General features: G+C 35.9%; 1 protein-coding gene across 1 annotated transcript; it reads right to left on the reverse strand.

The window, feature by feature from the left end:
- Nucleotides 1–12,605: 12,605 nt before the first annotated feature.
- Nucleotides 12,606–46,831, reverse strand: slc25a37 (solute carrier family 25 member 37). Its single transcript, XM_039769595.1, has 4 exons — nucleotides 46,539–46,831; nucleotides 26,602–26,830; nucleotides 19,953–20,009; nucleotides 12,606–15,467 (listed from the first exon to the last, which is right to left on the reverse strand). The coding sequence occupies exons 1-4, from the start codon at nucleotides 46,728–46,730 to the stop codon at nucleotides 14,944–14,946; spliced, it is 1,002 nt and encodes a 333-aa protein (XP_039625529.1). The 5' UTR covers nucleotides 46,731–46,831; the 3' UTR covers nucleotides 12,606–14,943.
- Nucleotides 46,832–72,089: the final 25,258 nt, after the last annotated feature.

Consider the following 72,089-nt stretch of genomic DNA (forward strand, 5'->3'; position numbering starts at 1 on the left):
GATAAATGCAAATTCCACTTCCAGATGCTCCGTACATATAATTCCATTTGAGAATGCCAAATTCATTATTTATTTTATCATAAGTAAAAAAAAACTCAGAAATTGATGAAAAGTAGTAAGTGTGTTAGGAAAAAGGATGGATGGATGGATGGATGTCTATAATGTCTGTTCAGTTCTTGTCCCGATTACGTGCTATGCGTGAGCTCAATATTCTCTCTCACTAAAGCACGCATGTGTATTATCAGTTTAGTGGCAGCAGGCCGTATCTTCTGTATATCGAAAGAATACAAGCAATTGTGTTACTCTATTCGGTATTATTGTCTAGTTGTCTAGAGAACAGAGAGATTGGTTCACAGACAGATTAGGGCTGAAGCTCACAACAATGGTTTGCTTTTCACTTTTTTCCTTCTTAAAATGACATTGATAAAATATTTTGGAATATGTATGTAATCTCAAAACACAAATTTTAGCTTGTAAAATGGACGTATTCAGTTAGTTTTAAGGTTTTTCATCCATTTGGCACATCAGTACTCATTAGCTCCATTATAAAATGCAAGAACAATAGCAGGCTAGTAACTTTTCAAATTTATAAACCATGCCTTACTTTAGAACCCAAATCTGATGTGGGAAACTAATATATACAGTACCATTTGTGGACACCAGGGTGCGTACAGCTCCCCTAAACCCCAGATACAACAGAGACAGAGCCCAAGTCCAGCACACAACACATGTTTATTACACATAAGTGTTTTTTCTCGCTCATCACAGCAGCACAATATAGTGCACAAGCAGAGTAACTACCCAGTCCTTTCTTCTTCATTTCTTCCTCTTCTCTCTCATCGCCTCCACTCCTCCTCCAGCAAGCTTTGTCCACCACCTCCCGTCTCTGGCTCCCTGAATGGAGTGAGGTGGCTCCTTTTATAGAGCACACAAAAGTGCTCCAGGTGTTCCACAATCTTCTTCTGACAGCACTTCAAGGTGTGGCAGCAGGCCTACAGAGGAGTGCTCAGTGATTCACCATGCGCCCCCTGGCAGTGACCACGGGCCCAAGCAGGGTTCAGCTACCATGCTCCAAACCCGTGGCACCGTAGCAAGTCACAAAGGCTGCCCTCTATTCTTCCAGGGGAGGTATTGCCCTGTGTAAGCTCCTTACCCTGGTCCTTCTGTTATGAAGGCGTCCTGGCCGGGTAGGAGTCCTGGCTGTCTGTTACATGTGATTGGGAAGGAATACATTTTCACTTGAAAAATACCAAACTGATCCTTTAAGTATAACAAACACGGCTTAGGAGATCACTGGTAAATGCTCCAAAAGCTGAGAAGCAGTGTACTTTAGAGATACGTTTCTTTGAAAGGCATATACTGTAGCAGACATATTTATTAACACTGTAGGTCTACTGGATCTTCTACATTTTTTTTTACAGATCTGTGCTGTCCATTTCCTATTTTTGACTCTTCCAAAGTTCTGTATTTTGGAAGTTTTCAACTAATGGACTAATGAATATGAGGTATGGATGTTATGGATGCTTTTATACTGAACTTGCAGGTGAAACGAGATGTCCCACGCCATTTCAGCTGATTTACACAAAACTGACTGCCAATTACCGCTTATGGGTCAGTGACTATAAAAAGCATTCACCCCCTTGAATGTCGTTATGCAATATTGAATTATAGTGCATGGAATTTTGACAATGATCAATTGAAGAAACTCTCTAATTTGAATGTGAAAACAAATCTCAAAGTGATGTAAATTAATTGCAAATGTAAAACACACAATAATTGATCACAAAAGGATCCCCATCTTTCATGTCAGTCTTTAGTAGATGCACCTTTGGCAGCCATGACAGCCTTGAGTGTGTGAGCTCAGGTTTCCATCAGTTCTGCACGTCTGACCATTGCAGTTTTCCCCCCATTCCTCTTTGCCAAACTGCTCAAGCTCTGTCAGATTGCATAGGTATTGTGAGTGAAAAGGCTTTTTCAAGTAGAGCCACAAATTCTCAATTGTGTATTGACATCTCGACTCTGATGTGGCCACTCAAGGACATTACCAGTGTTAGTTTTAAGCTATTCCCTTCTGCTTGGGGTCGCTCGCTGTCTTGCTGGAAAACTAATCTTCTCCAAGACTTACCGAATCTCCAATCTCAGTCACTGTAGCTTTTAACTCTTTCAGAGTTACCATAGGTCTCTTGGTGGTTTCCATCACTAGTTGTTTTCTTGCAGGATCATTTAGTTGCTGTGGACAGCATGCTCTAGGCAGATTTACACTTTTTAATGATTAATTTAACTGGAATCTAAAGGACATTCAGTGACTTATATATTTTCTGATCTCCATCCCCTAACTGTCTTCATTGTGTATGTTAGTCCACCATACCGACTCGCCCCAAGTTGAGACCCATAGATTACAGACAGGTGACCTTCATTTAACTAATTATGTGACTTCTAAAACCATTTGAGGTTAGGAGCACGCACTGATACAGTGCATTGCCGCACCCACCACACGACAAACCAACTCAGGATCCAGATTAGGAGCTGAGTGCAGCCATGCAATGGGCGACACCTCAGCACCACACTAGTTCAGATGGAGTGGAACAGTGTGAGGTTATTTTATGGTGGCTGGAGTGCTAATTCTGCCACCAACCCCCAAGTTTTTCCCTGGAAGATGGAGGGCCTGCATGCAGGGACAGTTGCAGATTAACGTCATATCCAGAACGGAGCAATTGCAGGTTAAGGGCCCAACACAGCAAAGACCCTTTAGGCATTTTACGTGATACGAACCGGCAACCTTCTGATTGCCAGAGCAGATCCTTAGCCTCAGAGCCACCACTCCGCCTATAAAACCAATTGCCTGCACTAGTTGTGATTAAGGTGTGTCATATTGAATACTTAATCAACCAATTGTTTAGTGTGTTTTAATTTCAATTAATTTAGACCACTTTGCAGAGAACCATTTTCACTTTCATACTGAAGAGTCTTTCTGTTGATCACTGGCAAAAATGGCAAACTAAATCCACAATGATTCACTGTTGTTTAACAAGAAAATATGAAACTACCAAGGTGGTGAATACATTATATAGGCACAGTATTATCTTGTTAATATTAACAGTGCTTCCATAAAATTGACATTAAGAATGCCATTATGATCAGTGGTATGTTGACTATATTACAGGGTGGCTGTATGAGGGTACTGAAAGTTTCAGCATCAAAGGATGGGAGACTGGTTTATTGTTCATTTACTGAAAGATGACTGTTTTCATATTTTTGTGGCATCTAGCCAGCAATCACGGACATCCACAGTCCTTGCCAAGACATCACACTCTTAACTAAGAAACAGTTACGATGGCCTTTTATATTTAATTACAAGTAAAATATTGTCCCGTAATTTATGTCAGCTAATTGTGCATTGTCTTTAACCATGGGAGAATTTGGATCTTGCCTTGCACTTGAAGCTGGAATAAGCTTTGGCTTCTGCCAATCCTGACGGGTAAGTGAATATTGGAAAAGAATGAATATGTCAAGTTTGTTGCAGTTTATCCCTATATGTAGATTGGATATTTCTAACAGTTATCTGTTTAGTCAATTAATCCACAACTAATCCAGAAATTGCTGTTTGATTAAATAAATTATGATTTTGATTGTACAGAGGAGAAACTATGAGATGTTTACCCTGCCACAATATATATCTGACAGAAGCTGGGGAGCTCATGTACCACTGTAAAGCAAAACTATGAAAATATTTATTTTTTGCTTGTGCTATTCAGGCTCACTCCCGAATGGCTGCAACTGTCTCAGTCTTGAGGCCTCACATCTCCTTAACAGTATACACAAAGCAGTTGTCTACAATACTCATCCCATTGAATCACACAGGACAAACATCATTACTAATGAACTGTCCTCACAGAACACACACTTCCTTTTCATCTTGTAAAGCATTTAAATGTGTATGTGATACAGCACAGAACATTAGACACTAGCAACAGTCAAAGAAAAAAAAAAAACAGCCATGCAAAGCAGCCTCATACGATATGATGCCAAGCACTGCCTCGGTTGACTGGCCAACAAAGGTTTGATTAATGACCTTCAGAAGAGTTATGAAACATACCTGGTCATGCTGCCTTCTTCCCTTCATAAGAGCAATGATGACAGACATTTCTCCTTACCGATAAAGAAACAAACGGAAACAATACAAAATAAAAACTCTTTACTTTTGAATGTGAATTACTGAATTGTAGTTTTCCCCATTAAAATACAGCGGTCAACAGAATATTTCACTGCCAGTAACTCTGTTACCATTTATTGCAATGCATCCATACTGCACTGAAATGCACTTCTCTCTATGCAGTATGTGGTGCCTAGTGGGAGAAAATATACATATACAGTATATACAGGTACATTAAAAAGTATCTCTTCATTGATGCACATGAATTTTTTCCCACAAAAAATATAAACAGATGCATAGAAACATTTCTTATTTCTTTTATTTTATTTTTACAAACTTCATTCCAGATGTTTGCTAGCTTCTCACATACTTGATGGATCAAATCGGCTGAATCAATACAGAACATAACTGCTTATCACACATTGATGGCAGAGGATCTCCTTATGGGCTCTGCCGAAGTATGTAATAACATGCCAGGACAAGAGGGGGCGCTAACATTGTCTTCTACTTCTGTCTCTGCAGAACTGACAAATGGCTCGATGAGGGCACCTGACCCCACCTTCCATTCTCCACCCCCTCCATAAGAGCGCTGGATTCCTTGAAGGGGGCATCATTTTAGATGGATGGACCACTAGACAGAGCTCCCATGTAAACTGACCTACAAAGTTCTTTTTCTATTTTTGACCCAAAACCCTGGGCATTGCACACCAAGTTGGGAGTTATTTCTGTTTATTTAATTTGATATTAAGCAGTTGACACCCAAACAAGCTATGATTTTTTTTTTAATGAGTAGTCAGCTTTTACGATTTTTTTTTTTTTAAGGCAGAGTGGTGGCTCTGAGGCTAGAGTTCTGCACGGGCAATCGGAAGGTTGCCGGTTTGAATCCCATAGATGCCAAAAGGGATTCTGCTCTGTTGGGCCCTTGAGCAAGGCCCTTAACTTGCAATTGCTGAGCGCTTTGAGTAGTGAGAAAAGCGCTATATAAATGTAAAGAATTATTAAGATAAATTTCTTTTGCTCATAGGTAATGTAAGGAAGACAAAATAAGGCACCTCAATAAACATATCATGGGCCTAATAATTTGCTTCTTTTGCAAGTATACCAAATTACAGTGATTTTATTATTATTTATAAAGGTTTTAGTAAATAAATTCCCAAATTACATTTTGCTTGTTAAACTGAAATGAGCACATTTGCTGACCAAATCTATTATAAAGATTCCTGATTATCTGCAGCAATATTTTCCATAAATTAACAGTATTGCAAAAAGGTGCTATAAAACTGCCTTACATAAAAACATTTGAAAGTTTAGTGTCACTGGAGAAGGGCTAACAGTCTGGGGCTGTTTTTCTAGTATCTTGGTTCCAGTAAAGGGTAATGTTAATGCTATTGCATTTTAGACAATTGCATGCTTCCAACTTTGTGGCAAACGTTTAAAGAAAGTTCTTTGCCATTCTAGTATGACTGTGCCTCTTTGAAATGTGAAAAAAGCTTTAAGGATTAAATTGCACACTGTAGACACCAGAGGGTGCCCCAGCTCTCTAAACTCAACATAGACAGATACTGGGCACAAGTTTAAAATACAAAGAGCCATTTATTACGTGGGAACCTCTTTGAACCAGCATTTCCCACCACCACAGCCTCAAGTACAATGACAATACCGCACACAATGACTCCGCTCTTCTTCCTATCTCTCTTGGTTACTGCCTCCTCTGCTCCTCCCAGCAAGCTTCATCCACCTTCCACCCGACTATGGTTCTTCTCTGTGAAGCAGTCATCTTTTTTGTTGGCCACCCTGGAAGTGTTCCTGCTGTTCCACCCACATGGTCTGGACTATATCTATCTATCTAATAATAATAATAATAATTCTTTGCATTTAAATAGCACTTTTCTCACTACTCAAAGTGCTCAGCAATTGCAAGTTAAGGGCCTTGCTCAAGGGTCCAACAGAGCAGAGTCCCTTTTGGCATTTACGGGATTCGAACCGGATGATTTTTGGGACAAAGACACATTTTTCTTTGATTTACCCCTCTGCTCTACAGCTTAAAATTACAAATAAAATAATTCAGACATGATTAAAGTGCACATAATGGTTGGGACATTGTAACGGTTGGTATATTAAAGCAGCCATATTTAGTACTTTGTCTCAAATCCCTTCCATGCAAAGACTGCTGGAAGTCTGCGATTTATAAACATCACTAGGTGCCGAGAGTCTTCTCTGGTGATGCTCGGCCAAGTGTCTAATGCAGCCATCTTCTGCTCCTGCTAATATTGTGGGCTTGTCCTGTTAAATATTTTCTTAAGCATGGTTTAATTTATTTTCCGATTAACTGTAATATCAAAAATAGGATATTAAGAAAATGGCTTTTTGTAAAGTTAGGTCACTTTACTATAACACTTCACCCAAACTACCATAAATGCATAGGAAAATCCATTAAAGTCAATGTAGGGTCAAAACTGACCCCAAAAACATGGCAAGGAAAACATTGTAAAGAGCTAAACATATTATAGGATGTTTAACTTTTCTGTACTTTTTGTTAATATGAGGTTATATGGGAAAAATTACAAGGTTTCATCCTGAATTGATGACATTTAAGGTGTTTTTACAGATATTTAACACAAAAACTGGACATATTTGAGCTGAACACGTTATGAGAGCTACAAAGTATTCTAATTGTTTAGCTCACCAGGGGCCTCATGTATAATGCCGTGCGTAGAACTCGCACTATAACATGGCGTAAGCACAAAAGCCGAAATGTGCTTACGCACAGAAAAATCCAGATGCAGGAATCTGTGCGTACTCCAACTTCCACGTTCTTCCGCTACATAAATCCCGATCAGCGTGAAAACTAACGCTCGTGCACGAGCTTTATGTAACGCCCCTACTCCTCCCAGAATTACGCCTCTTTGAATATGCAAATCAATATAAATCGCCCTTAAACTCAGCCTTCTGTGAAAAGACAATGGAAAAAGCATGGAGGAAAATATAAGAATTTCAGCGAATACCAAGTGGAGGCAAAGGAAAAACATACTATTTGTTCAAATAAACCGTAGTATAATCAACAAAAGGAAGTTGATCGAGTGACATAGCGTGTTGGAGAAACTTGAAAGCTCATGTTCACAAAATCGCACAGTGCCTGAAATAAAAAAGAAGTCACATATCAAAGTCGCCGTGAAAAGGCGAGTTGTAGCCCACTGTCTGAGCGTCATATGAAAGCTTATTAGGGTACAGAGAAAAAAAGGCACACAGTGTGGAAAAGCACGAACTGTCAACTTCAATCTCGACATTTCCACTTTAATCACGTAGTTTATTTTGTCATTAAAGTAGAACATTATAAACTTCATCTTAAAATCGTTTAATTAACCAGTTTCTCAAATCACATCGTAATTAAAGTAGCACGTTAAATGCTTTGATTTTCTATGTGCTCTATGTGTGTGAATCACTACTTGCTTCTTAAACCGGCTCTCTTCCTCCAACTGGACACAGAATCCATGACATTCGTGATATTACAGTTCTCTGAATAACTCAAACACTGAGATGTATACGTGATATCATTTTTATGATGATAGGAGTTAAAGCACGTTATTAAACATGTTTCACTTCGATGAAATTATTTATTGCAGCAGTACTCAGGGGCGGCTCTAGGCTTGTGGTGGCACTGGGCAGAGGAAGAATTGGTGGCTCCTTCGCCCGCCAATGTGAGTAAAGTATCTTATACACGGTGGATGGCCTCGTCCGTTGCAGACACTGCTTAGCCGCCTCGTGCTCATGACACAAGCATTTAACTTTTGCCGAAATTTGTCGCTGCGTTTTTAGCTGTGTTGTTATTTTCTCTTTCTGTTTTATATTCAATATATATTGGCGTAGCCGTCACTGCAGTCAGTGCTTTTCTTTCCCAAGTAACCGATCGCCACACAATCAGCTCTGTAATAGAAGTTAAGCCATCTGTAAGCTTAGCGCCGATTCTTCAAAACGTTTAAGGAACAGTGAAATATCTTCGTAGTACATGTTTAATTATTCTATCCTTAACGACATTCCCAGTAAGGAATATAGATTATTTAAATGAAGTTAAAGTTTTATCTGTATAATTTAATAAACATATTTTGCTGCATTTCACCTTAAAAATGATATCGCCATCATATGTAAATACGCGCTTTATAAAGTGGCTCAGGTTGTGCGATATTATAACTGTAGTGCAAGTTTACAGTGAGGTGATTGTACTTATAAGTACAAACCGTTCTACAAGGTGCAATTGATTGAGTGCATTTAAAGTTCTTGGGATGAAACTGTTTCTGAACCACGAGGTCTGTACAGGAAAGGCTTTAAAACGTTTTGCAGTGGCTGAGACAGCGTGTCCTCGAAGCTGTATACCGATAATTCTCTTTCTGATCAGTTGCTGCTGTGATTCACACTCAGATACAGTGATATAAATACTCCGAGTGGTGCAGTGAGAGTAATATGGAAAAAGATGATCCGCTGTGGCAACTCCTAACGGGAGGAGCTGAAAGAAGAAGAAGAAGAAGAAGAAGCGAGAGTAACAACGCTAAAGCAGTTATGGTATTTGGAATACTATGGCTGTTCCCTGGACCATTATATTGTTACAAGTTAATTACATTCAGATGCGTTACACTAATAAACAATATGCGGTTAGTTTCAGTGTATTTATAAAGGTGCGTCAGGAAAACAAAGAGTAACCACACAGGAACACTAGCACTGCTTTGACTCTGGGTGCCACCAGTCTGCAAAACCGAGCGGAGAACTTGCATACGACAAGGCATGAGGTACCGTGGAAAAGTGCGTGGATTTACGCCAAGTGTAGGTTTTATACATCGCGATTTGAACGTGGAAAAGTTCTTACGCAACATTTCTGTGCGTACGCACCATTTATACATGAGGCCCCAGGGCTTTAAAAATTTTACTCTAAGAACAAGTGATAATGACAATGTGGCATACAAACCCTCAAAGTATAGAGCAATACTGAATATATGAGGACTCAAGGATCAACAAATATGAGTGGTCAAACAAAATACCATCAAATAAAGTCAACCTATAAAGGGGAATTGTCAGATTAAACAGAAAGTTCAGTGAAAGAGGCGATTCCTGAAGAGCGTTAATTGTAACCTTTTTAAAACATATAACATATTCACCTCTTGTTCCAAATGAAAATGTCACGCTGTTAATGTGATTAAAAACATCTTCTCAGCTCTATACTTTAATCTCATATACATTTTACTTTTACTTATTTTTGCAAATGTAAACATTTTAAAATGCATCCAATACTAAGCATGTTAACTTGAAATATTTAATGGGAATTAGTAATAGTAAGATCATCTTTAAAGTCATGTGACACAAATACACTGCATTGGCATTGCTAACATCCCCAATATATACATTTTGACAGAAATGTGTTATAGATGTTACCTCAAAACTATCTTACATAAAGTTAATTTTTTAAAATTTTAACTAAAATTAAAACATACTATTCATATGCACATTTCTATTCATACACATACAATGTGTATTCAAAACAGCATTTTAGGTTAGCAAAAAAAAAACTGATACCCAGTGATTTTTTTTTTTACTTAGAAGAAACTAAACACGAATTTACCATTTTGTTTAACAATTTTGTTAGCTCAGACTTAATTCAAGTTTAGTTGTGAATTCATGGGCAGATCTTTTCAAGACTCCAGTCTAAAATTATGATAAAGTCTTCCACTGTAAGTGCTTGTAGCATACAATAAAAGTTGACCTAGACCAGCGGTTCTCAGACTTCTTTAGAATTTCTTGCGTGGCGGTCCCTTTAAAAATTGTTTGATGGCTCGCGGACCCTTTTATTAAAAATTAAAAAATCAATATTATTTCAAGAAAATTGGGGACGCCAAATACTTTGCACAAGGGTGCCACATAACCACTGCGCGGCAATGCATAGGTACAGGCTGCTGTGAATAAAACATTTTTTGACAATTATTTATTCAGAAAATATTACGTACATCTAAGTTATTAAATTTAAGTTAAAATTTTAATGGGATGGATACATCTGCTTTGCCTTTCAGTTCTTCTATGTTTGGCTTTCTTTTGGCCAGTGCAACTCTCATATCATTTATCATATCATAGTTACTTCTCCTCGGATGGTAAAGGTTAATAGTTATAAAAATATAAATACAGGGTGGACCATTTATATGGATACACCTTAATAAAATGGGAATGGTTGGTGATATTAACTTCCTGTTTGTGGCACATTAGTATATGTGAGGGGGAAACTTTTCAAGATGGGTGGTGACCATGGTGGCCATTTAGAAGTCGGCCATTTTGGATCCAACTTTTGTTTTTTCAATAGGAAGAGGGTCATGTGACACATCACACTTATTGGGAATTTCACAAGAAAAACAATGGTGTGCTTGGTTTTAACGTAACTTTATTCTATCATGAGTTATTTACAAGTTTCTGACCACTTATAAAATGTGTTCAATGTGCTGCCCATTGTGTTGGATTGTCTTCTCCCACTCTTCACACACTGATAGCAACACAAGAGGAGAAATGCTAGCACAGGCTTCCAGTATCCATAGTTTCAGGTGCTGCACATCTCGTATCTTCACAGCATAGACAATTGCCTTCAGATGACCCCAAAGATAAAAGTCTAAGGGGGTCAGATTGGGAGACCTTGGGGGCCATTCAACTGGCCCACGACGACCAATCCACTTTCCAGGAAACTGTTCATCTAGGAATGCTCGGACCTGACACCCATAATGTGGTGGTGCACCATCTTGCTGGAAAAACTCAGGGAACGTGCCAGCTTCAGTGCATAAAGAGGGAAACACATCATCATGTAGCAATTTCGCATATCCAGTGGCCTTGAGGTTTCCATTGATGAAGAATGGCCCCACTATCTTTGTACCCCATATACCACACCATACTATCAATTTTTTTGTTCCAACAGTCTTGGAGGGATCTATTCAATGTGGGTTAGTGTCAGACCAATAGCGGTGGTTTTGTTTGTTAACTTCACCATTCACATAAAAGTTTGCCTCATCACTGAACAAAATCTTCTGCGTAAACTGAGGGTCCTGTTCCAATTTTGTTTTGCCCATTCTGCAAATTTAGTGCGCTGATCTGGGTCATCCTCGTTGAGATGCTGCAGTAGCTGGAGTTTGTAAGGGTGCCATTTGTGAGTAGCTAATATCCGCAGAAGGGATGTTCGACTAATGCCACTCTCCAGTGACATGCGGCGAGTGCTACGCTGTGGGCTCTTGCTGAATGAAGCTAGGACAGCCACTGATCTTTCTTCATTAGTGACACTTTTCATGCGCTCACATTTTGGCAAATCCAACACTGAACCAGTTTCATGAAACTTAGCAAGCAGTTTGCTAACTGTAGCATTGGAGATGGGTGGTCTCGTAGGGTGTCTTGCATTGAAATCTGCTGCAATGACCCGGTTACTGCGTTCACCAGACATCAACACAATTTCTATCCGCTCCTCACGTGTTAACCTCTGCGACATGTCAATGGCTGTAAACAAAGAGAAACTTGTAAATAACTCATGAAAGAATAAAGTTACGTTAAAACCAAGCACACCATTGTTTTTCTTGTGAAATTCCCAATAAGTCTGATGTGTCACATGACCCTCTTCCTATTGAAAAAACAAAAGTTGGATCCAAAATGGTTGAACATGAACATTAGCCAATGTGAGAGAGGCCTTCAGTTGCTTAGAAGTTGCACTGGGGTCCTTTGTGACCTTGCCAAATATTACACGCCTTGCTCTTGGAGTGATCTTTGTTGGTAGACCACTCCTGGGGAGGGTAACAATGGGCTTGAATTTCCTCCATTTGTACACAATCTGACTGTGGATTGGTGGAGTCCAAACTCTTTAGAGATGCTTTTGTAACCTTTTCCAGCCTGATGAGCATCAACAACTCTTTTTCTGAGGTCCTCAGAAATCTCCTTTGTTCGTGCCATGATACACTTCCACAAACATGTGTTGTGAAGAGCAGACTTTGATAGATCCATGTTCTTTAAATAACACAGGGTGCCCACTCACACCTTATTGTCATCCCATTGATTGAAAACACCTGACTCTAATTTCACCTTCAAACTAACTGCTAATCCTAGAGGTTCACATACTTTTGCCACTCACAAATATGTAATATTCGATCATTTTTCTCAATAAATAAATTACCAAGTTTAATATTTTTGTCTCATTTGTTTAACTGGTTTCTCTTTATCTACTTTTAGGACTCTGATGATGTTTTAGGTCATACTTATGCAGAAATATAGACCCCAGTTTGAGAATCGCTGACCTAGACAATGAAAATACCAAATAGAATTAATATTACTTGCTAATTAATTTATCCTAGGGCTGTGCATACTTACAATGCATCCAAAAGTGCATGCATATACTCCTGCAAATACAAAGAGGACAAAAAAAAAAAAAAACAGAAAAGACTCAAAAACAGAATTGCTAAATATAATTTATTAGAATCAACTGACACGTTTGTATAAAGCCTTTTGCATTTGACAATGACAAGGCTAATTACTATTCGCCTCTTTTTTGCATGAGTTCAGTTTCCCATTTAATGCTTTTTATGCATAAAACTGCATTACTAAAAGTTCATATGAGAGCTGATCCAGTATAGACCAGGAATAGAACAACGTGGTGAAGGCCATTTAACACAAGAGAATCTACATGTTAATGCACACATTTAAAGAATGGACACTTAGAGAAACACTGTTACTGTGAGTTTTTTTACATAAAATAGTGGTCTTGTATTTGTAAACAACAGTTTAAGTTACACTTCCAAAAGTAAATTATGAGCAATTCAATTAAAAAAAAGTAATAAAAATTCAATAAAAGTTGGTTCAATTTCAAATTATGAAAAATGATTTCATATACTATGTGTGTTTATTCCAGATTCTGATCTGTTATTCTTTACATGCAGATTACCAAGGGCATTTCAGAATTGATATTTATACTTTAACAAAGTTTTTTGCTGACAGAGTCATAAAAATGTATAGCCATGACAAGCACATGTCCACTAACTAAAAACAGTAAAATTCAGAAAATGACATGCAGTGTTTTATATCTTTGAGAAAACAAAAAGAGAAAAGAAGAGAGAACTCAAAATGTGCACATTCCCTGCTGCAGAAAAATAATTAACATTTCTCACAGTTCTCACAGAGCTATGCATACTGGTATGACTGTAATGTCTCTACTTAACACCACCGCCTGAAATGCTGGCTTTACGAAGAAACAAATTTAATTTTTGTTCTGATGTCTGTACTGGTTTAATGAGAATAAGCAAACAAATTCATTACTGGACAAAAAGTTACTATTATATCAAGCTCTCATGTAAACTATTCTTATGTCAAGCAGAAACAAACATTTCAACAGCTATTGTTTATGAAAATAGATTTGATACATTCATTGTCAGAGAAATACAATAAGCTATTTAAATAAAAATAAAACACCTTTGAACAACAGGCAAACCTATGTAAGTGCAATCTACCTTCGAATAAAAAAATAGAAGAAAAATTCTACCGAAAACATGGTTGAATCATATTTTTAAATACTACAGATGACTTTGGAATTTTTTTTTATTTAAAGGTAGCTTAGTGACCTACTGGTGCTACTTTGTCTAATTGAGCATTTGTAATTTTTTTCAACAGCTCAATAAGAGCTTCTTATATTAATAAAAAAAAAAAAAGTAGTTGACATCCTCAAGACTGAATCAGGCCACAGTCATTATTAACAAAATCTAATTTGTTCTTCGGCACTTTAAAGCAGAAATTGAATTGGGGGCAAAGGGGTGATGTTTCTGTATAAAATGTAAGTGACCTAAAGGTAAGACAAATTCCCCTGCCCTCTTTACAGATGTTCACTTTAATCCATAATAAAGAAAACTGGAAAGATGTTGTGAGGTAAACGCATAAGATTGTCATTATTAATGGCTGTTAATTACAATAAAAATATTTATATTTTTAAATTTATATTTATAAGAAAATACATTGCCTTCTCAATGTCTGATATTTGTTACTATGGCAATGTATTGAAATATAAAAGATACATTTCTGAAACAATAAAAAAAAATCTCTACATCTACTAACATAATTATTCTTGTGCGGACTTATACCTAACTACTGATACTATAAATAAAAAATAAAAATAAAAAAATTATGTAATGTGTGTAGTTTTAAACAGAATAAAGACTTGTAAACTTGTATCATGTACTTCCCTCTCAGAAAGCTTACTAGCTGTTAGGTATATAGTGCTGTGAAAGTTTTTGTAGTAGATACATGTTTTATACCTGAGCACATCTTTCTAGTTGTATATATTTCCTCATTCTTCACATCCATTACAAAAGCAATTATAAAAAACCAAAATGAAAATTTGGCATTAATTATATGGGGAAAACACTAGTGAGTAGCAAAATAATATTAGCAGTACATCTCCATGTAAACATCCCAAATGTTCTTAAAGGCATTTAACTTTTGGCATTACTTTCCACAGCAGTACATACAGTACACAGTTTTAAGTCATTTTCTGAAAGTTAAAGGCAGTCAGTATCATTCACAGTAGTGTTAACACCACAGGTCTCCTACTTTTACATTATACACCACAAAGTGCATAAAAATTACCATCATTTTCACAAGACAACCTTGTTTCTTGTGTGAAAAGAATGCATAGACATGTAAGAAAGAATCGGAAATAAAGCTTCACAGTAGCTCCCACTGGAATCTTGAATAAAAAATGTGTCTAAGGAGTGCTGTTAATAGTTTCAAGTGTTTCTCAAAGGTGCTCAAATAGAAGTGCCACTCTTTTCAATTTTACGTTTAGTAAGGAAGTATTTGAAGAACTCATAGACCGACCAAGAGATGGCAGTAGATGGCATCTGGTATATGACACGAGCCTGCATACCTTTGAAGAATGCTGGGACACCACCTATTTGATAAACTGTCCTAAAGGCATTAGCCATGCCAGAGAGGTGCCCGCTAATGTTGATGGAGGTTAGAGCCACATTCTCCTGTGTGTTAAGTAATGTTTTGCAAACATCCAAAGGTGTGGTTACTGCTGCTGCAACAGCTCCTGCTACTGCCCCCGAGATTATATGAGTGTGAGGCTGGTACTGCCGACGAGGATTGAGCTGCTCTTGCATGAATTCATAAGTAATGAAATGCATGGCTTGGAATGGAATATTCATTGTCAGCTGGGTGGTGTAACTGCGGTAGAAGGCAGCCACTCCTTCTGTCCTCCGCACTGTCTGAATGCAGTCCCATGCACCTTTGTATGGAGAGTTGTACATCTGCATCCTCTGCTTTACCACTGGATAAAAGAAAGACATATAATATATAAATTAAATTTAAAAACAAAACTGAACAATCACATACACCTTTATACACAGAACTGTAGGCTGCAGGCATTACTACTGGACAAAGCTTACACAAACAAACATATAAAATATGAATAAAACAAAAATAAACTATGTGAAACAAGCATGCAATTACACTTTAAAGTTTTATATCACAATGAATAAAGACCAGGCCATTTACATTGGAGGAGTTAAACTCAAATCCTGGAGGGCCACAGTGGATGCAGATTTTCATTCCAAATACTTTCTCCTTTAATGACTAATTATTAATGCCAATAGAGCATACTATTTTACCTTCATTTTAATTGCTTCATTTTTTATTTAACTAGCAGCCTAACAATGAGATTCAAACAGTTCTAGCAAATGACCAAGCTAACTGTGATGCACTGGCGTCTTTCAAACAACATCTGCCTCTGTAAAATATTTGAAAAGAAAAAACTGATGGTCTCAGAAATATTGATCTGCTAAAGTCAAGGAAAAAGATAATCAGTTTTTTAAATGATTGGAGTGGCAGAATGAGATCATTAACAAGAAATTGAATTTAATCAGTTTCATTAATAGTTAAATAGAGGTTTGATTAGGAGTGAAAATGGTAGTCCTCCAGGATTGCTTGAGATTCTTTAGTTAGCTGGCCATTTGGCTTGTTTTACATCTCTTTTATTGTTTGACTGCCTTTTAAGGGAAAAAAGCAAGAAAGTCAAATAATTAAAACAAAAGAAGTATGTTCAATTAGCAGCACTAAATATACACTGCTGCTTTACATATTTGCTTGTTTTTTCCAGGGCTGCATGAAATCTAAACAGACATGACAAAAATGAACTATGCGAGCATACTGGGCAGATATGGAACCAGGTTTACATCAAATAATGGTGCTAGATTGCAAAAATCAGTATAACAAAGTAACAAAGCACTAGGCTACTATTAATGCTTATATTAGTGTTCTAATCACCTTTGCCAGGAATTTTTTTTAACTATATAATTATGCATTATGGTCCTAATGTAGTGGGTTGCAAACATAACTTTTTTTTTTACCTAGGGATATGAATTTTAAGCATTAAACCATTTTAATATAGGTAATAGGAAAAATACTTTAAATGTCATATGGCCCTTATGAAACACACACACCCACAAAAATATAACTTCTTTTACCACTCCTATGTGGGGTGGATGTGCTTGATTAGCTATTCTCCAAACAGCTTAGTCCTGCATTTCCTCGCCAGTAAAGAACCTTTCCTTCAGATCTTTTTACTCTATCCATTCACCTCCGCTTTGGCCTCACTTGTTTTCTCTATCCCTGTACTTCCATTACCATCAGTCTTTTGCCCATACATTCTTTGTCTCTCCTCTTTACATGCTCATACTACTTCAACCTACTTTCCTGTATTTTCTTAGATATTGCATTATTTATTAATTACAAAGCAAAAGAGTAAACTAAAAAGTGAGCTTTAATTTTTAAGCCTGGTTGACTAGCAATAGCAAAAAAAAAAGCATAGCTCGGTAAAATATGTATATTGTCTGGACTGTAACTGGCAAAACAGGCAGTGAAAAGTGTTCTTGGCTCCACTTTCTTTTTGATTAAGTCAGTTTGTGCACACCATTCTACTTTGTTTGTACATCCTGCTGTAGATATTTAGGTGGCATATTCAATTTTACTTGAGTGTCCTCTTGGTGTGAATATGGTATATGGCAGCTGTGAGTGTTTAAAGTGACACACATTTTTTTCTGCACATATTAAGCATCAATATTATTGTTCTCAAATTAACATTAGGCTAAATGTGGCTTCTGTTACAGAATGACCTACTTTACCTGTCTTTTGTGGTATGTCATGCTAAGCATGACTTCAAGTTTTTCTATGATTTTTCAGTTTTTTTTTGTTGGAGAATCAGATCAGCTCTTTACTTTGCTTTTTTCCCCTAAAATCTTATTATGCATTTCTTGCTGGTATTGGCTCCATACTGAAACTGTGTATCCTAACAGATAAGAGTGTGTCTAATTTAGACACAGTCAGATCAGAACCTGACAGTTTGCAGTAAGCCTCGACTACTTTATACCAAAGCAGAAGTTAACAACACGGATTTGAAGTAATTTTATTATACTAACCACATGCTCTCAATATAAAATGGAAGGAAACATTTTACTATTATATTTTGATAAATACTCTAAAGTCTTGTCAGGCAGGTCAAGTGTACCATTAATTCTAAACCTTAATTTGAAGGACTGAGAATGAACCCCTTCCATGTGTATTTACAGATTAGTTCAGCCGAGGTGAAATTTTGTTTACTTGTGTGTAATAAAATTCACTATATTGATAAAACAATATATTAGTCACAACTATCAGCTAGAGATTAGTGTATAAATCATCAAACCAGCATACCCCGGCAGAATTCAGCATGAGGTGAAATAGCTAAATTAAACTTCCATGCCTCTTTCAAACATTTATGCAACAGACAGCTCCCCTCAATCTCTGCACAGTATCACTAAATTTAAGTGGATGCTGCACCTTATTTTAGTAGAAATAAAGATGTTATTTGCAGATAGACATCTCTCAAAAGTTACTCTTGAAATTGCTATGAACCAAGTAAACAGTTTAAGAATAAGTATGAACAAAACAGAGCCAAAAAGAGAGACGTTTTACTAGCACATTGTTCAACATTCAGCAAATATTGCTTAACAGATACTGTACTTTCAGGAGAGTGCAAATTAGAGGCTAATAAATTGTTTATACACAGGACATGCAAATATAAAGCAGAAACAGCTACCCCAAATGAACCACAATTTTGTTAGTACAGTAAAAGATGTTGCACATATTCCAGAACATATCCAACATTAGAAAGAAAGAAAGAAAAAAAATAGTTACTGGATTTTCAAGCACTTCATAGTGATCCTTATAAATGTACAAGTAATGAGAAATAATGTCTCAAGCCAAGTAATGTGTAACAATTAACTTTTCAACACTGTCACGTTGCCTTGACTTTTTCATAAAATAACCATGCAAAGTGAGCCACAATAATCCTTTTATGGGATCCATGCCCTCCAAATTTGTGTAATAGGATGTGACATTAGGTGAAAGCTCTTGGCTAAAATGTGACTGAGGCAATTATTTAATGATGATGTAGTTCATTCCCTGGACACCTGTAATAACCTCTATTTACACATTATACTAAAAATGCCAGCTGTTGCCAGTCAGTGTTTTCTTCACCATGATTGTGCAAAGCCATGCTTGACCTGCTTCCCTTGTGACTAGCTTTAACTGACAGTAGAATGTTGTTTATTTGTACTGCAAGAAATGCAGATCGAATGTGTATTTCCCAAAAATACTTTCTGTGATTTAACTACATTTCAATTGCTAGATGCAAAATTTAATTCTTAAATTGGATATACTGCACAGTTAAGACTCTACAGTTCTCAAATTGTACTCTAGAATTCTTTTCTACCCCCTTCATCATCTTCCTCTGTGTTCAGGGCATCTAGATGCTTTTATATTGTCTTCCTTGTGAATTAACCACTATACTGATGATTTGCATTCACTGTAAAAAGAGAAATATTTCCATTCTTTATTTGTTTTCCTTGACTGGATTGCAGAAAGTCTCACTAGAATTTGGTACCAGGAGAGGTCGCAAAAACAATGTCAGACATATACACACAAAAAATGTTTTAGCAATACAGATAGCAATTAACATGATACTGCATCTCTTTGGACTGTGGAAGGATAAACACTTGTGGAAAGTTACATGACTTTCAGATTTTTTTAAGAATTAATAATCAAAATACAACTATATTGTGACTTGTAGAGTATATGAAATATCTTTTGTTTTACTTTATTCAACATAATAGTCCTACTAGCAGTTGCCCAGTTATATGTGGAGTAGTTACATCTTAACAATAAGTAGACTGGAGTGGCAGGACAACATATCTGAGAGAAGACACAAAAACACTATGTGCGCTTTCAATCTGTCTGAATAAATGTATCTTTGCTCAAGGTTTTACTTAGTACTTATGTAATTTTTGCATAATGAGGGATTTGTTTGTGCTGCTTTATTAACAGAATTCAGAAAGCAAGATTAGATTTACATGTAAGGTAGAACTTTTTGGCTAACTTCAGACTGGTTATACTGAAATATTTAAGAGCAGAAGGAAAGAAAGTGCCCTTAAAACAGGAAGACAAAACCTAAAGAGTCTTGACAACGGAAACATAAAAGAAAAACACCTTAAAGGAGAAAGCCAACAGTAGCTAGTCATAGATTACAACAGCAATCGTTATGACAGAAATCAACAAAAATGAGAAGCAGATACTGAACTTTAAATTCAGTTTATTCTTATTTACCTCAGATTTTCTACAGCAGCTGGACAGAAAGCACTTCGTAAAGGTTAAGGGAAAGTAAAATACCATAAGACAAGACAGCAGTGGGAGAAAGGAAAATAAATGTGTGCTAAGTTACCTTCAACAGGATTCATTACAGCGTCATGAAGCAAGGTGGCTATGCTTCCAGCAATTCCTAAAGAAAAAAGAAATTGAAAAACACATTCAAACACAGTTAGTGTTCATATTTAATGCAGCTTTTCAGCTCGAAACTCAATTTCAATTCATTTTGTAAGTCTAAGGAAGTCACCTAACCTGCTCCATTGTTAAAGATACAGTACAATTGTAAACATATACCATATCAAGAAATAAACTAAATTAATTCTGAGTCAAAATTCCATGCAAAATTCTGAGATGGGTCTGGCTGCAGAGTACCTCCACTGGACAGCCAAATTGACTGCAGGTTTTTGTCACTTGGTTTACTTGACTTAAGTTGGATAACCACCCAACCAGGTGTTATCACTGACAACATATATATATATATATATATATATATATATATATATATATATATATATATATATATATATATATATATATATAAAGTGACAAGCTCCTTAATGGAGTGGAGCTCTGGAGGTCCACAGCTAGAGTCTACTGAAAATTCCTGCAAAATAAACTTCAATAATAATTTCAATTCCAAATTTGTTTTATACATTCAAAATAGTTTCTAGCATAACGAGCAAACATACATTATAAGGCTGTTATGAAACACAAAGAAAGACAGCTTACACAATTGTTTTACAACAAGAAAAAGATAAAATAATTTACCACTAGAGGCTTCAAATTAGCCGTTTTAATTTTCACATTTATTCATTTTTCCACTAGCTCCCTCTGCTGATAAATGTATAATTAACATGCTTACATCAATCTTGCTTGAATTCCCATCTTAAGACAAAATTTCATTCTAAGAATGATGATTGGTGAGTATTAAAAAAGTACTAAAAGCAAATATCTCTGAAATATACACAGAAAATTTGCCACAAAATGTCAAATAAAAGTTATAAGCTTCAGTGATGAAATACTTTAAATTATTTATTCTCTTCACATGTACTCAGTGTATTTTGTTAATTTTTTTTTCTGATTTAGCCTGGTGTATTACTTTATAACATTTATTACTGTATCCCCATATACATATATACATGCACACACACACACACACACACACACACACTAACACACTATAGGGCAACATCATCACAAGTAGAATTAGTTACACTACTAGGTCTGGCAGAGAAATGTTTGCTGCATGTTGGAGACTGACTTGAAGAAAAACATCTGACTGTTGTGTGCATGAAATAAAAAAATGACTGAGAGAACGGGACTTCAATGCACACACAGGGAATGACAGAGATACCTCAAAAGGTGTGAATAAGAGAAAAGGCTTGACTGATATAAGTATTTCTAAGCAATAAATTATTACTGACTCTGTGCTAGATGTGAAATGTTCATAAGGAACATGTTCAAACACAATGATCACTTTTCTACTAGTGGCCTTAGATCATAAGAGACATGTTACAGATAAACATGTATAAACACAGGTGCAGAACTGTCAAATGATTGTCACTTGTGGGTGAGCTTACTCGGAGAGACGTGGTACCAACTGTTTAGATACTATATATCACATACATATATTTTATTTTGTAATATTCTTTGCTAATATAAAAATGCACAAAAGTTGATATAGGATTCAAACTTTAGAAATTTAGATGGAACAGAAAGAAACTTTGTGCTGCAATTCAACAAAATAAGTTTGTTACCTGGGCAGACGTACTTTGCCTTAGTATCAATTAATGATACTCAAACTGAGAATATTTTGACTGATGCATCTGAACTTTATATTAAATCAAGGGTTATAGTACAGTGGGTACGGAAACTATTCAGACCCCCATCAATTTTTCACTCTTTGTTATATTGCAGCCATTTGCTAAAATCATTTAAATTAATTTTTTTCCTCATTAATGTACACACAGCACCCCATATTGACAGACCAAAAAAAAGAATTTTTGAAATTGTTGCAGATTTATTAAAAAAGAAAAACTGAAATATCACATGGTCCTAAGTATTCAGACCCTTTGCTGTGACACTCATATATTTAACTCAGGTGCTTTCCATTTCTTCTGATAATCCTTGAGATCACCTTCATTTGAGTCCAGCTGTGTTTGATTATACTGATTGGACTTGATTAGGAAAGCCACACACCTGTCTATATAAGACCTTACAGCTCACAATGCATGTCAGAGAAAATGAGAATCATGAGGTCAAAGGAACTGCCTGAACAGCTCAGAGACAGAATTGTGGCAAGGCACAGATCTGGCCAAGGTTACAAAAAAATTTCTGCTGCACTTAAGCTTCCCAAGAGCACAGTGGACTCCATAATCCTTAAATGGAAGACGTTTGGGACGACCAGAACCCTTCCTAGAGCTGGCCATCCGGCCAAGCTGAGCTACCGGGGAAGAAGAGCCTTGGTGAGAGAGGTAAAGAAGAACCCAAAGATCACTTTGGCTGAGCTCCAGAGATGCAGTCAGGAGATGGGAGAAAGTTGTAGAAAGTCAACCATCACTGCAGCCCTCCACCAGTCAGGGCTTTATGGCAGAGTGGCCTGTCAGAAGCCTCTCCTCAGTGCAAGACACATGACAGCCCGCATGGAGTTTGCTAAAAGACACCTGAAGGACTCTGAGATGGTGAGAAATAAGATTCTCTGGTCTGATGAGACCAAGATAGAACTTTTTGGCCTTAATTCTAAGTGGTATGTGTGGAGACAACCAGGCACTGCTCATCACTTGTCCAATACAGTCCCCACAGTGAAGCATGGCGGTGGCAGCATCATGCTGTGGGGTGTTTTTCAGCTGCAGGGACAGGACGACTGGTTGCAATCAAGGGAAAGATGAATGCGGCCAAGTACAGGGATATCCTGGACAAAAACCTTCTCCAGAGTGCTAAGGACCTCAGACTGGGCCAAGGTTTACCTTCCAACAAGACAATGACCCTAAGCACACAGCTAAAATAACGAAGGAGTGGCTTCACAACAACTCTGTGACTGTTCTTGAATGGCCCAGCCAGAGCCCTGACTTAAACCCAATTGAGCATCTCTGGAGAGACCTAAAAATGGCTGTCCACCAATGTTTACCATCCAAACTGACAGAACTGGAGAGGATCTGCAAGGAGGAATGGCAGAGGATCCCCAAATCCAGGTGTGAAAAACTTGTTGCATCTTTCCCAAGAAGACTCATGGCTGTATTAGCTCAAAAGGGTGCTTCTACTAAATACTGAGCAAAGGGTCTGAATACTTAGGACCATGTGATATTTCAGTTTTTCTTTTTTAATAAATCTGCAACAATTTCAACATTTTTTTTTTGTCTGTCAATATGGGGTGCTGTGTGTACATTAATGAGGAAAAAATAATTTAAATGATTTTAGCAAATGGCTGCAATATAACAAAGAGTGAAAAATTGAAGGGGGTCTGAATACTTTCCGTACCCACTATATGTGGTAGTATAATCATCTGCAGTCGAGAAAAGTATCAGGAGTGCTGTGCTTTTGTAATTTTAATACTAATCATCAACTTTATTAACTGAAAAACATACATCAACTTTTATAAATGACAATACCTAAAGTAAAACATGATTTATGTAACAGAAGGAGAAAAAAACTGCATTAAACAAACTGTAAACTGTACTCAACATTAAAGTTATAAAATATAAAGAAAATATATTCTGCAAATAAAATACCCATTCAACTCCTATAATAACAATAATAATAATAATGTCACAACAACAGACAATGAACTGAAAAACATTTAGAATACTACTAATTGTTTCAAACTGAATAATTGCTTGAATATAGACATAATAAATATAAAGGTGAGCTGTGAACATCTTTCTGAAAGTTTTACACTTTTCAGTGCAGTTTTTTCACTTGCACATACCAGTCTGAAAGACTCTGTCACCTAACAAAGACTCAAGGCACCACCCTGTGGATTTACTATAAATTAACTTTAAATTCTTATCATTGACCTCTTGGTTTGTTCTGTTGCTGCTAGTGGAAAATGAGTAATTATAACAGTAAAGCATATACTTTTTACATAATAAAAGTAATTTTCTAAGTAAACAGCATAATTTACATATACAAAGTGATGTAAATATAAAAGGTATTCTTAACATACCCATTTAATGTAAAAAATGCAAATGCGAGATGACTCACTCTCTGAATGATCCAATCCCCATGCGTATACTATATATACACATGTAAATTCTCAAATTTACCAAATACCAGATTCATCACTAAACTTTTGTTTTCTGTGATTTTTATTTCAAAGCTTGGACATGTTAGAAATAAAAATCCTAAGAGGGAAAAAAGGAAATATGTTGTTTGTTATTTTGTACAGAAACCTTTTTCAGCAATTACAGGTTTAAGTCTTTTAGTAAGTATGTACCAGTAATGCATAGCATCCATGAATGATTTTTGGCCCATTCTTACATGGAAATTTACTCCATGTTGTTCAAAGTTAGTCAATTGCCATTTGTGCAATGCTATTCTCAAACCGCTTCCACTTCCTAATAATTGAACCAACAGTAAATACTGGAACACTTGATCACTTGGATATTGTTTTTTCCTATTTCGTATTTTATGCAACTGTATTATTTTATTTTTATCTTCATTGGAATGCTCTTTAGTCTTCATTTTCCCAGTTGTCTTTCACTCACAAACTGAATAATGATTACTTAGCAGTGTTGTTTTAAACCATTAAACAAGGCAGGTATTTTATTGATACACTGATGAAAGCTAATTCAAAGGATCCTCCTTAGACATATGTTTTTTTACATGTTTAAACAAAACAGGAATTGAATGTTTTATTCATACATGCAATTTCCTTTTGCATCTTAAGATATTTTCTAACATTAACCAATATCACATTAAAAAAAAATTTGTGCCCGAGAGCCTTCAAATAATAATATCACCGAGAACAAAAGTTCTGGAAAGGATTTGTTATAGAGTAAAATTATGGAATTGGTCAATGCTCATCAAAGGATTATTTTTTAATCATAAGAACACTCTTATAAACACTGGCTAGAATACATTTTTTCACTTGAATGAAATTAATTTTACTCTTGTAAACTATCACATTTTTCTGTAATTAACAATGAAATGTATCAGTCAATTTTGTAGAAAAGAGTAGGAAGGATAAGATACAAAACTATAAATATATATATAGATATATACCGTAGATCCCATTATATAAGCCGAGAATTTCGTCCTAGATTTTTGGCTTGGAGTTTGGGGGTCGGTTTATACAACGAGTATCGTTTCAGATTCAAGATTTCCAGCGCAATGCCGGTTTTGCCGATGAATACGGAAGTAAATAATGACAAAACCACACAGCCATCTTTCAGATGAAGAAGTAACTTTGCATGCCGGTACTTTAAATTAAATAAAGAATTTATTCAAAAAAGTGTTTTAGTTGTTGATTTTATTAATAAAATTTATAATAAATTATCGGGAAGTTTAAAATGAAATTTTTTGTTTTGATTTACGATCAACATCTTACGTTCTTAAACGGATGCGGTCACGTGTATCCGCTTGCGCGATTGTAAACAAACAACCGAGAGCATTAGTAGCGTCAGTCGGAGCCCAGATACATGTGTTTGTGGATGTAATTTCCGTCATTGCAGTGATTTACCTATATATATATAATTCATTAAGACCATGCAAGCAAGACACATAATTGCTAAGGAAGGAAGAGAAGGTAAAAGTAAGCGATCGCAATCGAAACGAAGATGGACACTGTGTGGAAATATCTCCTCCCTTACTGCAGCCCAAAGATGTCAAATTAAATGGTGAGTACAGTATGAAATTGTTTCTAGAATAGAATGCCTTTTATTGTCACTATACGCATCTACAATGAGATTAAAAGCAGTTCCTTCAGTGCAGAAAAAAAGTTCTGTATAGGGCTTGTATGGTTGTTTTTTAGCTTTAGCATAACGCCAGATCTGCGGCCCCGCTTCTGCTTTCTTTCCCTCCTCCGTCTGTGTTGTCTCTTAGACCCGACAACAATCCACGGAGAGCCCGCTGGTCTCGCTATGTTGTCTGGGATGTTGTGCGTGTGATGAAAAACACTCGAAACAGATGTGTGGCTCTGGACACCGATGTCTATAAGGTTCTGAATGGTGTAGTGGATGTTCGCCAAACCGATCGTGCACAAACACGGACAAAAAAAAAAGTACAAAAACAACTAAAAAAGTGCACTGAAAAGGAGAGCCCTGAGCCGCTGCGACCATGCGTGCCGCCATGCTCCTAGCTTAATCGAAGTAGGCTTGACACTTTTTATAACTTTTTGGTTAGTACATTAGAAAAATGAGTGGTGTTTTGGTAAATTATGCACATTATATTGTATATCAAAAATGCCGGCAGTCTCAAATTCTCACCGATAAACATTATAAATATACCCAAAGAGACACTTTTAAGGAAATTTAGAAAATTTTGCTTGGAGAAGGGGGTCGGCTTAAATACCGGTCATCGGCAAATACATGTAATTTAGTAGGTAGAGAAGGGGTTCGGCTAATATACCGGGTCGGCCTGTATTCCGGGATCTACGGTATATATATATATATATATATATATATATATATATATATATATATATATAAATATATATATATATATATATATAAAAAACTTTCTAAATTACATTTTTATAATGGTGTAACAGAATTAAGTGAATCAAATACCATTTGCAATATGACTGTTGCTACCAGGATGAATGATGTTGCTAAGTTTCCACTTGAGCTTTTCGTAGCCAGCAAAGTATAATGCATGTGCTGGGCCTGCACCTGCCATGGTGATGCCAATCCCACGCATTGGTCTCATGATTCCTTCTGTGCGAATGATCCGACTAAGACCTTGGTACACACTCTGGTATCTTGCTTTAGGATCTGGTTGTAGACTCTGCATTCTGGTCTGAGAAGACAGAATAAAAGAGGTATGTTAATAAAAAAAAGTAAGAAAGCAAAAACACAGTCTTGCTGCCTGTCCCAAGTCAAGGTAAAGAAAGGGAGTTGAACATGGGGTTAGCAACTCTATCCCGTACAAATGTTCAACCTGCTACAGAAACAGTTTTAAAGGAAAATCAGGCCACAACAAGCAAACTAATGAAAAATGGAAACCAAAGCAAAAATGGAACTTCATAATGCCAAACACATGGATCAAAATCAGGTATCAGAATGTCTCCATTTTTCCCTGTCAAGAAGATTAGCACAAACAGTAAAAGAAATGAACAGGTATAACTTGAGCTTTGTTGGGTTAAAATAATCCAAATGGACTTGAAATGGAAAACATAAGCTTAACTCAGAAATCACCATCATATAATAGTCAAAATAACAAGACAGTGTATACCAAGAAAGAACAGCAATTAGTTACTTCAACTATCAGTGCTCCAAATAGAAAACCAGAAAATAAAAATAATTAATTTTGGCTCAAATGTTGAAAGTCAGCGTGGATAAGTGTGCCAGCCAAATAAATAAATAATTAAAATAAAATAGTACGTTTACCAAGGTGGTATATTATGGACCAATAAAAAGTGCAGAAGATCGGAAAATAGACACCTTCTATAAAAATCCACAAACCATTTTGAAAGACATGCCTAAATATATTCTCCTTCTAATTGAGGATTTTAATTTTTAAGTGGACAACAGCAATAAAGACACAGAAAGAACTTTAGGAAAACATGGAGTGGACACTATGACAGATAATAGTCAACCTTACTATATTAAAAGGAAGTTAGACAAAACCAGGACCTTCCCATCAAAAATGAAGATTGGACTCTTATAACCCAAGAACTAGAAAAGTTAAATAACTGGAAAAAATAAATAAATCCTTAATAGGCATAGCCCCAAAATACCAGCTGAAACTCAGAAAGCTTATGTAGACTTGGATGTTATCCTTGGCAATATCACAGTTGCAGAAGTAAAGACGGCTATTGGTAAAATAAAGAATGGAAAACCACCAGGGGATGATGCTGTTAAAGGAGAAATGTTGAAAGCGGATGATCAGGGAAAACCATGCATTATAGGCCAAATTCTCAAAATTAATCCAAAGAAAAGAATTCAGCATTCAGCCCCCACCCAAAATTAAAAAAAGAGTAATAAGAATATAAAGCCACAACCAAGATAGTTATTTAATTCTGATAAAACATCAACTAGACTAAGAATGTTATGTACAGGCCTGGAATACTTATTTTTATATTAGTGGGTTCTTTCAAATTTCTGAAAAAGTTTTGAACAAATCCTCTTAAAGGGAATTAGATTTTTTTCAATTTGAAATAATATGGTACAACACGGGCGGCACGGTGGCGCAGTGGTAGCGCTGCTGCCTCGCAGTTAGGAGACCCGAGTTTGCTTCCCGGGTCCGCCCTGCGTGGAGTTTGCATGTTCTCCCCGTGTCTGTGTGGGTTTCCTCCGGGCACTCCGGTTTCCTCCCACAATCCAAAGACATGCGGGTTAGGTGGATTGGCGATTCTAAATTGGCCCTAGTGTGTGCTTGGTGTGTGTTTGTGTGTGTCCTGCGGTGGGTTGGCACCCTGCCCAGGATTGGTTCCTGCCTTGTGCCCTGTGTTGGCTGGGATTGGCTCCAGCAGACCCCCGTGACCCTGTATTTGGATTCAGCGGGTTAGAAAATGGATGGATGGATGGTACAACACTTTCTCACTGATCTAAAATTAATTTCTAATAATTACTTTAATTACATCTGGTAGAATTTCAAATACCATTGTTAATTTGTTAGGTGTGATTTTAAATCCAAGACTGACAGGAAAGCAAATATCAACCAAAATGGTTTATGTCTTGGATATTCCCAAAATATATGTCCTACTGATGAAGGTGTTTGATGATATCACTCATTAGTTGGATCTTGCCCTGGGTGCAACCTAGATAATTTTAAACCAAACATTTGTGATCAATGAAAATGTTTTGTTGAACTATGCGCAATTATGTTGTGCTTGGCGTATATTGACATAGAATGTGCTTCTCCAAGTCCAAATGCTTTAAGTGAAAAATGGGCTGGTTGAACTTTCATGCCATAATAGTGAGCACTGGCAGAGTTTGTAGTTACATTAACCATGACAACACAGTGTACATAAACTCACAAAACATTGTGCCTGTGTGGCAGTTTTATCTTAACATAATGCTATTCAGACTAGAAAGGATACAAATAAATAGAACTACATTTTTATGTATAAAATATTAAGAGTTGTGTCTGTCATGTGACCTATTACTTGTGAAATCACTGCGACTAGAAACTTGATTTTTGTCTTAATCAAAACCTTATGACATAACATGTGCCAGTGAAACAAAAAATATGGGTAATGGCAACCTTTGCAAAGTTATCAGGGTTCATGTCTTTCTTATGGCTAACTGTATAAGCAAACTAATTGAGATGGTGATATTGTTGAAAGAAAAAGAAGAACAGAAATGTCTGGTGGGCATGACGCAAAGCTGATTACATAATGGGAATCAGAAGAAGAATCACTGCTCCAGCGCCCAACCTGCTAATACTCGTGAACTATTGGAGCTGGAACCTTGAATCTGGAAAGGACTGGAGGTATTCATGTTTCTTAGTAAATATATTTTTGGAGTTCATGCATTGACTGAATCATAAATTATAAGAATGCAGATTCTTATGTGAATCAATTTTTCCCTTACAGGTCTAATATCAAGTACGTATCAGCAGATTCAAACAAAAACAGACAGTCAGAATTAAAATGCTGACACCATAGGCCTAACTCATTTGAGGGGTACCAAAACACTAAAGGAAACCTGTAAAAGTAGCTGCAGAAGCAAAAGCTCAAGCAGGGAATAATTTGTAGAAGCCAAGGAGAAAGACTATTGGACAGCCTCAAGATCCAACACAGAGCAAACTCGCTGAAGCCACTTTCTTCAATCTGACCGTCTCCCTCATCTCTCTGTCCGCCATTGGATCCTAGAGTTACCACCAAGAGATGCCCCAACTACCTTAGCACTAGAATTCCTGAAGCCTATGAAAAAACTTGCAATCCCGGCCCACCTTAAATCCCTTCACACCCCTCCATCATCGTCTTCTGTTTTATAAGTGTGGCGATCAGCACAAGCAACAAGCAACCTGCTGTCCCATCTCGGGCAAAAACTTCTCCCAGCTCAAGCCAAGGATCCTTACCTGCGTGTGAGATCTGGAGTTGTATAGGGTAAGTAATACAGTATATCTTTATTTGGAATACATGCATTTCATGTGTGTTCTGTGTTTACAAATTCTGGGTAAATGTGTGAAGACTTTAGTCCAAATAGCAAATAAACATGTTGCGCTTTTATTCAAGAATATAACCAAAGAAAAATGGTGCAGAGTTAAGAATTCCTGCCTTATAACCCAAAGGTCCCGGGTTCGAGACAGAGTAGTGAGCTGCTGCTATTATTATTTCTAAAATATAATAACAACATACATTTGATTTGACTCTGTAACACCCAGTATAAATTTTGGCTACTCAAAGGCTGCTTCTTTTTGGGCACACACACCGTCAGCATGGCGCTGTCAGATCTAAATATCAGCGTGGCGAATTGCTCGCATAATGAAGTGACTTTAGCTGCAGGTGGAAGTCCCATTTTACTTTATGGTGCCAAGCAGAGTGCAGCAGTCTAATAGCCAGCGAAAGCACTGTGAAGAAGCTGTCTGTTGTTACAGTCCTGCCTTTTGCTTCTGTAGCCACTTTTGCAGCTTTCCTTTAGTCTTCTGATAACCCTCCTCATTCATGTGAAAGCCTCCATTTCGTGTTGGTCTACCTCTGCTTAGCTAGCGATACCTGTTTGTTCAATAGACATTGTCATCTAGAGATTGTTAAGGAATAACATTTGACATTTTTGAGAGAGAGAGAGAGAGATCACAGCTACATATGTTTTAGAGTGTACATGCTTATTGCCAGAGAGATCACGGCCACGTGCTTTTCTCCTCACGCAGCGGAAGCTCTCCCGTCAGAGCTGAACATGATCAAATACAGTGCCAACGTTTGATGTTGGAGCATACCTACCTTCTGCTTGGCTAGAATTGCATTTTTTTTTTTTTTCATTGATTTTTAAAATTTGGCCTGTTTAACTACTATGTGGGTTGGAGCTGTGGGGGACAACTAGTAATGGTATAATTTTATCTGTGTATGAATGGTTTTCTGTTAGGTGTTACCTGTTCATTTTACACTGGCTATACATGCAGAGAATACGCTATTCAGTATATTTAATTTTCTGCAGCAAAAGTTTATGAGACTGTAATTCCTGAAATAGAGGCTGAACCTGCAGGAGGTGGTGCCAGAAAAGTGCCTACATATGACTGATACTTCTTGATAAATCACAGTGTTCTTCATGGATGGCTTGGTATCTAGCTAAACTCTGGCATCTCTGAAGCCAACATACAGGCATTGTGCCACATGGTATAGATCAATAACTTTTTTTCTGTATGCTTTGCAAGTGGCACATGAAGTTACTTTAGGAGCTGCATCACTGAAAACATGTGCAGGTAAGTAGATGCTCTACTGGGACTAAGCAGGGGCAGACAATCACTCAAAACAGGTGTAATGGGGCTATCTCTAACCCAACAGAGAGTAAAATCTGGATATTCATTACCAAAAATAAACATTTAACAAAAGCTGTAGGAAAGTACACTTCCATTGCTCACAAAGCTTTGTCAAGAAGAGTTCCATTAAACAACAGAAATTGATTGAGCAAACTTAATTTGCATAAGTTTTTTGTTTTTTTTAAATAAGGCCATTGAGGAACCAAATGTGGTTTGGGCATGTGTGGTTTGGTAAAGAGGAGAAGCATAATAAAAGGAATGTGCTTATTCAGCGGAAGAACTTTGGTTGCAATGGGAGATAACAGCCTAGCCTTTTGTATCTTGCCTTTCATGAGAACTACAGACCACAGAAAGGCACCCTGTAGCCAACAGAATTCCAAGGCCACAGTTACTTGGGTCTCCTCCCCTGTTAATTAAAAGGTGGAGGGTGAACGACTACACAGAAAGATAGTGCTCAAAAACTTAAGTGATGCAAATTAGAGATCATCTAAGTGTAAAAAGAAAGAAATGAGTAGATGTGCACCCTTAATGGGCTGAGCAAGAAATTTTGTACATGATTCTAGTGTAAGAAGCATAGTGGAGAGGTAAAAAGGTGTGCTTTTAAGGGAAAGAAAAGGCTACATTATGATACCACTGAAAGGCAGTGAACTACACTTCACTCAATACATCTAATCTTTAAAAATACATAAAATAAAATCTCATGATAAAAAAGCATTGCTATTAAAATTATGTGTCAGAAACAAGGCAAGGTTTGGGTATAGTCTACAAAGGAGGTGCTTGAGATCCAACGGTACTCTTGAAAAAATGCTTGCCTTATCCTTGTAATCCAGGCGTTAAAAGGAAGATGCATATATCTATTTACGAGTGTGCATGATTATAATTAAAGGCTTACATTTATCTTACAGACAATTAGCTATAATGTTTACTATGGATTAACTGTATGAATGCAGTAAGATAGCAATTAAAACACCTTGATACAATACTATTAAAGCAGGCAAATTTTCTGTATTAGCTAATCTTTAGCCAAATAATGTTTTGACATCTGGCATAAATATTTTGCAATGTACATATAAATGTTTAAAGTAAAAAAACACAAATATCAAGAATAAATTGATATTTTTAATATAAGAACTAAAAATGAAGAAAAATGAATGCAGGATATTTTGGCATACAGTACTGTATTGCATGAGGCCTACATTATTAAGATGTAAAGTTTCATGAAATGCAAACTGAAAAGCCTCAAATTAAAACACTGACAATAAATGTTGTGTTGGCAAACTAAACAAAGAACTAGCATCAGCCCAAAAAAAAAAAAAAAAAGCTTTTGCAGATTGAGTACGATGATGTGATAATATGAGGTTTTTCCACTTTCAGTGCAACCATACTCTTTGAATATACCTAACCTCAAAGCAAACTCAAGGTTCTGTCTGATTTGTCACTCTAAAGCAGGAGTTCTAACCCGGTTGCTTAATTAGAAAGCAATTCTTGCCAATAATTCATTTTCATGGCTTGATAGTGTAACTCTGCTATGTCAGGTAATTCTTATATCCTGGATTTTCTTTCCCTTTCTAAGGATATCATCCAAATGATTTGAAGGCTAAAATGAATGAGTAATTCTCAGTCCTTCACTTTTTCCTCTTCAATTTCCTTCCAAGTATTTAATTTAACCCAATAGTGCATGATTACACACAGGTGTAAATGGTAACAAGCTAAATGGAGAAATGCTGGTCTCTTTTGTCATGTGCACGTTATTGCTAATTAGGAGCAATTAAAAACCAAGAATATGTCTGTTTAAGACTAAAATAAGCAATATGGGTTCAAAATCTTAACGAGTGAGACAACTAAAGTGAAGCAGAAGTGTTACTTGAGCAATAAGTGCTACTTATTCAGCAACTGGGTTGGAGCAAAAAACCTGCAGCCACTGTGGCCCTCCAGGACTGTGATTGAGGACCCCTGCTCTACAGCAAGGCACAATATCATTGGTGTTATTTAATTATTTTATTTAACCTATTTTCGTTAAGAAACATAAATTATTTCAAAGATTATTTGCTATTAATCATTAAAAAAATGAATAGTAAATAATAAATAACATCCTCAGTTGTCTAAGTTAATAGCTGTATACGTATTATTTTTCCCTTAATCTAAAAAAAAAATAGTTTTTCTGTCCTGAACATCAAAAGAATGTGTACAACGTAAATACAAAGATTCTACCTTTAAAAAACTATTTTCATTCTTTATTTGTCAAATAGCAGAACAAAAATCTGTACCATTTCCTGATGTTTCTTAACAGCCGAGATTACATTACATTACATAACTTCAATTACTAGAAGATGAGTCAGATTCAAGAAATACAGCAGATCTAATTTCCTGCTTCGAGACAACACACCTTAAATTTAAAAAAAAAATACGTTTTTTGTTTTTTAAGTCTTAGTAATGGAATCCGTGAAGGCACAACTAAGAGCAACCACAAACTATAAAGAAGCATGGTCACCATTACATAAATATTAACATTTTTGTATGTATGTTTTCAAATCACAGAATGATACTGCCTCAAACTCACATAACAAAATAAGGAAAAACTCTGATTTTGAACAGGCTTCAATTTTCCTACCTGCCAGCTTCTTACCCATGTCAAAATGAATTAGTACAGCCAAAAGAATGCAATTGCATTCTATCATTTTACACAGTACAGTAATTCAAGAATATTTTTTCTTGTTGAGATAGAGCAGGGACTATGCTGTAAAGATTAAGAAGGAAATAAAAGAGATACATAATAATAAGGATATACTTATTTCAATGAAGATGTCATCATTACAAAAAATGATTAATGAAATGTTTACAAACAATACAACTTAAAACAGATATTCAGTACCAGCTGATGAAAATCAGTATGACAAAATACAGTGGACACTGTACATCTGTCATTCATAATGAGAATGTGAAAAATGATTTTTTAATGTATAAAATGTGGAATTTACTTTAATGATCCATTGGTGAAGGCAAATTGTGAGTCAATTATGCCCTTCTTAGGCAATTGTTTTTCATCTGCATAAATTAAGAGTTTCCTTAACAAAAGGATTGAATTGAAATTTTTAAATAGCTGCTAAACTGCATCTCAGAAATTAATAACTTTTGACTAATCCTATTGGGGGCAACAACCCCAAACATGAAGCCAAATGGCTTTATGGCAAGAATGGCTTAAAAACAACTCTGCCAATGTCTTAAGGTGGCCAAGTAAGAGCCCACATGTCAATCCAATTAAGAATTTGGGGCTGGACTTGAAAACAGATGTTCACTCACAGTCACTACGCATCTTGACAGAGCTTAACAGTTATGCAAAGGGAAGTCGGGGAAAAACAGCAGTGTCCAGATGTGCAAAGCTCGTGCAATGTTGTAAAATAATAAAACAAGAAATATCCATTGGAGATGAATACTTTATATAAGTACAGTAATTTCTGGCAAAATTTCAAATTGTTTACAAAGATAAAATATTAGTAGATTTTTCCTTTCTTTCTGGCTGAATAATTGTTCTCTGACATGTTATTTGGCATTATAGGTATATGTATTCACTGCTAAATGTGCAACACAGCGATTATAATATAAATGAGAAATATGATAACACTGTTGGGTTTATGTAAGCAATGTAAGAATTTTCTTTTGGTTTAAGGGAAAGGTGATTTTAAATGACATAATTGCTCAGCTTAACAAGATTGCTTTTATATCTCTTCCCTTGATTTTTAATCATCTGTACTCAATCTAAAATATCCATTTTTAAACCAAGGTTAAGATGTACTAAAATCTCACTGTTGAATGTCCAAATTAAATATGTAACAAAGCAAATATTTGCTGTATATCATCACAAGTCTACTGTATCCTCTGAAGCCATGCTCTTTCAGGCTTAGTTGTAGAAATTAAACAACTTGTTACAGAGCTTTTCAACCGCTTCTTCACTTTCAGATAGCACTGTCACATCTGAGGCTATATTGCTATATCCTTTGGTTCATAAAATAAACAATCAATTCAAAAATTACATTTAATTTTCAAATAATTAACTATGTTCACAGAAAAGTAAAACCATTTTAAGAAGTGAGGTGGTTAGAAAGAATCCATTGAATAGCTTGTCAGATAAATGGGTATGGGCAGAACAATAAATGTAAAAATAAGTTTTATAATGAGCCCATATGTGAGAAAGTGTGAACTTTACCTCTTAATGAATTTATCACTTCACCATTACACTGTAATTTTGAACAAAGACAGCATTATTACAACATAATCCAGCTGCACACGGTCTTTGGCTTATTAATAAGTTCTGCTCCTGACAATATTTGAAACTTGCACTGACAGAGTTTGTTAATGGAAGTATCGGGTAAAAGGAATGTTTAATTACTTATCTCACAAAAAATATTTAAAATGATTAATAAAATAACAATGACGCAATATTGCTGCACTGCAAAAATCACAAAACAAATCATTTCAATTAAAATGCACCATGGGTATATACACTATGACGACCTCAGTTTTTGATAATGATGCCTAACAGTGCTGGAAAAGGATTGATGATGGCACAAAAACTGTCTTTGCTGTGGGATTACTAAGAGTGTCACCTCCTCCTCCCAACAGCTACATTCTCTTATTCAGCATGACTGCGACACATACTTAGAACACTGATAATTACATCCAGCCAGTTGCTGATTAAGCTGATTTCAAGGGACTGAAAATATTGTGCTCACACGTAACTGCCAAATTGCTGTTATCTAAGACAAGCTTGTATTCAGAATCCTTATAGGAGTTAATGTCCTTAGCATTATACTTTTGATCCAAACTGATATTTTTTATTAAATCTCATTATTCTACTGTAAAATGTGCACAATCCAACGTCACAGTCTGGTCAACAGTAGCGTGATTCATTGCAGATTTTCTTCAGTACCAATCAGCTTTTGAACAGCACACTGTTCAGGTCTGAGTGACATGAGTGTCACTTTCAGATTCATCAGAATCACTTTCTGTTTCACTGTCTGCTTAAAATTAACTTTGTCATCAAAGGCTTCTCATTATCACTGCTTGTATCACTGTCAAGAGCATGCAACACCTGGACTTCTGAAAAACACTTCTTAACTTCTTACAAGGCTCCATCATGAGGCTAGAAGAAGACAGGTCTACACCGTTGCTCGGGTAACGCTCGGGCCTAGTGCTTATGTAAGACATGCATGTACCATTGCCTGAGTAACGTTCAGCAAGAACGCTGTTAGCAATTTTACAGCCCGAGTAATTCTCGGGGCTACGATTACCGGGACATGAGACGTGTCTATTCTGTTTTTGAGGGGACACTCGGAACCAACACTTTTAGCACTGTTTTTACAGCCCAAGAGATGCTCTAGACTAATGCTAAGGTTAACAAACAAATTCAGTATACAAAGATTTCAACCTAGACACATACATATACCGAAGGCCATGAAAGTCTAAAACAGACTCACTAGGCATTATATCAAGGATAATACTCTACTGTATCATTGTTACTTGACGGCATGAGATACTGGCACAATTTAGCTATTATTGTACCAACCAAACTGTCTAATGGATACAACACAACAGAGGTAAAAAGGTATTCTGAGCTGCTATTTAATAACCAAAGCCAAGGTGCTGTCTACACACTCATAAGTTCCAAACAAAGACTGGGTGTGACCGGAGACTACCCAACAGGCACCTTTGGCAACCATTCGGTGATTCAGAAAGAATCAGTAGGACATCACTCAGGTCGGTCTTGGGTAAGGCTGAAAAATTCTATCTATTTCCCAGAATCACAAGACCATTAATAAGAACATCATCATATATTACATATATCACATTCAAATTATTTTAGGTTACCTTTCCAAAATGAAATTTGCACCAAGTCAATTAGAATCAATTCACCCAATGCTGTTGGAATAGGCTCCACCTCAAAAAACCCTTCTAAATCAAGTTTCATAGTGGAAGGATGGAAGTATAGGTGAATTTCTACATTATATTTGCTACACTGGGTGCACTTTCTGCAGCTAAATGTAATGCATTTTACAGGACCCGCTACCCTAAGTATGATATGTGAACTAGGTAGAAGTAATTACTCAAATCAACAAACAAATCTGATTTCTATCTCATATTCAAAACAATGCTTCTACAGTATTCTATAGCCATGAAACTATCAAATTATTTAAATTAGTAAAAAGTTTCAAAAGCAAAATGTATGGACACTTTAATAATTAAACCACAGCAAGAGTTTAGGAGATATGTCTCAGCATGACTACACATTATTGGCTCTTCCTTCAGGCTAGAAAGCAAAAGCAGACGATTTGAAATTGCATATAGTAATAAATAAGATCACATTCATTTAAAAACAGTGTATCTAAGGAAAAAAGAAAAACCTCTCTGTGCTTATTAATAGTATTGCTGAGTGATTTGTAACCATAGAAGTATACGTTTTCCAGAATTAAATAATAAACTTAAAAAAATTAATTAAAGCAGGAATGGTCTGGACCACCTCAGCTGCCTAAAATTGTAGTTATATATAGTGCAGTCTCCAACTCAAACACATTACTTATCTGACTCTTAATATTATGGAAGTGTAAAATACACACTATTTAGTATAAATATTAGTACTAATATAAGCACAATGTAGTAAAAATATTATACATATATTTTAGAAATATTTTATAGGTTTTTACTGAGCAAAACAGATGTATAGACACCTAATTACAGTTTTCATAAATCTTAATAATACTAACGAAGTTGATCCAGCAGCAATAGTTAAGGTAAAAGGTGAATTATGTACTCAAGGACACCATGGAAATTAAAGGGAGGTGTAGTGTCAAGAAAGACGTAAATGAACTGGCAGCCCAGGAAACCAGTACAACTGATGTGCAATGGAGGACTGCCTGCAGAGTAAGATGTTCCTCCAGTATGTGGTGTGGCAGCAAGCCTCTGGTGCTGCTCCTGTCTGAAATTATAGTTGGAGCATATAGCCCTGCAGGGACCCAAGTGCCACTGGAGAAAGTTCTTGGGATACAGCTTCTTTGCTATCATCTGTGTGATCAACCCAGAAGTGTTTCCACAGTATATTGGTGATTTATAAGAAATCCTGTTTAAAGGAAGCTTGTCTTCCTCATCCAAGAGAGTAAAGGGCTGTGAGGAGAGTGAGAAAAAGCTCATTTAGAGAAGAGACAGAAAGAAAGCAAGCAAGAAAGAAAGAAACAGTAGTGGATTGCATTTAATGGAATTGAAGTGTACTGTGATAAAGATACGTTTTAATAAATAAATAAAAGGTTTACTGGAACCTGTGACAGTTGTGTGGCATGTTTGGGAGTCTAAAAAAGTTGTCTGGAAAAAATTTACCAAGTCAAATAGTAGGAGCAAAAACCTTGATATCATACACAAAATATGGAAGGGATACTGGGGCAAATTAGCTTTTAGCAAACCAGAAGAGATTCATAGACTAAATGGTCTCCTCACATTTTTGGTCTTCTTATATACTACTGTACTTGAAATTTAAAGTATGTAACAGAAATCAATTTTTTCTTTTCAAAAAGCCAACTAAAGTAAATGTAAATGTGGCAGTTCACAAAGAAGTAAAAATAATTTAGCAACTTGTTACTGGCAGTCAGATTTATATACCCATTCAAAATCTAGCCTTATATAAATAGTCTCGGTACGTGTTTAGCAGTCATCTTCTTGGGTTTACACAGCTTGGACCACAAATTCAGTTCATAAACATGTTCACTGGTGAGACACACTGTTTCCATGTTCTCTGCCACTAGGTCCTGAATTATATATCAGTTTTATTCACCACAGCTCATTATCTAGTTAGCCCTGATCTTTTACACCGTATGCCCAATCCACCATGGCTTTTTTCCTTACTACAAATTAGTATCTCCACACCAGTACTGATTGTCAACCCTGTACTTTTTTTTCACTCCTTTGGTGAAACTCTTTACAGACATCTATCTGATTACTGACATTTCAGTGATTGCCAGCTTTGCTTCATGTCAAACTCAAAAACATATAAATGCCAAGACAAAAATACATATTTACCCACATACATTATTAAAAGTATTTTAGATTATACAGATTCTAGATATATAGAAAGGCAAATATCCAGTCTCTATTTATACTAATTCCAGATTCTAAATAACTTACAGCAATATATGAAGCAGGTGTTATAGAAATGTGTTGGATAAGGCAATTTCATTTTTTGATAGAGAAAGGACATTAGGAGTGTCCTTTACAAATTTTGCATAATATTGCCTCTGCACTGCACTCATTATTAATAGTAAGAGCAACACTTAAGAAGGACTCACTTTTGAATTCTTTATGTAAAGTTACATTAGAAATGCAAGCATTTAGAATTCTTTTAGTGTTTTATGAAACATCATTATTATTACTCCCAAGAGTTGCTTCGGATTTTTTTATCATACTGTAGTTCAAGATATCAGTAAAATCTCATAAGATTTATAAGATACCATTACGACAGTATACTGAAGCTTGGAAAAAGTTGCTTGACTATTTATTTTTAAATGCCTCTTTTACATCTTGGGAAACTTGGGAAAGTTTAATGTAAACAGTAGCTCAATGGTTTAATCTATTAAAGACATTTGCAAAAATACAACAAATGTGATTTACTGATTATGCTGCACAAAATGTCAGTTTTGAGACATGTAATAATTTTGAAAGCAGATTCTCTCATAACCAAGCAGACATGTGTGGAAATTAAACATACCGTTAGTCATCTACACTATTAGATAAAAGTTTTCCTCCTCTGTATAAAAATGTGATTTTTTTAACAAGTCACAATAACTATATAACATTGGTTTGTTTAGATGCTTTCACTGGCATTTTTTTTTACAGTATGCAGTATGTTAGCACAGAGAATTAGTGGTTTTCCTTTACAATCTATTGTGTTTTGGATTGATATGCAAATCTGGCTGGGCCCTGAAACAAACAATGCTCAAGCATTCTCATAATTATAATCTTTATAAGCACCTCAAAATTAGAAAGTCCTACATATTTAATCAAAATAAATCAAAATCTACCAAGGAGAATGTGTTTGAAGAATGATTAAGCATACAAAAAGAGCAACACATGTTACAAAGGGAGTTAGCAAAAGTAGCTCCAAGGCTGTTGAAGGCATAGGCTTATGCTTAAACATGTATTAAATTATTTATTCATCACACTGCTTCCCAAAACTACATAATTCCTGCTCGGTGTTACAAAAAGTCAGAGCCAACCATGACAGTACTGAGTGTAAGGCAGGGGTCAACCCTGAGATACCTGGCCAACTAATCTAACTGACACATCAGCCCGGGAAGCAAATAAACATATAGGCACTGAAAATGTGCCAGTTCTCTACAGATGGTGACCAGGAAGGGATCTGAATCTGGAGCACTAACTGTAGCAACCTTAAATTATACATGATTTGCAGCTGTTTCTTCTTTTTTGGAACATCAAACAGCTTTCAACAGACAAGTTAATTAAGACATTGGAAAAAAACAATGAATAGCAATTAAAAACTAATTTCAGCGATTCTTTTCCAAAATTACCTGACCATCTAACTTAAGTGTTGAAGTTCATTTTGGTTTACAGAATGTTGTTGCAGACAAGAAATAGTTTGATATGAAAATTGCAACTTGTACAATATCAAAATATGGTGATATCAAATGTGTATTACAGTGTGAATAGTCAAAATGGAATTAAAAATTTCGGGTATCTCCAGTCAGCAGCATCAGGCTATTCATGACACAAAATACAGCAGCGTTTTCATTTTGAAGTGAGAAAAACTAAACACCATAAAGGCTATTCTCCTTTTCAATTACAGGAACGGGCTGATGTAACTCTCTCCCTAGCAGCTGACAGGAATGTTTGAAAACTAATATAAATTTCATGTAGAGGTGAATTCAGATTTTTTTTAAGTGTGCAAACTGAAGTCAAAGGGTTCCAAAAAGAAAAACAAAGATGCTATTTAGAAACCCAAGGAAAAATTACTCATCACATTCAGGTTTAGTGTTCACACACATCTTGTAAGCACCTACACAAAAATATAAATCTGGTTTGAACAGTAAGACAAGCAAAATGAAAAAGATAAGGTGTCTTTAAAAAAATAAGAAAAAAGAAGGGGATACAGAAAATTACAGTAATGTGTACTCAGTTTATTTACCAAGAGCACTTCAACCTGATGAATATATGAAAGTTTGATCATTTATTGTAAAATGGTATATTTAAGGAGTCATGTACCTTTATATGGCAACATACATGTAGGGACTGTGCAATATAGCACTGTATATACAGTATTTTGCTTTACGTTGACAGCCTTACGACAAGCGTTAAGGGCTCTCTCGCAAGGCACGACCCCAACCTAAATTTACAGGATGCGCAAAAGTGCATATTATGTATCCTAAGCAAGTATTGCAGGCCTTAGTGAACAGATTTTTGAAAGACATTAAATCAAAAATTACTACTGAAAAATTAAGTGGTATGAACTGACTCAATTGTTATTCTTATTATTTTCCCATTAGAATATTATTTCAGCTAACTTAAATTTATTTAATTAAATAAACAAGAAATAATAATGCAAAATATATTGTGAATCACAAAAATGCTAAATAATACACTGCAAAATATTAAACAATTTTAATATTTTCATACTATGACTGAAGTTTTGTGTTGCCTTATCATGTACTATAGCTCTGGCAAAAATGTAAAAATTAAATGTCAAATTTAACGTCTAGATTTGCTTCTTTTCAAACACTAAACTATGAAACACATTGTGATGCTTATCCTTACCGTACTAGCCATGCACTTTCAGTGGCATGCAAAAATCACTCAGCAGAAACTATGTAAACCACATTATTAAATTCCAAACTACTGGCTGACCTCTCTTAGTAGTGCATCTTAAAACATGTTATGGTTAGTCCAAAAAAAATAAATAAAATAAAGGTCTTATTTTCAAGGTAACTGGATACAACTGAACAGAAAAAAAGATTTGGAAGGAAACACCATTTTCTAGATGGGCAAGAATGACAATAGAAGAACAAATTATACTGTTGGGCGCAGTGAGTTCACAATTACTTTAAAATTAATATATACCGTGAAGTGACAAAATGAATAAGACGAATTTTTTAAAAAAATCCAGTGTCTCTGTTAAAATAAAAACAGCAGAGTTTTGTAGGATGTTGCAGGAATATATGCCTGCACAGGGGAAAATTGATTGCTGTTAGCAATTTTCTTTAACCAAATATATAATAAAAGTGCAAAATTATAATAGGCAGGTAGTGTGATGTAGTACAGAATATGCACATTCGCACTATTGCATATTCAAACAGACAACCGTACAGCATTAAGAGATTAAAGTCTAGTTATTTTTGCAACACATTTCAAAACATTACATTTTTAGCTTCAATTAACACTTATAAAATGTACTTCCACATTACACAGTAAATCCAGTATGGTGTTCACTAATTAAAGTGATTTCCTCCAGACCTGACATTTGCAACGGAGGCCAATCAGCCAATTAATCAGAGAAACGTGGTTCAAATAGTCTAAGAGTCCCTTAGGAGCCTTTTTGCAAACTCCAAGTAGGCTTTCATGCATCTGCTGGCCACTCTGCCATAAAGCCCAGCTCAGTGGAGTGTTACAGTGGTTGTTATTATTCTGGAAGTTTCTTCCATCTCCACATGGAGCTCTGCCAACCATTGGATTCCTGGTCAACTCTCTTACCAATGCCCTTCTCCCTCCAATTGCCCAGTTGGGACAGTCTGCCAGCTCTAGAAAGTGTCATTGTTGCCCCAAACATATTCCATTTAAAAATTATAGAGGCCACAATAATCTTGGGAACATTCAATGCTGCAGAAAGCTTTTTGCAGGCTTCCCTAAATCTGTGCTTTAACAAAGTCTTGTCTCTTTCTTACACTCTGCAGGTACTTCCATTGACCTCATTACTTGGTATTTAGTCCTTATACACATTATCAACTGTAGGACCTTACCATATACAGTAGCTAGGTGAGTGCCTTTCTAATTATGATCAATTGAACTGTCCACAGGTGTACTCCAAATAGGGCGTAGAAACATCTCAACAATGATCAATAGAATGGTAGGCATGTGAGCCAAATTTCAAGTGTCATAGGAGGGGGTCTGCAAACATTTGTAAATGTGATCATTCAGGTTTTTCTTTTTTTTTTTTTTTTAACAAATTTACAACATTTTCTAAAACACTGATTTTGCTTTGTCATTCTGGAGTGTTGCCTGATAAAAGAACAAATTAATTTAAACAATTTCAATATATGGCTACAATGTAACAAAATGTGAAGAGATACGAACTTTCTAAAGACTGTAAAATGAAATAAAATGGAACAAAAATATGGAAGAAAATGTATATGCCAGCTGAACAAACATCACACAGTAGATACAATATGTTACACATGCATACCGTTTTCTTAATTATAATAAAGTTTTGTAAAATGTTTATAGTCCTAGAGTCCAGCTTTCCAAGGCCATATAAACTCAGCAATGGACACTGACACATAGAAATTGTTGCATTTACAGTAGGATACCACAAGGAACTGATAATATTAAATCCAATCAGAAAATGAGGAAAAGATATAGATGTACTTAGATTCTTAACAGGTTTATAATAATGACACTTTTGTCTTCCAATCCCCATTAAGTGTTATGACAGTTGGCTGCCAAGTGCTTCTTCTAGCTCATTTGTTTGTTGGATAAATTATTCACATATAAATGGAATTAGATGTGCAGTGTAGGATTAAACATTTTCTCCCCCTTTTCATTTCTGCCGTTGCAATAAGTATTGCTAAACCAACATGGTTATTAAGGAATTGCCCATGAAAAAATAGCAAAATTCATACTACGTAAATGGTACATTGTAAAAAAAAAACAATAAAGTGGAATATTGTGATAAAGATTAGAAAAACAGAAAGACAAGTAAGCCTATTAAATAACCTTCAGTGGATAACAGGAAAATTTTGACGAAAAACTCTAATGTATCACTGCAATCACCAACAACCCCTACAGTGAAAGACAAATGGCATTACAATGCACTATTGTCAAAAAACTTTGACAGACACCTGAGATGCAAACCTATAATTACCTCAACAAGGTCACATCAGTGGTTTTTAAATGAGCAAAGATGACCCACATTGATTCCTGGAGCAAAATGTTAAAGGCATAGGAAACAAAGAAATCGTTGATAAAACTGATACAACATTGGAAGTATGGAGAAACAAATGAACTGCAGCTGTACCAAAGGATACCACTTAGCCTCTAAAATGTTATGGTGATAGCATCACGGCAAGCATGGCTGCATCTGGGTCTCGGTATCCCATCCTTAATAATGATGCAAAAATGCCTTTGGAAAGTGTGGAAAAAACATCTAGTTTGCCTGTATAGACAATAAAATCTTTACAGAGTCATTAGTGAGTGTTTCATCATGTAGTAAGACAACAACCCGAACCCCAAAAAAAAAAAACTCTTTGACTGGTAAAGTAATCCTTTCGTTTTAAAGTAAAACTATCACACACATGCATCACACTAAATCAAAATTGGACTTAAGTGAGACATCCTACAAAACAAACAGATGCTAAAATCAGCCGTTGCAATAACTGGACAAAGCATCTCAAAACAACAAACCAACAGCTTGATAATGTCACTAAGTTACTAGATTGAAAAGTTAACCTATCATTGATTAATATTATCTAGAATGAGTGGAAATGAAGCGGAAAAGTGGATGACATTCAAATTTTGAAAACAAATATATTAGATATAAGCAGAAATAAAATGTGACACTTTGTACTTTTGTTTCGCATGCATCCTTTATTTAAAATCTGAACAGCTTGTGCATATTACAAAAAAGCTATTTTTATTTGGCTGTAATGGTACTTACAGAGCACACTAAATGTATACACACCCTTTGCATAATCATGCTATTATTTTTATTATAATGAATAACTAAATTAGTAGACAGCTGTATGACAGTTAATCTGCCTCAGACATTTCCATCCACTGTTTCTCTTTAAGAATCTTATATACGCCATTTATTTTTTCATTCAAACCTGCTCTCTATTCTCCAGTATATATGCATTTTCACTGACCACATGCATTTTTCCTAATAGCTTCTCACACCAGTTAACATCTCAGTTGTCACTGCAGCTGTTAATAATGTAACTCGAATGCTGCTTCTCCTCTGCAACTTTTTAAGTCCTACATCCTAGCATGTCCAGTATACCTGGTTAACATTTGTGGAACACAGGAGGTCTGACTGTCACTTGGCTGGCCCAAAACGTGTTGGTTATTCATCTTCACATATTTATTCAGCACTTCAAACTTTATTAAACACATTTTTGATTATACGATTTTAACGTTTTCTCTGCCATGAGATCAGCTAGACCTAACCTCACTGATGGTCTTGTTTGATTCTCAACGATATATTTAGACATGTATATGTCAATCCAGATTAATAAACATAAATGTAAAACCTTTTTTAAACTTAACTCATTGATAGTCTTGTTAGATTCTCGACAATATACTTAGACACATGTATACTTCAATCCAGATTAATAAACATAAATGTAAAACCTTTTTTAAACTTAAGCCCCTATGCCACTCTACAATCTCGGTAATATTTCTCTCACAGTGATCCATCTTAGAAAAGGGAGCATTTACATGGAACAATTTCTAATTCTCGGAGGAATTTGACCAGGCTTTGTATTAAAGACGCTGTTATGCCGTCTACCTGTCCTTATCCAGAACTATTTATGAGTCACCGTCATACTACGTGTAAGAGATGCAAATGACTGTGATTGTGAAGAACGAAAGACTTCTTTACGAGCTGCAGTGACACCGAGACAGGCAGCACAGAAACAAGATGGTCCACTACTTTCAGTATTTCCGCTAAACTTCGATTTGGCTCCAGTTTTCACTGACCAAGCAGCCACTAACAGGTAAGCACACACCGGGCGCTTTTAACCAAACACATTTTTGAACTCGGAGTTCAGCTAGGTGTGCTCGTGAGCAGGAGACTCCAAGCTTAATTCCTTGGTACCCCTACCTTTACAGAATCCACCGGGAACATGACCGCGTGCTCTAGTACACCAGCCACTGCTCCAGCTGTCATGTGCGTTGCTGGCGATGCGCTGGCAGGTAAGCTTTCGTATTCTTCTTCGGTGAGCTCGCTTTCGCGACCCTCACTTTTATCAGGCATCTTCAGCGTGGCTGGCACAGGCTCAACTCGGAGCTCCATCCGTCAACGAGCTGCCAGGCGCGGTTGCTGCTGTGTAGCCAGACCCCAGCGGATTACGCCAGCGTCCCCAACACGCGCTGACGTCACGCGCGAAGTTACACAAGTGTGAGCAATGCAACCAATAGCGTAAAACAACTTTTAGACAGTCCCACCGCCAAGTATTTGATTGACAGGGAAATAAACCAATGACAATAAAACAAGACATTCCGGCGGCTGAACATTTCTTTCGATTGTGAAGAATTTCAACCAATAATCGAAAGGAAGCCGATCGTGCCAGGCTCATGGAAGAGAATGTTTTAACGTACAGTATTTGTATTTTTGAGATTTCATTTTACATGAGACTGAAGTTAGCTACTTATTCCCTCCTAGCTATATATTCGTAACCACCCACCTATTATTCACAAACCTTTTGTAGTCTATAACTTATTCTACGTTATCAAGACAAAATATTCTACAACGAATGTAAGATGCGTAATGCGATTGATCCATTATTATTATTATTATTATTATTATTATTATTATTATTATTATTATTATTATTATTATCCGCGGTTTTAGACCTGAATGCGTATATCCTGCCTGGCCACCATTTCCGCCCATTTGAGTGGAAAATACAGACTGTTTTGTTAAACTACATTTGAGTTTTGCCGGCTCAGCTCAGATACCTGGCTCAAATTGCCTGATAAAGTTGGCATACTCCCTAATGAACGGGATTTATTGTGATGTTTAACGTTTACCCTAAAGGGTCAAACGGCATTGGGCCACCTTTCACAATTTTGGGAGCAGTTTTTTTTTGATAATTTTTTGTTCACACATTTGGGAACAAACGCACAAAACAAACTCTACAGTGAAAATTCAACATCACAATAAATACATTTAAAACAAGCAACAAGTTAAAAAAGAACACTTTCTGTCAGTCAACTTTTCAGCAACTGAGAGATTATCGAAGATAGCTAAAGAGAAGTAAAATCTGGCGATGGTGAATCATTACAAATGATGGCTTATGCGATATTCCCCAAAGCTGTTTGAAAGGCGTAAAGAATCAATTTAGGCATATTTGAAAATATCAATCAATGGATGGCAGAAATAATGTGTCAATGCGTAATCTGCTAAAATTAATAGAGAAAAATGAACGTAACAAACGATATTTTCGAGTTGCTATTTTCTTGAATTTTGTAGGACTAATGGTCAATCTTTTTATTAAAACATTTTTTGTACTTATAATGCAATAATCCATATATTAGACAAGGATGTATGTTAATTACATATAGTTTTGGGTTCATTTACTTCATCCTAAATTCTACGGAAATATTTGGTTTTATTTCAGTCTCCAGTATCAAGGATCAAATAAAGGATCAAAAACCAACAATTAGGTTAGTACCAATCTAAATTTACTTAGGAAAAAATGTCAGCATTTTAAATGTAAAATATGAAAAGTGCTCCCACACTTGCACTACCACTGTCTCCCCTCAAAACTGGATAGATGAGTATGCCTGTAAATTTGTGATACACAGATAATATGCTCTATCGTACAACAGTTTTTATAACTTTGTTGACATTTCATGGATGCTGTGACATATTCGTACATTTTTAATTGGAACATGTATTATTTATGTATGAAATTTAAGTCCTCAATTAACTGATGAAGATCTTGCCTTCCAAGTTCAAGTTTATCATCATGTATACATAGTACATAGTGTTTAAAGAACAATGATGACCACCTTCTTCCGGGCTTTATGATCTGAAGCTGAATAGGTGTTGTACAGGAATGTCACACGGCCAGTGAGGATGGAGAAATCAGTGAGAACAGACAGATATCTACAGTTTTCTTAAGATGTCAAAGGGAGCAGAGGTTTTAATAATTAAACACATTTATAATTTTGTTATTGAGGAGACTGTGGTAACTTGAAAAACACAGGAAAATAATATTTATTTCCTGGAAAACTATACGACTAACAGACTTTCCAAATAGCTTTTAAAAGTTTCATTTAGAATGAAATTCATTTTTGTAATAACCACCAGACTGTAACTAAGACTAAGGCTGTGAGCCGTACTTTGAATATAGTAAGGAAACCTTAAAAATACATGCTGGAACCCATATATCGAGTCTCCAGTCAGAAATAAAAATATGTATTTTATATCAAAATGGACAAACAATGTATTCAAATTCAGAAAGATGGTGTGTGCATTGATTTAAATACATAACATATTATTAATTAGGAAATTTTCTGTATTTTGTTCACTTAAAAGTATTTCTGTCCATACTAAAACGACCAAAAAATACATATGACATACCATTCACCTACAACAGGCACATGATAAAATCATTGAAGGAATGGGATTTATTGCAAAATTGTAGGGACCATTAAATTATTTTAAATAAAAACTTTGGGGTAGTGTGGATGAAAGTTCAAAAATAGGAACTAATGTCTGTGTTTTTCAACAAAAAACATAGTACTGTGAACATAGTCATTGCAGGTAATTGTTCCTCTGCAAAGATCTGCAGAAGATATGAAATAAACTATAAGTGGTGTCTCATATTATATCACACATGTTATCAGGGATCTGACTCTCCCAGTAATGATTCTGATATTATGCAAGCATTGTCAGAAGACTGCAACCAATTAAAACATATTCTGCTTTAGTAATTAGGGTAAGGTAGGTCTGCCACAAAATGTAGTATTATGGGTGACGAGATTTCCACAATATATTGTTGTATCCTGTGGTAGATACTTGTGTAACTGAGGTTAAGTACCGTTCCATTTTTCCATTTACAACCTTCCAGTATTATTATTTTTTCTTATTTTAATTACATTGTAATGAATAAATAGCCGAGAGACATTTTGTTAAGTTTCATTGAAGTAGGGAGCAGTGCCATTGCAGGACTGAGAGATACTGTGAGGAGGAGGAGGTTAGGCGCATGCGCTGTAATTAACACCAATACCCCATCTTGTAAATGGAACCTTCCTAAGGAAAAAGAACATGTTTGTTTGGACACACACATTTCTGTAATGGCCACTGTGTGTTTTTCTTTACATTTCCCATAGCATTTATTTTGTTAGTTTAATAATATTTATTTTAACACTAAATCTAAATATATTTTGTATTATAGGGCATTCAGGTGATGAAACTCTTTACATGTTTTGTAGAATAGTTATGTTATACCTGTTATATTTGATGTTTTCAAACTTTTTTTTTTTTAAAGAATTCTGTAATGCCTGCTGTAAAGGCATGCATATGATCAGACCCTGTGCATGTTTTGCATTACAGTGAAGTAAACAGACATGTTAAACAAAACCTTTTGTGGCTTCTGTCTTCACCTAAATCACAACACATAGGGATAACCAAGATGGAGGTTACATTTCATCACTTAATGATAGAAAATGTTGACACTAGATTTGTGACAGTCAGGCTGTCATGTGATGCAGTGGTTTTTCAAGTTACCATTTTTCACTTCATTTAAACTATTATATCCATACACTTTGCTTATCATTCAGCCTCAGAAGACTGATGATAATGCACTTCTCAAAATTATTCAGTTTTATTCGCTACTTTACAGACTGGTCACTATTCACTAATTTTCGGTGTATTATTTTATTTTATATTATTTTTATTATTTATTATTATTTATTATTTATATTATTTTTCCAGTTCTAGGTGGCTATGTGCTATGCCACCCAAGCAAAGTATGTTGCAATTGCCTGTGATGCTAAGAAGATGATAAAATGATTCTCCTTATAATGGTGACATATTTACGTACTGTAGAATGTCGAGAACAAACTGGGCAGTCTTTTGGCCTTGAAATCCCTGGAGTTTTCTTTTCTTCAGCATCCAGCCAGTTGGAGTTTTTGTTTTCCTCTCTTCCCTGCCCATCTGATCATATCTTTTGTTTATTGAGCTGAACATTTTGTTTCTCATTTGGTTCTGGACATTTGGCTGTATTGTTTCAAATAAACTTTTATAAGTAACTGTTCATAAATTTTCACTTTCTTTATGTAACTTTCTTTAAAAATTGTTACTGTAAGGCATTTCAGCTACTTTCTTGTATGCAAATATACTATATAAATAAATGTTGTTTAAGTAGCTGACATTCTGTATGTGCTAGACCAATAAAAGGGTCTCAAGATTGCAATGAACAAATATAGCATGAATTCACAGCTCACAGAGTAGTCTTGGGGTTGTATGTAACGGAAAAATTCCAGAAAACTCTACCATAGACAAGGAAATATGCAGAAAGATTTTATTCATTGTCAAGTGACATACAGTATACAGGTATATATATTATTTTCTGTTGCACACCTAGGAAAGGAAAAATGCAATAAATAAATAAATGCACACCTTAAGATGCTGTAATTGTAATGTAGCTAGGAGGAAAAGTATGCACAACAAAGTTTAGCTCCTTGAATGTGTTAGCCTTGTGTATAACATTCTTTTAAATTCCATGCGAGTGGTTATAGAGTGCATATGTCTAGAACTGCTGCCTGACAACTTTGATGATCAGAGCTTCTTTCCTAACCAGATCTGCATGAGGCTGCATGTCCTGCACTTGTCCATGTAAGTTTTCCCCATGTACTCTGGTTTCTTCTCCTATTCCAAAAACATACAGTTAAGTCAAATAGTAAATCTAACTGCCAGCTGTGAATGAAACCCGTGCACCCCATCTCAGTCTGGTTCCCTCCTTCTGCTCAGTGTTTCCAGAATTGTCTCTGTCCCCCCTTGAAATTCTGTAATAGAAATATGGGTTAAGAAAAGAGGTGGATACATTCTATGTGACTTCATTCCATCATTCGATATCTAGACTAAGTATTTTTGTATTCACTATTTTCATGAACATGCTTATTCAAATAAAAAGTCATGGTAGGGTGATAGACTATAGTGAAAACACTGGGTGTAATACAGGAACATACCCTGAAATCATTGCTTACATTCACACACAGTGTTCAATGGAAGGTCATTAGTCAGTCTAAATTACACATAACTGTGATGTGTGTGGATACTGATCAAAAAAATATGTACAAACATTGGTAAAATGGGTAAACTCCATTGAACATAGTTACTGGGCTAGAAATTTAACCCTGGACTCTAAACCTGTAAGGTAGCAGAAAGTTTGTTTAGCTTGAAAACCTTCAAAACATGGTGTTAAAATACATAAAATGAACCAAGTTTGATTGGTCCATCTTCCAATTCACTTTCAAAACCAAACTTTTCCATGATAGGGCCAAATTTAGACTTTGTATATGCAGACACTATGACTTACCACGGTTTAAATCAATCCTGGACAGTAAATCACAGGTCACACTCATGTGCACAACTTCTTTTGCTCATACTGTTCAAATTTAGAGTTAACAGTCTAATAACATGTCATTGGACTGCTAGAACAACCTGGAGTCCCAGGAGGGGACCCACAAGACTACAAAGAACATGTCTAAGTTCATCCATCTATCCATTATCCAACCCGCTATATCCTAACTACAGGGTCACGGGAGTCTGCTGGAGCCAATCCCAGCCAACACAGGGCGCAAAGGCAGGAAACAAACCCCGGGCAGGGTGCCAACCCACCGCAGTGTGTAAGTTAATTTGTGGGATATATCAATGTCACCAGTGCATCTACAAATTAAATCTGAATATTTAAAAAAATCTAACCATTTTCAAGAAGTGTTTTTTTTTCCTGAACTGGTTACATCTATCCATTTTTAAGCATCAAGTTCAGTACATGTTAGGCATAATCAAAGTGACAAGATCTTCTCTCATGTTAAAACCTCTGCATAAGTAAATACAAACTTCTTGAAGACACATCGACAGTATGAAATGACAACACAGGAGATCATTAGAACTTGTTTAAGTTAAAGGAGATAGACAAAAGTACAGCTGACTAAAGTTCTACAGGGAAAGGATGTGTTTTTGGGCTTGATTTGCATATGATAATGAAAGGAACTTTACCAAAAGACCTAAGGATAGTGTTCTTGGTAGCTAGTGGTATAAAGTTGAAAGAAGACTAACCCAGTTTTGGTTACTGAATCTTAGGAATAATGACAAAGCTTGCATCCGATACTGTAATCCCAGGTGTCTGGCAGGTTCAAGTTAAGAAAAGATGACATGAAATATGAAGTGAATATAATATGTGTTTGATGCAATTTGTTACATGTAATTCTGCTAATAGTGTTTGCATCTGCTTTCCTTTAATGCTCAGCAGCAGTTGAAAGTTTTACAGTGTTGATAGCCCAAATGGAAGTTGCGCTCATGTCTAGTTTATGTTATTATTAATAAGAAGAAGAAGAAGAAAAAGAAGAAGAATGCTTTTCCTTTAATGGAGAATTGGTTGTGCACACCATCTAATGTTTTTAAATGGGATGTTCCATATGGAATAAGGAACATTTTTTTTATTGGAAAACAGCCTCATTAACTTTTGGTCAGAAGTAAGAGGGCTTTCAAATTCAAAAGAAAAATGAATGATGACTAAACCGAACCTAATTTTACCAAATCATTAATTTATGCAAAAGCAGTTAAAGCAGAAAGTTACATTCAAGATATCTGTCATCTTATGTTAATCATAGAAATAAATGAGACACAATACCATCTCCTTAAGTGAAACAATTATTTTTCCTTTGTTCACTTCTTATTAAAAGCCACATTCTTTTCATTTAATATTACAGTTAGTCTGGTACAAGGAGATGGGAGTGGGGCGTAGCTTTAGACACGGGAGTTACCCTTATGGTATCATCGCTCTTTTGGGTGGCTCACACAGATAGCATGTAACAGGAGCCTGGTTATCTGGTAACACCTGGCAGTGTGTACAAGCTGAAGACATTTCTGGGAAAGATAAATAAAGCCAGCACAGGATGAGGATAATGCCAATGGAGTTATAACTATCTATTATGCTTGTGGGAGGAGGTTGGTTGGGTTTAGAGGCTTATGTTGATGTACATGTGATAGTAAGTACAAAGCTTAGTTACAAGTTTTATCTGCAGACTCGGCCTGTCTACAGTGCAATTAGAAGCTAAAGAATGTCTTTCACTTTTTTCAGTTTTTAATGTCCGTTTCATGAAGTGTGTTTGTGAACATTGTAAATATCAATTAATATGTCTATCCATATATCCATCTTTATTATGAATCCATCCTTAGAATGAATAAAATTACTCCCATAATATCAATCAATGGCAAATGTAGAGAATTGGCAGAAGTAAAATAAAAAGGTCAGAAAACATGTATATATTCATTTATATTACCAAAAGACTCCATTCTTACAACTTACATCAAATGCAATAGGGGTACAAAGCGGCAAAGTAGAAATGAAGGAATCTTTTTCCTTAGATTTTTCTTTTTCAGGGTTCAATCGTTTCCCAGCGACATCAGCACAACTCTGGATGAGGTTACCAGTCCATTTTTCAATATACACATGTCCTCACTTACAGATACAGGGAGTCACCAATCAACTTAATTCAACTGTGTACAGTGGAATTTACCCTGCTTTGTTTTGAGTATTAAAAAAGTGCTGATTTTGAGTATGATTGACTTAAAATAGGTCATAATTTAATTGTTTTGTTTCAACATTATTTAATTTTGTCAATGTGACATCTGAGAATATTATATCATCCTAAGTAGAAATATCTACGTAATTACAACATCCATGATAATTGTAAGTTATACTAACATAAATTAGACAAATAAAGTAAACAATCCCATTATTTCATTTTCTTGAGCGTGATAGCTATCCCATGCTTTATCTCTTAGAACTAAAATATATATATTTTTTTCCTTTTCAGAAGTAACTGTAGTTGAATTCCTCAAACAACTTTGCACTGCTCACTAGTCATCAAGTTCATACAGTAACTATAAATGTAACACCTGAAGTTATTTAATTGTATTTTATTACACACTGACTGATGGTGAATTGCACTCCATTTTTTTATTTGTTTCTTATTATATCTCAGGCACCAAACTATTTTTGGAAGAGGCAACATAAACATTATGTAAGATATGGGCTTGTGGAATGAATCTATTAAGGCTGCATTCCAAACACTGACATGCTATTCAAAGACTTGAGCCTGGAAATCTGTGTTAAGAACAATGTCTCCATACAAACAGGCCTAGTGTTACAGAGTCATGTGAACAGCAGTCACAAGTGAAGCCCTAAAGGCCACCCCAGCTTCCCTGCATATAGGATTGCACTACTGAATGGGACAATCCTCTTAGAAGGACTCTATGGAATTAACAGTGGCCATCTAGTGCCAGTGCAGGGGTTGGGCGGTTTGATGTTACATATGGTGGTGAAATACATCACTTTTAATAGATCAGATCAATTTAACTTTAGTTTTCAATATAAATGTTTTGAAAAGGCACCAAAGTGGAATAACACACAGATAACTCTCTTCAGCCGATTATCACATCACTCTTGTCATAACCAGGTACAAATAAGATTTTGAGAGTGTTCTTAAAAAGCACATTTTTATTCCTCATTAAAAAATAACCACTTACTATAGAACTTTTAGCTACCTTCTTTCTATTAGATTAGATTTGATAAACTTTATTAATCTCATGGAGAAATTCTGAATCATACAGCAGCAGAAACATAAAAGCACACTATACTGTATACTCGCACTACTTTCTCAAATATACACTTTTACCAAAATAGGCAGCTGAATACTTCCCAAAATACACAATTCTAGCTGTTACAAATGAATTACATTGGTATATAAGGTTATTTTTGCTACCTAACAGAAGGACTAACACCTGCTTTTGTGTTTTGATTCAATTTCAGAAAACAAACATTTTGTATCAAGTTGTGAATCTCGAAACAAAGAGTGGGTTTCCTGTCTTCATAAGAGATGCCCCAAGAGAAAGAGCAATACCTTACACCAGGAAATGGAGATCCCAGTTACACTTGAAAGAGAAGGGAATGGCTTACTTCAATTAGCCATCTCATGATATGAAAGGGTTGCTTCTAGTAACTGTCGTGTGAGAAGAGTGTGTCACCTTAACATACTGGGTATGCAAACACTACAGTACATATCTCTGAGTTTAAAAGAGTAGGACATTGTCAACCATATACATTATGTCACTTATATGAATGACCCACTAAGTAGTGACACTGAACATAATGGATATTGTAGATAGTCAGAAAAAAGCTGGTTTTGCTTGCTAGTGAAGAAAGTCAGAGCTATTACATGTTTTTTGTTTCTAATTGTATTTGTTCCACCCTCTGAAATCTGAACCGCACAATCAGAATTCAATGTCCTCAAACCATTTTATTTTGTGTCCTGCTGACTGCCAAAGGACACCACTGTGACCCATGGTTTCCTCATAGCTTTAAAATACACATTTCCTGTCTGAGAGTTTTGATGTAGTGTATTATTATATATTATGCCTTTGACTCCTGATATATATTACATCTACTGCAGTACTTGTCTTTTCCCAGTGGCATGGCCGCATGTGAATGTTTCCCTTACTGATTAACAGTAAGCAAGTAAGTGGCCCACTAATTTCATGTGAGGACAAGCAGAGTTGCCAAAGTTTTATGGTTTCGTGTATCTTTAAATAGTTTACTTCGGGGACATCAAGATGTAGTAGCCCTGTGCACCAATAGCCCTGTTTATGGGTGACCTAGTTTACAGTATTCCCATCAGAGAGAATGAAAGGTCTCTCCATACAATGGCTTATTAGCAGAGGGAATGTTTATTGTGTCAGAAGGGAATTCATGGAAAAGACATACAGTAATTGCTTGAGAAAAATTCTGTGAAAATGGATAAAGTATTCTAGATTACTGTGTGAGCACAGATAAGTCTTGGTGGAGAAGATAGTTTTTTTCAGTTATTCAGTGAACCCACCTTGTTTGCTCTTGTTTATGCGTGTCAAATCCAAACGGGCAAAAAAATACCTGTCTATGCTAACTTTGTTCCTTTTTTCTCCTTCATGCATACTTAAATTCCACTTCACCTAAAAGTTGTTTGTCTGTACAGCAAGAGACATAGGTACAGTTGGAGCAAGAGCTGGTAATCATTGATCAATAATACTGGACACGTTTTTCAGAGGTCAATGCACAGTTCAGTAGAAGCAGAATGAAAAGAGACAGCCAAGAACAAAACCAAACGTGGAGTCAAAGTCAAGATTAAAGTCAGTAGAATAGAAATAAGGGTTCAATGACTGACAAAATGAATCCAAGTCAGTACTGACAAAAATAATAAGCAAAAGCCATGTGGAGAACAATATGCACGGTTGAACTCTTATGCCTTTTCCTCCTGTCTAAGCAAGAACTCCTTTAATTTCAGTATTTTGTGTGATTGAATTTAATGGAGGTAGCCACAGCCATGATTTTAAACACCAATTAAACTAGCTAACACATCTTTGGTATGTCGGTGGATCACGAGAATATCTGGAGGAAAACCCATATAAACATGCAGAGAACATGCTTGAACCGTGCTGAAAGCATTAAGCAGGTGAATATGTGAAGCAGCAGCACCCACCACTACATTACATGTGTCAATATATTAATATTTATCATGTTTAATATTAGTTTATGCATTTTGAATGACTCTGTAACTTTTGGTAAAAAGGTAAAATGTGTGCTGTTACACCATTTTTAAATGAATTATTCAGTCCATTTTATTTTTTATTTCCAATACTTCTGAGCTTTTACTTCAACAAAAATATTCATTTTTAGTGGAATATGTACAGTAATAAGAATGATATTTATATATATATATAAACCCATTGTCTCTGTCAGTAAGTATTTTGATCTATTTGTAACCTACAGAGGACAGGATTACTGCATTGCATAAGTTCAAATTCAGACCTCGGTGGGCACCATTTCTGAGTTTTTAACAAGAGCCTTGGCCTTCAAGTTCTGCTTAGTCATTTAACAGCACATATGTCAAACAAGAAAGTACAGATGTCGAAGTGTGATGCTTTGTGAGGTACAAACAGGAATGAAGAAAAACTTGTGCTTCATTCATATCACTACATTTTGTAAAATTAACAGAGACAAAAGTGTATTTCAGAGCTGATCGCCAAAATCTATATGCTATGAGAAAGTACACTCAAATACTTGATGAACACTTTTGAAATTGAACAGTTAAGACATTGGAGGCAATTAAAGGCTATTTTGTCGCACTGGGGAACATCTCTCTGCATATTTGGCTGTTACAAAGAGCTTAGGGTACAAGTCAAATGAGAAACCGCACACATGTAGGGGGCCTATAATTTAAAAAAAAAGCTTTACTTCAAATATATTTTTGTGCCTCATTCGGGCTCTTACACCCAATTTAGTGTTGCAATTTAACAGTATTTCAGTTTGGCTGAAATAACTCATCTCACTACACTGAAATACAGATTATGCAAAGCTAGACTACAGTGGTGCTTGACTCAAACTGTTTTAACTTTAGGTTAGGTCTATGTCAACAAACAAAACCATCTTCAATTGCCATATAGTAAATCTTCACATTATAACATAACATATTTCAAAATGAGAGACAAAAGTACAATAAGTAAATAAAACCAGGTATTCTAATATAATTCTAATATATATTCTAATATAATTATAATATATGTGACAGTTTGAACCTGAAGCTTGAACTAGAATTTCTAATTCAAGTGACACAAAAAATGAACATACACAGATAACTGAAGAGTTACTGACATTCAGAGATATAAAGTTAAAATTCTAATAAAGTATCAAGCTGGACTGGTGCAACAAAAGAAGGTAAGGGTGAGGGCCATCCACTCTAGAGACACCTGCTCTGAAGTCAAAGCTTAAGGATTAGCATTAGTGATCAATCAGGAATAGGTCACGCTTATACAGTAAATAAACTAGCTGAACCCCGTGGCTTTGCCCACATACTAATGAAACAGGACAAACTTTAAAAATCAATAGACGTTGTCACTATATCTGATCATGTTCAGCTCTGACGGGAAAATATTCCCTGATGGTACTTAGCGCGATGAGAGAAGTTGCAAAATCAAACGGAAAGTTCAAGCAAATGATAGAAAACAACCAGATCTGGTTGTTGAACAGCGGACAGACATACAGACAGAACGCTCTTGGACCACAAATTTTTTAAAACCATTTCTTAGCGAGCACCTATGGGCCAAGGGTAATCTACATTCCAAATTTGAAGTCCCAAGTCCTCATGGTCCGGGAGCTTTCATGATGAGTGAGTCAATGGAATTTGGCTTTTATACTCATAGATATAGCATTCATTTAACCCCTTAATATAGATTACATAAAAGTTAATAGGAAGTTCAGTGCAGTGATAGCTAAATTGTAATGGTAAGATTTCGGAGAAGACCAGTAAAAGCAAACCTCATTCCCAGCTCCCACACAGATATTTAAAGTGGGACCAGTCCCAGCTTAAGACCAAAATAACAAGGGGGCACATCTGAAATAATATAGGAGACCTGGTGTGATACAATCCCTGAAATCCAACAAGTAACAGCATAGCTGACTGCATGGGTGGGTGCAGATTCAACATAACATACGGGGGTGAGTGTGTGTATACTGTATGTGGAACCAAAGCTCTCTGGCACTGTGAACGGCTGGTAGAATTTACAAAGCAAACAATGTTATCAATATAACCAAATTTCTCAATAATGCTTGAGTATTAATTGCTTAATGTCTGCCAAGGGCACAATGTCTTTTTTGTATTGATTTAGAGCTTGTATTATTTTATTTCCTCTTTTTCACTGTTGTGAATGTTTGTGGGTGTGTATGGGAGAGCCACAAAGACTTGCTTAAGTATCTGCTGCCAGTCCTTGCTGGTTTCTTGCCAGTATTCTAGTGTACCACAAAGCAGTAGCATGATCAAAAGGAGTTAGTACCTTCCAAGTATACCAGTGGAGCCTCTATAAATAAAATGAGTAAAAACACAATTTCATGGTTTTCATGTGCCTCTCTTATAAACACAGTGTAAAAGTGCATTAAAACAAATAAAAGGAAGTCAAACAGCAACCACAAGCTACAATATAGCAAGCTCCAGTTTCCTTCCTATCTATACAACTCTGGCTGATGGCCTCTCACAGGCATCAGTAGCCATTTAATGTCCCTCAGCTGAGTAAACAAACAAAAGATTCTGTCTGGAGAAGCCTTTTTTTTTGCTTGTAGAACATATAGAAGTGCAGTGTGAACGTGGCCTGTATATTGACATGGAATGTACTTTTGTGCAGTTCCTTTCTGTTGTGGATCCAAGCTCACAGGGTAATGGCAGCATGTATTTCCAGAGAAGCAAAATTAATGGAAAAGTAGCATACAGAGCACAGGAATGCCCTCCTATATTATCAGAACACAGACAGTTAGACATTAAGACCCAGAAGAAAAAAGTGCCACACCCAAAGTTCTGAATAGTAGATAACACCCTATGTCTCTGGCATGGTGAACCTCGCCCATCTTAGACATTTTCATGTATGGCTTTCCCAAACTTAAAAGATATAGCAGCACTTAATAATACAACTGAAAGTTTAGAAAAGATGTAGAAAAGATTTCTCAAGCAGATGCTGGCTCCCCAACTGGAGTATACCACATTATCACAGATCTGCCCTGTCATAAACTTAAGTCTCACTGCATCTCTGGAAACCCTCCTGAGTATTTTAACTCACTGAAAGACTTTGCTTACAATCTTTAAAATGTAAAGAACAGATCACCAGGTCACTTCTCAATTATTAAATTGTGCAAGACCTTAACATTGACTTTCTGTGCACCTCTGCTGACTACATCAAAATAAAGTGAGTGCAAAGCCCCAAGCATTTGCAGCCGCCCACCAAGCATTTTTGCACACTGGTGTTTCTTTCATATTTGGTCCTCAACCTAAAGAGAAGACCTAGGTTCTTCATGTTTGGTATCCAGACCTTACACTGCTGTCTAATTTGTTTTGGGATGGATTATAATTACAAGGATCCTCACCTCACATTTTCAGGAAGTCTTCCAAGTTCCTAATGAGAACAGAATTTTGCTCTGACCCAAATGTACCTCCAAATAAAAAGATAAGGAATAGAAGCAGCCATTTGGTCCAAAGTGTTGTTTCTCAGCTGGTTACTTCTTGGTAAATTTGTCATTAAGAAGGATGAGCTGCATGGCTTCAAATGTATAGAACTTGCAGGTGCCACTGGAGAAATGATTGCTTACCAGCAAAATGGAAATCCAGACTGAGATAATGGATTTTGCCAAGTATAGATGGGGCTTCACAGATGCGTTTTCAGTCACAAAAATGCAGTGTGTGTACTTCTCCTTCTGGTGCTTATTTGTGATAAGTAATGGTCACTTTTCGGGACACTTCATGGATATTAAAGCATGGTTTATATGTGTTTTGCTGTACATCTACAGAAACATATAGCTCATGAGGATTACTGGAGGCATGGCCCCTTAGGTAGCATGCGCAAGGGAAAAATCAGTGTATTTGCAATGTCATTACAGCTTATACCTATCTACTTAAAAGACAGCCAAAGCAATTAATGGCTTTACTTGGAGAAGTCATCCCATCATGCATATACTAGTAGGTTTTAAGGGCTTCAAGGCAACAGATACTCTACTCTTCTTCATTAAAGGGAGTAAGAGATGAATAATGTATTAAAAGCTCACGGAGTTCCTGATGGACTTAACACTTGTGCGGTTATTGTGGCATATAAATAGCTTTCCATTTCTAGGGAGTACCCCTGAAGCATGATCTCCACTGGCAATTCATGTTAATTAAAGAAAATAAAAGCTACCTACCTCTTGAGGATCTATAGTATTACAAAATGGGCTCAGGACTTTTCAGGAGACTACCCGATGAAAAATTGTTTAACCAGTTGTGGTATACCCTTTTGATCTGTTTTTTTGACTTGGTGTCAAGTTGATTGACAGTGTAATAATTCTTATACAGTATGTAGTCAGAGGGGGCAGATTAACTGGTTTGTAGATTAGTTATGGCAAAAAATTATAATCGAGCAGTTCTGAAAAATTAAAATGACTATGAAAATAACGTCCTATGCATGGTTGTGTTGAAACCCTTGTAGACACTGATTTTGAAGGTACACGGTAAAGGATTTGATGGATGCACATTGTCTCATGTACCTTGTCTGTTACTTTTTCAGTTAAGAAAGTCAATGACTCAGACAAGAGCCACTTGCCATGTCCCTCTAGTCTTTTATACGATAAAGTCCTTTGGAACAACAAAGATTGCATCCGTCTCAGCTTGACCAACAAGGAATGCAGCTGACGGCAACATGAGTGTTGCCTGACACTTTCCTTTCCAGTCTATTTTTCCTAACAACAAATAATGAAGACTTCTGAGATGGAACCACAACAATTTCTTTTGAGTTTAGTGTCTTTGTTACAACACATACAATGTAAACATACTGTATATCATAAAGCTGTGAAACAAAATGATATCTGTGAAAATATTTACACATCAGAAAAGTACCAAGATCTATTACAAGGTGATAATATGAGGTCAGTTGTGATTTAGAACAATATTAATGTGTAGTGTAGAAGCATTTTATGTCTTCCAGGATTTAAGACACTGAGCAAAAACATCTTTAAAACTGGACAGCTGAATTTTTTTCATCATATACAACCTTATTGTGTCCATCAGCACAAAAAAATTTATGGATGAAATATTTTGTTTTTAAACTTGTTCCTACTTTATCAGAATGGGTTTAACATCTCTTTATTTTAATTGATAGAAAAAGTTTGCCTGGTTTCTTTAGGTAATTTATGTGATGTGTTTGCTTAAATTAAAATGAATATGATACTTTCTAGGGAAAAAATATACCATGATAAATGTATTCCAAAATGTATGATGTAATTTCACAGAAATAAGTTTATATTAAACCTATTTTATGCTATTTTTAACTAAATAACATTAATAACATTAACCAAGCAGGGACAACAGTCTACTTACACAAAAAATATATATTCTAGTAATATGCCTCTTTATAATGAGGAAATGGAGGAAAATCCTTTATATATAAACACTGCAGTAGAACAAATATCAATTTATTTACCTGGTTGTACTACACCCTTTAACTTGGATGGCTGTTTATACTTACAACCAAATATATTTATATTGGAGTTCAAGTTCATTGTCACATGTACAGAGTACACTTACATGCATGTTTAACCAACACACAAACCATCACCATCGTCTGATACTGCAATTAGTAAATATTACTTATTGAACATGGGCCTTGCCTGGAAATCTCTAAAGTTCTTCTCTCCCAAAACCAATTTGTTTACAAAGTAACCCGAAAATTGTCCATTAGTTTGCAAGCTTGAGAAGTAAATATGAAAGGTATACTAAACAAACCAGGAGTCTAAAGTTATTATTAGTTATTATCTGCTTATTTTCTGACTACATCCCTCTTGACTTACAGTTAAATAAAAAGGGGCTGAAACTACTGGATTTTAAGAGCATAGTAATGAAGTTATTGCTAAATGCATAATTAATAATGAGTTTAAGTTACATATTATTCTGATGAAATGTCCAGTAATTGCTATTAAAGGTGCAATCACAGATCATCCCTTATGGATTCTTGTACCAAACATGTAATATGTTCCTCCTTGCACACTCAGAGAAGTAGGCACCATTCTTCCAGAGGACTTGAAATTTTAAACCCCCATTTAAACTCCACTTACTGATTAAGGTAAAAAGACATCCTCAGACAAGAATGCCAATTTGAAAACCTGAAAGGAAGACACGCTTTCTATAATGAAAAAAGAAGATTAATTAATTAATTAGTTAATTAGTTAATTGAAATGATTTCTTTTAATTAATTAATTAATTAATTAAAAGAAATCATTTCAAGCAGCATCAGTTTCTACAATAAAAATAAAAGGGGAACCTTTTCATAGCATAACCTTTTTGCAGTGTCTCAACTTTTTACTTATTTTATATGATATACAATATAATTCAACAGGACATGGTTTTTCTTGGAAGAAGTCTATCTGTTCATTTTATGTGCATTAAATATACTAAATTTCCTCTTGTATAGTGGATTTCCATGTATAGTGGATTTAGTTAGTATTCAGACCCCTTCACTGTTTGCACACTTTACTGTGTTGAAGAATTAATTTTATACAGATAAATTTGCCATTTTTCACAAAGTGAAAACATGTTCAGAAAGGTGTGCAAATTTATTAAAAATCCAAAATGTACACCTGTTATTCATATAAGTATTGTCACACATGTGCGTCTGTGGCTCACCTTCCTGACTCATCCTTGGTAACTAATCACACCCTGGGTTGAGAAGTATCTATGTCAATAGTGATATTGTTTCTTTCTGTTTCAACAGCCCAGAGGGCAACTGCCTCCACCAGTTACTGTTGAAGGGTTTACATATTTGAGGTGTTTCATTCTGGAGCTCTGAACCAGACTCGATAGCATCAGCAACTCTTTATTTTGCTTTATATGCACCAACAGGAACTATTTCTGTTTAAAGCTTTTCTGTTAATTAAACAGGGTAACCTGGCTGGTGCCCCAACATTTATCAGGATCCAGTGTCATACCTTACACAACCACAATTTTCAGATCCTTAATTCAGTACTTTGTCGAAGCCCCTTTGCCAGCAGCATAGCTTCCTGTTTTCTTGGACAAGTCTCTACAAGCTTTGCACACCTAGATTTATGCAGTTTATCTCATTCTTCCTGGCAGATCCCCTCAAGCTCCATTAGATTAGATGGGAATTGTCTGTAAACTGCCATCTTCAGGTCACTCTATAGATGTTTAATTAGGTTTAAGCCAGGGCTTTGGCTGGACCACCATAAGACAGTTAGACTTGTCAAATCTGACATTGGATTGACTGTATGCTTATGGTCATAGTTGTGCTGAAAGGTTAAACCTCACCCCAATCTGAGATCCTGTGCACTCTGGAGTAGACTTTCTTCAAGGGCCTCTATGTATTTGGCTGCATTCATTCTTCATCTCCTTGCTGCTGTGAAGCATCCCAAAGGATGATGCTGCCACCATCATGCTTCACCATAGGGATGGTGTTAGGTAGATGCTGAACAGTGCCTGGAGTTTGTCAAACATATGGCTTGGGGTTCTGCCCAAAGAGTTCAATTTTTGTCTCATAAGACTACAGAAACATTTTCCTCATACTCTCAGAAACCTTCAAATGTCATTTGGCAAACTTCAAGCATGAGTTAACCACTCTACCATAAATGTCTGATTTTTGGAGTACTGTTGAAATAATTCTCCTTCTGAAAGGTTCTCCCATCTCAGCAAAGGACTTCTGAAGCTCTGTTAGAGTAACCATTAGTTTCTTGGTGCCCCTTCTAACCAACTGCGCTTAGGAACACTCAAAGCATTAGAAATGGTGTTGTACCCATACCCCAGTCAATGCCTTACCACTATGTCTATAGAAGGTTTCTTGGACTACATGGCTTGGTTTTTGTCCTGACAAGTAGTGTGAATTGTGGAACCCTCTAAATGATGTCCAATAAATTTTATTTTGCCAAAGGTGGACTCCAATCAAATCCTAATCACATCTTAAAGATAAATAAAACAAATAGGATGCAGATAAGTACAATTTGGAGTGCCACAGTAAAGGAATATTTGAACTGATGAGGGACTTTCATATTTTCATTTTTATTACATTTGCAAATCTTTCTGATAATATGTTTCCACTTTATTATTATGGGTTATGGACTGTAGCTTGATGGGCAAAAATGGCAAATGTATCTATTCAAAACAAAATCTACAACAACAAAAAGTATGTAGAAAGTAAAGGTGCCTAAATATTTTCTGAATCCAATGAATAGAAAGTAAAATTGTACATGTCCATTTCTCTTTTAAATAAAACAATGTAATTATTTCTAGAGAGTATTTTTTATCATGTCACCTTTAAGTATAGGGGCTTCCCTTTCAGACAAAACAACTGACTATTTCTTAGGTTTTTCAAAGGTCATGGCACCAATGTATAAAATCAAATCACTTTTCAGTAGATGCAGTCAGTGACCAATTTATTTGGGCATACCTATCTAGTACTCGGTAGGAACCCTTTTTGCCTCCGGCTTTAAGAAGGTTCTGACTCAATAGCATCACACAATTCCGGTATATTTTAAAGCAACACATTCAGCAAACCCTCTTTTCCATTTCAGCCCTCTTAAGACAGTGCAGGCCATTGTGAAATGGTGCATTATTCAGCTGGAAGTATCATTTTTTAAAAAGGGTACACCATGGCTATAAGGAAATTAGCATAGTTAGCAACAATGCTAGGATATATTGTGACATTCAAAGGAGTCTGTCCAACACCTCTCACAATAACAAGGTGTTTCTGCCCGTAGGAATTGCCTCACGCTGAATTTTTTTATAGCATCATTCTTGGTAAACTCAGTAATCTATTGATCAAATATTCACACCCTCGGGGTAAGGATATTGTCATCCTGGAAGAGTCACTTTTTATCAGGATAAAAAGGTTTCACCACAAAATGAACAAAATCACTCACTTACCCTGTCAGCAGCAGTAGACCTAAACAGTGCCACCCCACACTAATACCTATCTATCTGAACAGTCACTGAAACCAGATCTGAAGCCTGTAGATTTCTTCTGATACACCCCACGCTTGGAATCACTGAGAACAATGGTTTCATTGATTTCTTGCCAGCTCAGAGTATCCCCCAGTAGACCACTGCTTGTGTTCTTTGCACCATTTAACTGCCAAAGGTTCACTCATAGGCATTTTAAGGGATTTATGCAACTGAACTCAACTACAGTATCCATCTTTTTGAAGTTTTTGATGGATTGCTCTTGATTAAATGCCTCGCCCCACCTTTGATTGATATTTGCTGTGAGATGATCCGTACCTGCTTGTCTTTTTGTTTTTGTGTCTTAACACAAACGGTAATCAGACTTTGGGACAGCCATCACATTTGAAAGTTTAATTTAGCCGGGTCCACTGGGGCTGGTAGATTCAATTTTCCATTTATTTCATTTGTTACATTGTGCTCCCCTTTTGATCATCCTATACAACTTTGACTTTTCTCCACTTTTAACCTGTTTAATGCGATTGATCTTTTAATGTATCTACTATATCTTCTACCATATTTATGTTTCTGTTACAGCATATTTTCGGTTTGTTTTTACTGTTTATGAGTGTATGCATAGTTATAATTGTAATTGTTTTATTGGTTATAGCTTTGATTATATTTATAAATTCTATACAGTATACATTCTATGACATGATTCAAGGTTTCCACTTGACAGCTAATAGCGAGCTTAGAATTTTTGCATCACCACTCTACTATGTTTTGTCAAATAAAAAACTGACAAGATTTCATAGGGTTTGAATCACTTCTCATTTTGATGATGGATAATCGGCGCAAAGGGCAGTATAATGCTACATATCAACAGTTACGTTAACACATTAAGAAAGAGTTGCAGACCCAGAAACATTATTCCATTATGGGCATACTAGCAAAAGTGACAAAGAGCCAGCAATGCCTCGGTGGAGAAGAGACTCTATCAATGACATTCATTATGGCATTTACCATTGACCACTCACTTCCTCTGTACTGATATCTGAGTCAAGCAGCCTGGATGACGCTGGACTGATTTAATCTCCAGTAAAAAAAAATCTACCTCTCATTTGAGGCTCATTATTTAAACAATGTTATCAAATATTAGCTGCTCTGAGGGCTTCTATTGTTCTTGAAACCACAACAAAGTTATTTCAGGACTGCATTCCCCATCAGCCTGTTAGGTTTAATGCCAGCCTTTAACATCATAAAATACAGTATGAATTGCATGAAAAGGCATAGAAAACCCTCTATTCAAAGAAAACAAAAGAAATAAAAAAGACTTCCTTTGTTATTGAGAAAAACTTGAACAAAGTTCTGCGAGCTTAGAGAAAAACAAATCTATTTTCATTTACATTCCTAAGGTAAGTAGATACTGTAAGTCTTTAAAAATTTTATAATGGAGGCAAAATCCATGAGTAAAGTGCCTGCTTTGCAGTGTCAAATGCTGAGTTTAAAGCTTACTGGTTAAATCAGAATGACTAGTAAGGAATGATAACTTTGATATTGTCACAAGGAAAATAGAAACCAGATGATATCAGATCAAACTCCAGTGATTCATCGATAGAATAGTGGACTTCACCCTCCACTGTCAGTTAGGCATAATTTGAAAACATGGAAATACCGGGCATATTTCCTGTTTCCCAATGTACAGTCTAAACTTCATGATTTTCAGTGTCACAAACACATTTTAAGTCAGTGTGAGAATTTGCATGTTAAGTTTATGTATTGTTCCTTGAAATGCTACCGCTTTTTAACATTACTGCTGCTACCTTTTGTCAAATGAATGGATGTGATGACATTGTGAGCAGGATTGCTAATGTAAGTAAAGTACATTTAAGTGTTAATATTGAAATGTTAGCCAAAAATTACTTTGTCTGATAAAAAACATATGCATGAGCTTGAAGGTGGTAATGTGTTGTATGTTGATTAGCACATGCAAGTAAGAATTATACTGTAACCTGTACATGTGAAAATAGTGACCCTATAAAACTATGCACTTATAAGAAAAAACAAGACCCTGTGCTGTCTCCATAAGTTACAATGCATAGGACTTTATTTTCAAAAGATGCATTTGAATATTTGTGAAATTCAATGGAATTGTTTACTTGTGTATTGATGTATTCAATGGAATTGTTTACTTGTGTATTGATGTATATTCATGCATAGGAAACAGATATCCCATGTGGGATAACTTCCTGTAATGCTTATGGAATGCAGTGTTGAGACTTCCTTTCTCTGCCTTTCTTTATGGAGTGCTTTCCACAGAATTCTGCTGTTCCACATTGCCACCTAGTGATTCATATGGGTATAACCTTTTCATTAAAAAAGGTATTGGCTTCATTTTAATTGTTATTAATGTTATTTTACTTTTTACCTTGTTTAAACACAGCACACAAATATTGATTATAACTGATCACTAATATGTTAAAAACTAATCAAATTTAAAGAGGCAGGCAGTGTGGCACAGTGGTTTAAAGCTTTGAACTTCATACCCTGGGGTTGTGAATTCAAATCCCACTACTGAAACTGTGTGACCAGAGGCAAGTTACCTCACCTGCCTGTGTTCCAATTGGAAAAAGAAACTAATTGTATCAAATGCTGTAAATTGTCTTGGATTAAGGCATCAGCCAGATAAGTATAAAGTTAGTTTTAGGGGTACCCATTAAAAATTCATAACATAAGTCAAAATGCAGAAGCAGATCTTAAAGAGAATTAAGATTAACAGCTGTACATTCCAGTTTATTGTAACTTGGCTAAGCAGCCATCTGTGTGGCCATCCCTGGCATGTCATCTTGGTGCATCATGACAATGCTCAAATAAAGGCTGCTGCTGTTGCCCACAAATGCCTATACAATATGCCATCTTCTATTTGCTCTGGCCAGTTATGCCTACAGACCTGTTTCCATAAGTGTAACAACATATAGTGTCTCTAATTATGTCTTGGAGGAGCAATTCTAAAATGTTTGATTGAATATGCTTTTTGAGTCTGTGCCATAATTTTTAGTCACTTGTAACACCAACCATTGGGACTTTGAGTAATTCAGAACACTGAAGACAAATAATTCATTTTTTTTTGTTGTTGTTTTTTATTTCTGGTTTAAAAATCATTTCTTATTTTCTACCATTCTTTCTGTGCAACTGTTGTTTTGTCAGATTACGTTTATTGCGTAAGATTATATTACGTCTGCTTTTATCCTTAACCTTATTGTTATTATAATTACAGAAATACATTCAATGTTTATGATACTTGTAGTTATACATGCTGAGGTTAACAACATGACTTTACATATTGTGTCTAACTTTAAATATAAGACAACACTGTGGTCATTACTGCTATCTCTTGGATCAACTGGTGCCTGTCTCCTCACATTCATGTGGATTCTTCTTGGGTGCTCCCTTTCTCTCCAGAATACATCTAAACTATTTTGCTTTACAAGTTAGGTATCCGTGACCTTAGGTACTTTTTGCCCACCAACTGACTTTGGAATAATTTGTTTAGCTCTTTTTGGTTGCATTCCTGTCCTATATGATTAGTACTTTGTAAAGAAAAAAAAATCAAAGAAACAGTGCAGCAATTACTAGCATCTACCGGAAAAATGCAGGCTGTTAGTCAAAACACTGTTGAGGGTATCGGGGTGCTACTCTTACAAAATTCACTGGTAAATAATATTCTTAGAGTGATTTCAAAGAAGCAGAATGCTGCATGCCAGGACAGGTATTTGGATATTTCATAAGCACAAAGAATTTTTTTTTTTTGTTGCAGCCATGTATATATTTTTTTCTGGAAAAGCTAATATTGGTTTTATAATTCATTATCATTGTGTTTAATAGAGGAATGCTGTATTAGGATTTACGGAAATTATTGAAAGCACTGATATTTTTTAAATCCTCACAAGGAAATATTTTTGTTAAAAATAGGCAGGCAAATAGGTTTATTATTGGGTCCATCATCTATGATGAACCTGTCTTTCCAAGGATTACTTGATCAAAATAAAACTGAACTCATTCTGTGATCATCAAAGGACCTATCCTAAAATTGTTTTTAAACCTAATTAGAGGTAAATGTAGGCTTCAATAGATTGTAATAGTGAGTTCCTCTATACATCATAAATAAAGCCCAAATGTAATGGTGTGTAAAAATAGGTTGTGATCTCAGTTGGCTAGTAACCAAGTTGCCATTTAATGTATGTACTCTACATCATGGGTGTCGAACTCCAGGCCTGAAGGGCCACAGTGGCTGCAGGTTTTCATTCTAACCACCTTCTTCATTAGTGACCAGTTTTTGCTGCTAATTAACTTCTATTGCTTTAGTTTTAATTAACTTGACTCAGGCCCCTTAGTGGTCTCTTTTTCCTTAATTAGCAGCCAAACAATAATGAGACACAAAACGAGCCTGCCACATGACCAGCTCACCTGTGCCCGTCACACAATATCTGAAAATAAAGAAAAGTGAAGGTCTCAGTAAGGTTGATCTCTCAGGTCACCAAAACAGTTTGACAAACAGAAAATCAACAGTTTTGGAAATGTCTGCTGTGGCAGAATGAGAGCAGCAATAGACCACAAAATTTAATAACAGGCTTAATTAACAGTAAGAATCAGCTTCTCACTAAGAGACTGGTTGGAGTGAAATTGGTTGGAGTTTGAAATCCCAGTTTAGCTGCTCATCTCTTGGCTCGTTTCACGTCTCATTTCTGTTTGGCTGCCATTTCATGAAGAGATGAATCAATTCAGAGGGCTGAATCCTTAAAAACAGGGCTATTAAAATGAAGGGAAAAGGAGCTAATTAGTGGTGAAAACTGGTCAATGATTAGGAAAAGGATGGGAATGAAAACCTGCAGCCACTGCGACCCTCCAGGCCTGGAGTTTGACACACCTGCTGTACATGATGTGTGGTCAGTAGCAGATGTGCAAGATAAAAAAATAAAAGTGGGCTCAGCAAAAATGATACTTAACAATGTGCCTGGAAAAGGAGTGCAATTGTACCAGAAGGTGATAATAGTTATAGACATTATTAATGAGTGTTCAGAGAACATTTACTTTGGGTGGACAAATGCTGGTAAATGGCAGAGAGGAAAGAATATAAGTCCCAGTTACTGCTAGAGGGAAGGACGAAGACCCCGATGTGGACCTTTTGTGTATACTAGGGAAGGAAGGCTATCTGGGGGTTGTCAGCTCTTCTAAATGAGAGCTGGAATTCAGATCTCTAGGAGCACCTAAGGACACTGGGGGTGCTTTATAGTAGGAAAGTGCTAAAAGAAGTGGTGCTCAAAGTCTAGTTGAAGTTGGAGTAATTGTGTAACTGACAGAAGGCAGAGCAGCCAGTATTTACAGAGAAAGAAGCAACAGTGATATCTTAAGAACTTGGTGAGGTACAGTGGGTAGACAGGGACTTAACTGTTTAGCTAGTTCTGGCAAGGCAACAGTTGTTTTTTTTTATATTATGAGCAAATGGACTGTGCTTTGGATTTTTAGTGTGGAGTTAGAAAGAAAACACTTTCAGACAAGTAGCAATTTGACAATGCAGAATCAGATGCAAGTTTGTGTGAGTAATAGAATAGGTAATAGAAACGTTTAAAGCCAATTGATTTACTTTGTTTCCTATTCAATGAGTTTTCTGTCTTACAGGTTGTTTGTGGAGTATAATAGTGCTGTTGGAGATGCCTGTGACTTATTTTAATTTCCAGGAAGAGATGACCAGAGTCAAATGAGTGAAGAAGTTTATCAAGTTTGCTGTATGCAATTAAAAGACTCCAATATGGTTCCTTCAAGTTTAAGCATAAAGCATGCTTAAAATTACTTTTCTGAATGTTATTTTTTACAGCCATGGACCCAATACATGACAAAATGTTATTTTGACAGACATAGCATTACTTTG

Source organism: Polypterus senegalus, chromosome 11, assembly GCF_016835505.1.
Source record: "Polypterus senegalus isolate Bchr_013 chromosome 11, ASM1683550v1, whole genome shotgun sequence".
Lineage (NCBI taxonomy): Eukaryota > Metazoa > Chordata > Cladistia > Polypteriformes > Polypteridae > Polypterus > Polypterus senegalus.

Coding starts and splice junctions, on each gene's coding strand:
- slc25a37 (XM_039769595.1), bottom strand. CDS start 46,730: ATGGAGCTCCGAGTTGAGCCTGTGCCAGCCACGCTGAAGATGCCTGAT. Junction 26,831..46,538: donor TCCCGGTGGATTCTGTAAAG/GTAGGGGTACCA, acceptor CTGTCTTCTCAG/ACCAGAATGCAGAGTCTACA. Junction 15,468..19,952: donor TGTAATGAATCCTGTTGAAG/GTAACTTAGCAC, acceptor TCTTTTATCCAG/TGGTAAAGCAGAGGATGCAG.